This window comes from Delphinapterus leucas, chromosome 5 (genome assembly GCF_059928025.1).
Source record: "Delphinapterus leucas isolate spDelLeu-1000000601 "Yukka" chromosome 5, BTC_Dleu_Yukka2, whole genome shotgun sequence".
In the NCBI taxonomy this organism is placed as follows: Eukaryota; Metazoa; Chordata; class Mammalia; order Artiodactyla; family Monodontidae; genus Delphinapterus; species Delphinapterus leucas.
The window spans coordinates 122934826-123006914 of NC_143133.1; positions in this window are offsets into that span (position 1 = coordinate 122934826).

A 72089-nucleotide genomic window follows, 5' to 3' on the forward strand; every position below is an offset into this window, starting at 1 on the left:
TTGCCAGTGTGGGAGTGGAATGAGAGAGAGAGAGAGAGAGAGGAGACAGGTGAGACTTTTTTTCATTTATGTGCCTGTTACAGTTCTTACTTAAAATGTGAGGGCACCAAATAATCATGTCAACAGATGATACTGATTAATCAAATTTAACTCCAGAGTTTCCAGTCTTATTTATTTTAAAATGTTGTGAGGATAAGGGTTTTATCTTCATTAATCATTGTCATTTGGGTCCTGTGGCTAGATTCATTTCTCAGCAATTATGAGAGCCATAAAAATGCCTCATGTAGATGAACGTGTGTTATCTCTTCTTCTAACTAAGGATGTTAAACAACAGAAACTCCCTCAGCACATTTAACAAGTTTATTGATGAATGCTAACATTTCTCAGTTTTAGTCAATGTCTTAATTGATTATTTAATCATGGACTGACTGAACTCAAATGTAATTTATTGTCTTCTCTTTTTTTCTCTGTTCAGAATAAAACCCTTTTGTATGAACATTCATTTCCAGTAAAAACACATTAGTGCTTGCCCATTAAAATGCATCTGTAGCCCGGTTATAAGGGTAAATATATCTATGAGTAGAAATGGATTCAAAATTCAAGAAAATTAGTGTGCCTAATATAAAATATGAAAGAACAGTGTAGAAGTAAAGTATACCATTTGTACAGAAAAGTAATTATTTTAAAATAGTGCATAATATATGTTCTCTTAGACAATAAAAGTTTAGTGCACTATGATAGGGCATGTGGTGTAATAATATCCTCTTATAAAGTACAGGCATAGTGAAATATGTTCATGTATCAGATAAAAGTAAAGGGGAACAGTTTGGGACTATTCTAGTCTCTATGAATTTGCAAGTTCATTTTTTGTATTCAAATTGAATATTTTAGATGATTCTAATATCTTTCTGGAATTTCAAGAACCTAAAAAAATTATTTCAAGATCTAGATCAAAGACTACACTTTAACAAATGGTATTCTCTAACTTTTACAGGAACAAAAAGTGACAGTCAGTGAAAAAAGCACTGTTGCTGTTTTATTATATGTGATTGTCAAAGACCTGTGTTATCCCTGATCCAAACCAAACAAATAACCAGATTACTACCACAACAAAAACTTTATGATTGGAAAGACATAGTAAATAATGTAATTTCACTTTAAGCATTATGTCTGTGTGAAATATGTTGACATTTGAATTTAGCTTTTGCTAAGGGAAAATGATATATTTTATCTTCCATTGAATAAAGAGGTTGCCAAGTATCCACACTGTAGCCACCCAGTGGAAAGAGGCAAGTTTGGCAAGCAGCAATCTTGGAGTCATTCTAAATAAAACAGTAATTACGTTACCTGTCATTTTCTTTAGCAACTTTCCTTCTTCCTTCTGTATCTCCATAAGGTGATGAGACAGTATGAGCTTTAAAAATGTGTTAAGGATCAAATTCAAGGATTGAAAGAGCCTAAGACATTTTCCTCCCAACCTACTACAGCCATCACCCACAGAGCATGCAACTTGGTGGAAAACAGAAGCCCATTTCAGAAACTGCTCTCAGAAGCTGAGGAAAAACAGGCATGTTCAAATGATTTATTGCTTGTGCTATCAGAATAGAGACCTAAGATCAGTATTTCATCATAATATTATTCAACGGGCACTCTGACTTGAACCTTTATATAAATAGAGTCTTGATACACACCTACTTCAATTAACAGAGCAAACGAGTTTCTAAAGTATTTAAAAGATGTATTTTTGAAAGAAGTTACGTTTGGAGTTTACTTGAACCTGTTTGAGTAGGATGTACTTGTTTGAGAAATCTAGACTTAAATCAGTGGTATACTGATACACAGCATCCTTCAAAGGTCTTTATAAAATGCATTGATATTTCCTCAGCTACTCTTAAACAGTGTCATTAATAATGTCAGCGTTGGAAGTTAAATCTCACCTGTACATCAGAAATTGAAAAGCATTCTTAGGATTATATGGGAGTTATTAGGGACAGTTGTCCCAGAAAAGAATTTGCTTAAATGGAGTTTTATCTTTAATATAATTACATTTTTAGGAAATGTTGCCAATATCTTTCTCTTATATATTGATCAAAATATGTTTATTTTTGTTATACACACACACACACACACACACACACACACACCCCACAGTGGAGAAAGTTAGAGCTTACTTACTATAACCTGATGAAAAAATAGAGAAGAAAGATGGCTAGAAAAAGTTTTAACAATAGATATGTTTTCCCAATAGGGATGGGGGTAATCAGTTTATTGGATTTATTAGAAATGATGATCACATGAAAGATCTACATATTTTTTTAATCAAATTAAATAACTATGGAATTATTTCCTAGCAGTGTATTTCCAAGCAGAAATGGAGTAAAGAGTTATAAGAAGTAGACATATATAGTTCAGTAATTCTCTGTGAGCATATATATATATATATATACACACACACACACACACACACACACATGCTTGCACAAATTGTGTGTGTGTGTAACTGTTTTTGTTTTAGGAGAGTTTATTTTCAAACAGCCTTGGCAATATCCTTAAAAAACAGCAAAACCTATCAAAGAAATGAAAACAAACTTTTAATAAAAAAAAATTAACAAGTAGTCATTGAATACCGAATCAGGTTTCATCACTGGTTTCTCACTGCAAAATTATATTCTTTTCTGCAAAAAGTGCCTTGTTGTCGACCAGTAGCTAAGTTGTTTACAATAGCATCCAGTAGAGATACCTCTGCCTCATTCATGTGATGGCTTATCTGATAGAAAAATTTCTTCCTGTCCTCCAGATGACAGAGACTGGGGGATCTCCACGTTCACTGGCTTATTTCAAACACGTGGAGAAGAACTTCTGTATTTTAACACACAGTAGACTATAATTTTTTGACCAAAGGAGGTCAGCTGTCCTGTGTGCATGAGTAAAGTCCTTCATTTACATGTGGGAACCCCCTCTTCAGGAGAGACAAAGTTTCCCCTGGTAAGCACCCTGCCTGAGGTGACCTCTTAGGATCCGGCTGATTGAAGGCAAAGTCAGTTGTGTTGTTTTTCCCTGAATTCGGTGATGATTTGAACAAATTTTTTTTTATAAAAAATAAAATGGAGTTAATAAAATGGAGTTATGTTTCCAGGCTGCAGAATGTTTAATTTTCTTGGAGTCCCTCAGGTGCCATACAGGTGGCTTTATTTCCAGATGTCTCCATTACATCCATTGATACCTTGATTTAAATGAATAAAGATAAAGTTAGTTGAGGGGGGAGGAGAAAGTTTGTTAATAATGAAAGAATATAAAAAATTTAATTACACGTAGAGGGATAATGTACTTTCTTGCTTATTTTTAATATTATATTAAATGCAGATTAATATATATTTACATGACACATCAGTATGTAAATGTTAATTATTGCCATATGTTTCCACATCACTTGGCATTTATGAGCTAAGATTTTAAAAGATGCAATAAATTCTAGTGTGCAGGGAATTGTTTCCTGTGTTCTCTGTCTTACATATCATATGTTCATGGATGATATGGGGTTTTCATAAGAAAATATGTAATACTCTGTTAAGAAGAGCAAAGTAATAATAATGTTCCACAAAGTTTTCTGACTGCAAGTCTAAATGCTCATGAGAGAGGTTTCCTGTTGAATGCTGAATTGCAAGGTTAAAAAGAGGGTCTTAAAGATAAGAGTGGATTCCACAGTCCTTGAGTTTGTTTTGCACTCAGTGACAGTCACTAAATTAGGGAAAGGAATGTTCAGACAACACACTTGAGGAAAAGTGATTTTTATAGAAAGGAGCCATTTCTGCTAATAGCCAGCAACTGCACGTAACCCTGCTGACATTAAAAGTCCATTAGCTAAGCCCAGTTTAAATAGCAGCTGATGCAGTGTCAGCTAAATGCACCTTGGAATTTTTTCATATAATGCAGTAATAGCAGCTCCATAATTTTTTTCTAAAACTACATGCATTAAGTAAAACAAATGTCATCTGATAGTAGTGGCAGGGCTGCTAATAAGCAGGCAGAGATTTGTGATGAAACAAAAGTAACAGTCTATATAACAAGAAGATAATAAATGGTAGTGATGGTTTTAAAAGGGAGCCTTTGAGAAAAATCATATGGAGAAGCTTAAGCTGAAATCCAGAAAGAGTTGTTTCCATAGAAGTGCATATTAATGTGCACTACTTTGAGATGCTCATTTGAAGTGAAGTGACTTTTTACTGTCAGCCTCAGAGTTCAGTATCGCAGTGTATTTTGAAACAACAGGGAGCCCTCTCCTTAGACCCTGATATGTGTGTAAATGGCAGGGAAGTGGGGAGAGGCGGTAAAAGGGGATTGAAAAAGGAAAATGAGTGAAAAGGTGAAAACAGAGGTATAACTTCATGTGTGTTAATACCTTTAAGGTGATTACTGTGGTACTGTTTTTAAGCAATATGATTTATTAATGCTGCCTACAGTGAAATCAGAGGTTGAACTGTTGATATTCTTTCCCCATCTGTTTTTCCATCCTTTGAATATTTCCCAATCTCCATTTGAATCCTCTGAAAGACAGGAAGTTTTACTGCAAATTTATAGTAGAATCCAAGAATTTTGAATAACTCCTCTTAAAGAATTCTCTAAGACAGTGTTCTGTAACTATGAGACCATTGTGAAGACAGTGAGGGTTGCTCAGTAATCTAGTGTGTGAGCTGACAAGAGGGCAGTAATTAATGAGTGACTGCGTACTCACACCACTATAAAGTACTACGAGAACCTCCATGCTGACCACCCCTCCCCATTATCAGACCATTAGTAAAACCCTGTACAGGCAACAGTGGGGAGCTCTGCTTAAGCTTATGACCCTAATCACTTGGGTATAAGCTTCGTGCATATTTTCAGAATGGTCACTCGAATTCTCATCACACTTTGTAGTACTCAGAATTATTTATCATTCTAACCTGAGAATTTATTTATAAGTCTAACCTGAGATATCACATCTTTTGTTTATTTTTATTTTAAAGTTAACTCAGTTTTCTTTACATGATTAAAAAAATACCTCACATAACCCTGCATTGCTTGAAAAGGGGGGAAAAAGAAGAAAAGGACTACTGTTTAATCACAATGGGGTGGCAGAGATCTCCCTTTTATGTTCACAGATTTTCATACAAGCATTTCATAATAATCAAGAAGTTCTCTTTGGTGTTGGTAACTGTTTTAATTCAGTTCAGGCCACTGTAAAGGCTTATTATGAATGAATTGGAAGCTTCTAGAGACAGACTTTATGCAATTAAATTCCTAACCAAAATCCCATTTACTAACATATTGCATGAGGGACTGATGAATAATCTTGTCTTTAGTATGTAACTCAAACATTAATAACAGATGCAAATATGCCTCAGTTCAACCAGTGGGCTTTGATTTTTAATTCTAAGCTGACTTAAGTTTTTTCAAACTAAGACATCTGTTAAAAGTGACTATTTCCCGTATGTTTTTCCTTTTCTGTTGCATAAATCTATTGCAGGAAGAAAAGAGAATGCCATAATGTTTGGCCGCACAGTAAATTTGTACGCATCTATGAACGAGTGTTGTGAAATTGAATTATGTTGAAAATTACAAGATGATGCTAGACTGATTGAAATAAGACAATTATTACATTAGAGTTTGGAACAGTTTTTAGAAAAAAATTACCCTGCAATGTTAATATACTGTTACTTTCTTGGAAGTTTTACAGTGCATCTTTTTTTGGATAAAGAATTACATTTTTAAAAATTTTGAGTGAACACAATATATAGTTTGGTTTGGTGCTAAATTCATTCATTTATGCTTGGAAAACTTTTCTTAAAATAATCTTTAATAATGTCTGTTCTTTACTGTGATTTTATGGCTGTGTTTAGAATAGTGAATGGTTTAGATCACTTCTTTTTTCTTTTTTTCTGTTTAACATTTCTTTGACTGTTAGGGAATTAAAACATATTAGATACATGCACGTATGTGTGGGTCTGATAATTTCCTGTATAGGAAATTAATCAAAATGCATTGAAAAATATGAATCAATCAAATCAATTGTTTATAATCAAGAGTATTCTTGGCAACTATGCTAGGGAAATACTAATGCAACCTTTATATAAATAAGTCTTTTGGTAAAAGTGAATAAACTGTGCTAAACTCTAAGCTTGAAAATTGCGTACAAGTTTAAAACCTCTTAGCATCACTCCACATTTGTAAGTAGAATGTCAGAATCATAATACTATTAACATCACAGAATTGTGGGGATTAACAGGGTTATCAAAAGTGAAGAATTGAGAGCAGTGCCTGGCACCAGATAAGCGCTTAATGCCATTAGCGGCTGTCATTGCTGTTGCTGTTGTATTTTCATTATGTAAGTCTATACACCATACAACAACTTTCACTTGGCACCATTATGAAAATAATTGAATCTATCACAAGAATGAGAGGATTGCACTCAATTGGGGGTACCATCAGGTGGAAGAACATCACGTGAACCAACAAATCATGTTGCCAAAGGTGAAATACTTAAAAAGGAATTGGAAAAAAAAAAAAAAAGGAATTGGTAGATTTAAAAATCACATTTAAAAATACCCTGTTAAATTATCAGATTTTAGTTGTGCATTAAAACTATGTGGCAACTCAACACAGGTGTGTTTGGTTTTATGGACAAGTTTTAGATGATTTTTTTTCCTATGCTAGATTCTGAAGGTAGAATATATTCCATTAAAACTAGTAGCTAATAAATGTTAAGGAAATAATCAGTTTATATTTTTCTCTACTATACATTGGCTATACTTATAAAGACAAATATAAGTACAAAGACTGGAAAAAACAATTGGCAAATTCTTTTTTTTTGAATTTAATTTAATTAAATTTTTTTTTATACAGCAGTTTCTTATTAGTTATCTGTTTTATACACATCAGTGTATACATGTCAATCCCAATCTCCCAATTCATCCCACCCCCACCCCCCCCACCCCCGCCGCTTTCCACCCTTGGTTTCCATACGTTCGTTCTCTACATCTGTGTCTCTATTTCTGCCCTGCAAACCGGTTCATCTGCACATTTTTCTAGGTTCCACACATATGTGTTAATATACGATATTTGTTTTTCTCTTTCTGACTTACTTCACTCTGTATGACAGCCTCTAGATCCATCCACGTCTCTACAAATGACCCAATTTCGTTCCTTTTTATGGCTGAGTAATATTCCATTGTATATATGTACCACATCTTCTTTATCCATTCGTCTGTCGATGAGCATTTAGGCTGCTTCCATGACCTGGCTATTATAAATAGTAATACAATGAACATTGGGGAGCACGAGTCTTTTTGAATTATGGTTTTCCCTGGGTATATGCCCAGTAGTGGGATTGCTGGGTCTAATTCTATTTTTAGTTTATTAAGGAACCTCCACACTGTTCTCCATAGTGGCTGCACCAGTTTACATTCCCACCAACAGTGCAAGAGGGTTCTGTTTCCTCACACCCTCTCCAGCATTTGCTGTTTGTAGATTTCTGATGATGCCCATTCTAACTGGTGTGAGGCGATACCTCATTGTAGTTTTGATTTGCATTTCTCTAAGAATTAGTGATGTTGAGCAGCTTTTCATGTGCCTCTTGGCCATCTGTATGTCTTCTTTGGAGAAATGTCTATTTAGGTCTTCTGCCCATTTTTTGATTGGGTTGTTTGTTTTTTTAATATTGAGCTGCATAAGCTGTTTATATATTTTGGAGATTAACCCTTTGTCCGTTGATCCATTTGCAAATATTTTCTCCCATTCTGAGGGCTGTCTTTTCATCTTGTTTGTAGTTTCCTTTGCTTTGCAAAAACTTTTAAGTTTCATTAGGTCCCATTTGTTTATTTTTGTTTTTATTTCCATTACTCTAGGAGGTGGATCAAAAAAATCTTGCTGTGATTTATGTCAAAGAGTGTTCTTCCTATGTTTTCCTCTAGGAGTTTTATAGTGTCTGGTCTTACACTTAGGTCTCTAATCCATTTTGAGTTTATTTTTGTGTATGGGGCAAATTCTTTACTTTTTGCTAATTTAAACTTTTCCTAGAGGAATGGAAACAACCTTCATTTATCTTAGAAATTTTAATATAGCAAAGCATTTACTGATCCTAAGGTGGAAGCAAGATTTATTAAATTAAACTGAAATTTCCAAGCAAAGTTAAAGTTCTTATATGTGCAAGGGACATGTTATAATATAGGCAAAAAGAGAAATTAGATACCAGACTGTTAAATGTATATGTTGTGGTTGACACTTTCATTTAATAAAGTATTATTCTAATGGATTAGTTCATGAACAAACTGTAGCTGAACTCATAGTTTCTCATAGGTATACACATGTTAATTATGAAGTATAAGAAGGGAAAGGGGAAAAAAGTGCAGATCATAGTTTTGCTTGAAAAAAGTTTTCTAGTGTGCATTTATAAAATGAAAGTGTCCTGTTGCTTAAGTAACAACTATTTTGAAAACAGTGGGCATAGAAAACGCTTTCAGCTATAAACAATTTTCAGTACTATATTTTTTAGTTTACTGTGTCATTAAATAATCTTGTTTGTTCTTCTTTATAATACTCTTTAAAATGCTTCATTTTAAAATTAAAATAAGACAAAACATAGAGAACTTTTTCCTCAAAATGTGTCAACTTGATAGGAAGAGTATAACCCAAAATATTTATAATGGAAAATAATGCAATTGTGGACCCTTAGCAAACAGAATGTAATAGATGCATTAACTAACTAAATAAACAAGGATAACTCCTTCACCGCACTAAAATGATACCCACACAGGAAGCACTTTAAAAAGCCCATTGAACACTGATCCCGTTACCTTTTTCTTTGTCCAAAAGGCAGAGTTTATACCTTTTTCTTTGTCCAAAAGGCAGAGTTTAACACTCTTAGTTTTTAACTTCAGCCTTCCCCCCACATCCCCCTCACTTGCCCAAGTCCAGCACTGTAGGAAACATCCCACTTTTAAAAGATAAAATTAATAAGAACTCTGGAATCAACAGCGTGGTTTAGTTCCTACGTAACTATGAATACTTCTTATCTTTATAGAATCTTAGTCCATTTAAAAAACCCAACAGAAGCAACCTATAATGTTTTAATGATTGACTAAACAGCTTATTTTGGGTTTTCTGCTGTATATAGCATTGGTTTGTAGTAGTTTTCTTTGAAGATTTCCAGGGGAAATCAACCATTAAAAAGATGAGACTGTATTTATAACCCCTTCTTCTAGGCTATACCTGTTTTTTTGTTTATTTGCTTTTTTTAAAATAAAGACAAACTTCTCAAAACTTTAATTTTCTGAACATTAAACAGTCTTAGGAAGTTCTGTCATGTGATTACTGAGGTTTTGGAGTTTTAAAAGAATTGATACAACAATATTTATTTTGTGCCAGAATGTATTTTTATTTGTTATTATTATATTGAGGGAGGAGAGGAGCAATTTAGAAAGCCAAGTTGTTAAAACAAACAAAAAATTAACTTATTTCAGTCTCATATATTTAGAGATTTGCATTTAAACATATTCAACCCTTTACTGATGTTATATTAGCAAAGATGATATACATTACCTAAGCATGTTTCGAATATGTCCATTTCTCCCAACTGGATCACTAAGGAAGGTTCTTCCTGCTTCCTGTCCTGCCCCACTCTCCTCTATCCTCCCCACACAGAATTGAGGCGAATCCTAGCAAACGTCATCAGTAAAGCTCTTTTCCTGAAAACGCTTTGATGCCTTTCCATTGCCTCTAGAATCAGATCTAAACTTCTTAACATAGCTGATGGAGATATTTATTCTTATACCTCTAATTCCATTCCTGGAACTCCTCTGTGGTTATAGTCTCCTCTGACCATGCACCTTTCCCAAACCTGGCACAGGTTGTCCCAGTGCAGCCCTGGAAGGGGACATCCTTCAGGTATTTTTAACAAGCTGGCAATGAGTGAGTATGCAGCTTACACTCATTCCTTTGCTGTGAACAAGTGTTCAATCCTCATATTCTATCACTTTCTGCTGGCTGACTTTTGTTCCATCTTGATGTTTAGTTTAGATCTTTATTTCTTCATAAAGCTACCTTTCACACCCAACGGCAACACTCTTTCCTTTTCCCTGTGTCCCCAGCTAGCATGTCAGCATGGGGAGGGCAGGAACCATTTCATTGTGCTATCTCTGGCACGTAAACTCGTGCTTCACACAAACAGTTGACATGCAGTATAGATCTTTTGAATGATGTTGGATGAATGCATATTTGTTCATGCATAAATAACACGTCGTAGAAGGGCTTTTGGTGACTACTTATTGTGGTGGAGTTAGCAGGGACTTTCCAGGTTCCCTCCATCACCCACTTGGAGAGCTGCTGGACAGAGTGAGCTGACTCTGAAGTTGTAGGTGGAAAGGACAGTCTCAGGAGTGAAAGTTCACCATCTCTTAGGTGCCTAAAAGACCAGTCTCCTTACCCTGCTTTCAGAAATCCATTCTGATCCATTCAGAAATCCATCCAGATCGTCTACCCTATAATTTGGGGCTGTTAAGTAATGAAGAACTTGGATTCGCATATAGTTGAAGGAAATAAACCTGAGACAATTGATGGGTAAGCAGTGTGAGCACAACGAGACTGTTAACCGGTTTGGTCAAGTTGCCTAAACATAGAATGGGGAGTTAAAGAGGTCTACAAGTCAAAACAGCACCCTAGCACACCCCAGAGAACATTTCTGATTATTTAGTTGTAGAATTCTATCGTATGGAATATGGTTAAAATAGACTTTCTACTGGGTGATGAAATTGTTTTATATTAGGATTATTGTTGTGTCAAAAATTGCCCTATTGAGTATTTCTTCTTCTTTCTCTTCACTACAAAGTAAATCCGTCTCTTGCAGGGTATGTGTCTTAGTCTGTTCAGGCTGCTATAACAAAATAACGCAGACTGGATGGTTTATAAACAGCAGAAATTTGTTTCTCACAGTTTTGGGGGCTGGGAGTCCAAGATCAAGACACCAGCATGGTCATGTGGGTAAGGATCCACTTTCTGGTTCACAGACAGCCATCTTCTCTCTGTGTCCTCACATGGCAGTAGGGCATAGGGTCTCTGTGGGGTCTCTTTTGTAAGAACACTAATCCCATTCATGAAGGCTCCACCCTCACAACCTAAGTATCTCCCAAAGGCCTCACCTCCTAAAACCATCAATTTAGGGGATTAGGACTCAGCATATAAATTTGGGTAAGGCACAAACATCTGAGCTATGGCAGTATGATAGTATGAATATGAGGTGGGAGGGCGGGGGGAAGGGGGAAGAGTAGCCCAGAGTCAAGAAAAATCAATCTGTTTGGGAGTGCATATTAAGCCAGTTGTCTTCCTGTAATTGACTATTGTTTGAAAGTTATTTTGCTAGGACCACAGTCTATTATATTGAGGCAGGATATTTTGTTTCTTAGACTAGGAAATAGTACAGTGAAATGTAACATTATAAAGCATTATTGAATCAGATATTCTCATAGGCACTTTCTTTTTTTAATACATTTATTTATTTATTTTTGGTTGCGTTGCGTGTTTGTTGCCACATGTGGGTTTTCTCTAGTTGAGGTGAGCAGGGGCTACTCTTCCTTGCGCTGTGCGGTTTTCTCATTGTGGTGGCTTGTCTTGTTGCGGAGCGCGGACTCTAGGCCCCATGGGCTTCAGTAGTTGCGGCCCATGGGCTTAGTTGCTCTGCGGCATGTGGGATCTTCCCAGACTAGGGCTCAAACCCGTGTCCCCTGCATTGGCAGGCGGATTCTTAACCACTGCACCACCAGGGGAGTCCTCATAGGCACTTTTAAGGTCACCAAGATATGTTACGGATTATGCTACACTGCCAGCAAAGAGGAAATTATAACAAGTAACTACTTCTTTTTGTTAAGACTTCAGTAAACACAGGCCCAACTTGCCCTGAGTAATTACCACAGAGAGCTATGCAGTGGTGTTTAACTGGTGGTTGTATGTGATCAAGAAGCCTGAATCTTGCCTTGACATAAAGCAGAGGAAGTGGTTAGGAGACAGACCTGTAATTATCAGCAGCAGGTGCCCATCATGGAATGCCAGAGAGACGTTTAAAGAGGCAAATATTACTTTAGGAAAGCTTTCAAGACTGGCAATTTAGACCAAAAGACATCTAAATAAAAACTGGCTTGAGAGCAGTGTTAAAAGAATGCTTCTTTGAAAACAAAAGAAAATGTAATAAATTCCTTTTATGCAGATTAACCCCTTCTTCCATATGCCGAAGTATTATCAAGATATGAAGTCTGAAACAGGACTGGACTCCATATGCAGAAAAGGGGTAATTTAACAACTTTAGACATTTCTTGTTTATTAAAAGGTTTATGGTGTAAACAAAAGCTTTGCTCTTTAAAGTATCACATGAATAAATCGAATGAAAAATTAGTTTTTCTAAAATGAATGTTCATGGCTTCAAAGAACACTGGATCATTGATTCCATAATCATATAAGACCAAAAGCTTTTACTTTAATTATATAAGTTAACAGTCTTCTCCATTGTAACTTTTAATTTGAAGAATAAAAACAAAAGAAACTCAGTATTAAGTGGGAACCAAAACCTTAATATACATTTTACTAGTTTACTATATATTAATTTATTACACATTTGTCAATTGTACAGAATTTCACCCTTCAGTGATAACGTTTTTCAATTTTCACCTTTTTTCCAAAAGAAATAAAATATTATCATCCCTTCTGGGTGGTACTATGAAGGAATAAATATATGATAAACTATATTCAATAAAAACTTGTAATCAAGTTATAAAACAGATGTTAAATGTAGGTTTATAATGCCAGTTCCCCTTTAAGAAATGCGCTTAGCTAAGTTGTTTTGATAGTGCACTATTATTTCAATATTTTACTTTCATCTTAAACTGTAGACCAAAGGCTGTGGTTTATATTAAAGGAAATTCTACTCTATGAGGCATAGACAGACTAAAGGAAACCAACAAAACGTAATTGCCTGGGTAGCTTTTTACATTTTTAAATGGGGAGTTTTGCTTTTTCTTTCTTTTCCAAGTAAGCATACACTTTGGCTGTTTTTATGTTGCGGAAGTGAATGAACTGAATGGAACTGAACACCTTCTGATTGAGAGGAGTCATGATATCTCTGTAAAACCACGTTCATTCTCAGATGTGCTTAGTATGTATTTTGGGGAATATTTGTTTTCCTGCCTAATGCTAACCATATATTTACCACTATGAAAACATGTGGAGAAGTCAGTCATTCACTGCTCTTGCCAGAAATGCCTTCAGCTCCCACAGTACTTGTATGTCAAGATTTTGCCCTACTTAAAAGGAAGACATAAGATTTATTCTGGAAATTTACCAGGACAGACCAGCCCTCAAAAATGTGAAGGAAAAGATCTCTGTAGCTAAATTAAAATAAACATAAGTCACACTTGATGCATTATGCTTAAGATAACTCCATCTAAAACTATATATGTAAGTTGTAGAGGGTATCAGTCCTTGTTCAAAGTGGACCCCAAATATGGAAGAGAGATTCAAGAATTACCTAAAAATGGATGGATAAAAACAAGGAAAATAATAGTTTTATGACTTGACATTTATCTGCACGTTTTGACTTATCTGGAGTTCTTTTCCTTCAGATTGTGAAGTAAAATTAAACCAAGCTGGACATAGGGCTCATTTTATATAGGTGTAACAAAGCATCCAAGTACTTACCTGCATTCTCACTAACAAAATTTAAAATTTATATAGAGGAGAAAGATGTGGTTAGAGCTGGTGGATGTGTAAGTTAGAATATATTTCTAACTATTTTAACATGTAGTATATCCTCTCAAACCACAGTTCCATTTAACCTTTTTTTTTTTAATGGAGAAAAATTCCAGTACAGCTGAGATCAATTCAATTTAGGAAGTATGAATTGCTGTAACCTATAGAGATAAATGAGATAGAATAGAATAAGATGTGGTACCAGTTTTTAAGAAACTTAAAAATCTTGTTTGGAAGATGAATATTGCAGATAAAATATACAAAACTACAAGATGTCAAATAAAAATATTTTGAAAGAGATAAAAGGAGAGATAAATGTGATTTGGTGCTAGACCTTTCCGCTGGGATAAACTCTTAGCCAATTTTAAGAAAGGAATTAAAGCAACATATCTCATTCCCTTTTATAAGTACCACTGCCACTTAACTTAGAGGCCACTGGAAATGTTTTGTTGTAGCTGTGCAAGATTCTATTCTCTCTTCACCTCTTCCCATTTTCTTCCCCTTTCAGTTTTGAGAGCAATTCTTCCCTCGGGCTTTCTCCTATTAACAGCACTTGTCTATGCCTTGAAGTGAGGAGTTACAGAGACCTGGTTTCTGATTTCTTGAGTAGCTCTTGCCTTTGCTCTCCCAGGGCTACGTTACACTTCTTCAGTGCAAAGTGAGTCTCCAATCCAAATTTAGCTGTTTTATTACATACTCTGTAGCCAAGCTACTTTAGGCCAGACATTACCGCATCTCTCAGCAACAGAGTTTGAGTTTGTCAAGTTGCACACGTTTGTTGTCTCCTTTTAAATACAGTTTTACATGTTTTAAAACTTGTTTGGCTTTTGAGTAATGGTCTCCTTGGCGCTCTGATGTTTATAAAATGATGTCAGTGCTTGAAGGTAGCCGATTGCTATGGCAGATATTTGCCCTTCTCTATAAAGGATATATGAAGGGGAAGAGGATCTTTTGCATGAATCTCCAGGGTGGGAAAATGGATAAAGTTAAGCGTATGTAACCTGAAGAACTACTTCAAAGTCAATTGTAGAGCCTTCTATACTTAACTAAAATTCTTAAGGTAAATTTAAATTGAAAGGGCCAGAGGGATCTATGTGAACAGTTCTGAAACTTTGATTTAAAATTTAAAACATAGGAATATCTTGCCAAACATCTTTCACAAATGTTTGAAAATATAGATAGATGGTTAGATAGATAAATTGATAGATATTAATTTTAAATTAGGTAGTATAATAATTTTTAGAACTCTAATGTTGTTACTCCTTAGATCTCCCTTTACTAAAGGCTTTTTAACTTTTTCACTTGCTTTTTGTCATTTGGAGAAACTAAGAGTATTGCTAGGGTAAACTATATGGGATGCCAATGAATATTTCTGAAGCTCTGGTATTTTCCAGTTTTAGAATTGTGAAAATGAAAATGTGGGAAGAATGTGGGAGATTATTGTAAAGTGATTTTTCAGTATAGTGTGACAGCCATGCATGTGGTAAGATCTTATTAAAAGTTTCTGAAATAACTGGATTAAAAAATACATATAAAGAAAGTTCATGTTTTAGATTAATAAGAAAACCACCTCATAGTCTTTCAGATGAAGCTTTCATAATTTTTAACAACTGCTGTTCTTCTCATCTGTCCCACTAATGAAAAACAGTCTGTGAAAATAGACAATTCAATTTTCCTAAATATATGAAAATAACAGTCATTAGAGCAATTATGAATGCTTTACTATGTTAAATGATATACATAAAAATACATATTAATATTGATAGCTCTATAGAATACCAACTTCAGGACTATGATGAAAGATATTGAGGATAAGAGCTACTCCAGTATTTCAAAAATCCTAAGGTTGCACAGCTTGCCAAACAAGAACCTGGAGTTTTTCATTAATTTAACAGTATTGATTCAATTTGATAACACTGATCAGAAACCCTAATTTGTAGCATATCTTTGTGATTAAAAGTGAGTTAATCTATTATTTTTCAATAAATATAATTATTTTTAATTATATTTATATATATATTAAATATATATATTATATATATATAATTTTTAATTATATTTAAAAATTTTTTAATTATATTTTAATATAGTTAGTATAAAACAATGTCAAAGGCATGGAAAAATATGAAGAGTCCTAAGTAGTGTAAAATATGCAAAATACAGATATATTTCATTTATTAATGTGTGTGTTTTTATCATTTGTTGTTAAAATATTTGGAATCGAAATTGACCACATTACATTCAGTCAGTTTTTGTCATTTGATTTTGTTTATTTGAATTTATTTGTAGAATTTTTTATACTGAATTTTAAATATTGTCACTTGGCTCAAAATTTTATCCTAAAAAGCTGTGATACCATATCTGTATTAAAGATATGTTTTGGTTCCTATTATTGGTTTCTTCAGTGCTACATGTTCTTTTAAAAAAACTAAAATTGAACTCTCAGCTACTTTTATTCATGAGGGAATTAATGCAAGTAATTATTCTTCTGCACCTTCATTGTTAGTCTAATGTTGGTAATATAACTATATGTTAGGATCATTTTCCAATCCATATGATTAGTTTCAGAGACCCCAACACAGAACAAAATTGGCTTATTGTGAGAATATCATTTCAACTTTGGAAAATGAGAGGCCCATTTAGGGCACATATTCAACTTCTTTAAAAACTTGACTTAATTATACAGTTTTTGGAATATAGTTCTTTTGTGGAGATTACTTAAATAGTTTGGGCTTTAATTTTGACTTTAAGATACAAATTTAAAACTTCATAGATATTGCAAGTAATGCATTTGTTCTTATATTACATACTAGTTTAGTTATTTTGAACTATTTCTGACCATTCTTCATTAAAAAGTTTTATTTTCGTTATCGAACTAACTTAAATTTAAGTATATCTTAACTAAAATTTGTATAGGAGTATATTTATTTATATTTTATATCATAACCTCTTTTATTGAGCATTTTCTTTTATCGGGTACAATTTTATCACTGAACCTACATGTCTGTCTATCTGCAGCATGTTGAATGGAAGACTAAATTCATTACAATGATCCGGAGGTAGGGAGACCACATAATTACTGACTAGGTCATTTCTGTGAATGAATGGGAAAGCTATTAAGTATTATTTCTGGAAACAAGCATAAACTGGGATTGTCCTGGGTTAACAGGATGAATAATCACCCTACCAGGACACTGCAGGGTCCTGCAGTACCTTCTAAATCACTAGGTTAAAAAGTTAGTTTATATTCATAGTGGTTTTATAATTAAATATACTTTATTCCCTGTTTTTGAAGTGATTTCCCTTTCTTGATGTTGAAGAAAATAATAGATAACCAGAATAGCTACTTTCTTGCCTGTGTCAAATAATAGAGTGTGCTTTACACGTGCACCTTCACTCTTTCATAAAACCTATTTGAATGTTTTATTAAATGTATTGTAGGACGTAAAACAGATTGCTTCCAGTAACAGATTATTTTTCAGAAAGTATTAAAAATCAAGATTTGTTTTAAAACACCTAGTAGATTCTTTGCCAGGGCTGGTCTTGCCCCCTCTACTCCCATTTTGTTAACTGTCATTCTACTGCTTGGAATTGTCACCAAATGGCCATATGATTTGAGAGGCTCTGTCAACACGTTCATTTTGGGCAGCTCCATAGATACTCAACAACAGAACACAAAGCAGAGAAAACCTTGACAGTAACCTTCTCTAAGTTGGTTTATTTGTCTTTGTTGATTTCTACTTCGGAGCATATTGAAACTCAACTGAAAGGAACAAAATGCATTTTTGAACTGAAAAGAAGTAATATTTGCAAACAAGTATGGACAGAGGCAAGATATATTTGCCATATACTGTATTATATCTTCCAGTCTTAGCTCACTGATATGAGAATTGCATAAGGTTGTTTTTTTAAACAGTACTTACCTTGGATGAAAATTTTGGTGAAACATATTTGAGCTACATGTGTTTCACATCTTTTTATCTTGTGGAATTTACAAAAGTCATTTTACTAAATTTTTCTAGAATGAAAAACGCACACAAATAAACACACACAATCATCAAGTTTCAAAAGGTTGTTCTGCAACGTTATAGGAGGATAAGGTTGGAATTTCCCCCAAGAAGAATTATAAAACTGATCTAATTACTTTAGTACTTGAGCATTCATTAGTATTTTAGGAAGAAGAATAAATGTGGGGAAACAATTAGTTATATTTACTCAGTTAAAACTAATACATGAGGCCAGCAACACAGGGGAGAGCGTTCTCAAAATTGCTACTATTATGTCTATTATACTTCCTTTTGGCATTTGAGCTTCCAAATGTATTCCATCAAGTCGGTGTGCAATGCTTCTTTTTTTGACAGGGGCATGTGGAGGGAGGGCTTTCTCTAATTCAGCCAGGCTTCAGTGACCCACTAATTTGGCATCATCTTTAAAAAAGAACACATGAGAAGCTGAAACCCAGATGGGGAACTGACTGGCCTTGTGTTCAGAAACTTGACCTACCCAGAACATATATTTTACAGATGAGGAAACAGACCCCCATAGAGCCCAGAGTTCACACAGGTGTTAATGTAGACGGGGGATACAACTCAGGTCCCCTGGCTCCTGTGGTTCCAGCTGCTTTCTACCATGCAGCACTGCATCTGCAACTGCCCCTGTGCAGATTTATATTTCATGCCTCTGAGTCTTATTCTTCCTCGGCAGATCCAGCAGTCACAGGCTCCAGTGCCTACTGGGACCAGTGAAGTTACATAAGTGGGCTGAGTGGAGGATGACAGATACTGCTGGGGAGTGTGGCACACCAGAGAGCACACGTCCTGCCTGACAGAAGGCTCTAGTCCTCACTGAAGGAGTGTGGGCCTGATACGGTGACGGCTTCCAGTTTTTCAAGAAAAGCCAGAAATCTCAATTTTTATTTGAAATTTCTCGGGCAGGACAGGCCAAAGAAAACTTGCACTCCCGTGGACATCTGCCAGCTGCCTGCAGATTGCAACCTCCATCTCAGTGCATGCTTCTCATCTCCCTAACAGCAGTCATAATAGGCCCTGTTGTTTAAAACATACAAGGCACCATTTGTACATTATGTCTTGTAATCCTCTCGATATCCCAGGAAAATATTGAAGGTGAGAGACTGAGGCTCTGGCAGTTTGAAGTCATTTTCCAAAGTCCAACAGCTAAATGCAGGGCTAGGATTGAAACCTAGCCTTGTCTGATCCACAGCTTTTAATCTTATTCTCACACCCTACATCCTCCCTGGTAGTTCAGCCACCACTGGTTGAATTAAAGCTACTGGTGAATCTACAGAGTTTTCCAATGTCCATTTCATCTCAGCTTTTCAAACATGTATTGAATTATCACTATCGAAAAGCATTTTGGGTAACATTGCATAAAGCATGATATTTGGCCTGGTGAACAAGCTACATTTGTAAACTAATAATTATTTTAAACATGGAGAGTGATAATTTCTAGAATTTAAATCACATCTCTGGTGTAATAAATTTCTAACTGGCTATTTAGTTGAGTCCTAGCTGGGATGACACATATTTCTTTTTTTCTTTTTTAAATTAATAAATTATTTCTATACATGTAATGGAGATGAAATCCAGGCTTTTAAAAATCTTATTAGGCGACTGATACTTTTGACATTTTATTGCTAAAGGTAACATTGTTTCAATTTGATTTATTATGTATTTGGAATTGGAACTCTGACTCTAAGTTCACGTTTGTTGTTTTATTGCACCTCGTTTTAAAAGAAATTATAAAAATTATTTTGTTATTATGTTGATCTTTCAGCTTTGAATACAGTACTGTCATTGTCAGTTTAGTGGAGCTAGTAGAATCATTTAAAAATTTATTTCTAATATTTTTATTATTATCTTCTCTCTCTCTCTCTCTCTCTCGCTCTCTCTCTCTCTCTCTCTCTCTAAGCACGGCCACACATTCTTTCACAACGTATATCCCTAATTAATTGCACGGGCACATTTCATTTCAACTACAGTCTTAACTTTTCATCTGTCCTAACGTCTGTTTCGGCTACATGCAGAGATGATCAGTTATATCAGAAGTGAGGTGACAAGAGATCTCTGAGGAATGGGCACCACAGTGGATGATCTTGGTTCCCTGTCATGATCTTCTTTACTGGCCCAGTGCACGCATCCCTCAGCTGCTATGATGTTGGCGGCTAAAGGCTTACAGCTGTCCCTTTCTCCGAATAATTTCCATTGGCTGAAGCAGGAGCTGCCTTGCCTTGTAGGTTTCTTCAAGGTGGGAACAGCACTGTGGGGCAGTTCATGCTCCCTGTCCGCAAGGCTGAAGCCTGACTCTAGCTAAGAGCATATTTTTGCTTAGTTCCTCCTCTGCCCTGTCCTGCTCCCTCAACTCCATTTCTTCTGAGAGTGTCCTTCAGTGAATCAAAGGCACAGGAATCCCTGTATCAGGCTCTTCTCTGAGGGAACCCAGGTAAAGAAGACACAAGAGTACCCATCAGTGTTGTTGAAATACACTCTAATTTACTAGAAAATGTGCCTACAAGTGAGGAGCCCTTTAATTTCTTGTGCTTTGCTCTGGTCCCTGGTGGTGTTCAAAATCAGAAACTATACAAGACTTTGGGGTATTTGAATACAACAGTTATGAGAACATATGGCTTGAAACACAGGCTCTTCTGCTCTGTGGTCTCTAATAGAGATACAAATCCACTATTAGGAGAAAAAGAAAGGTTAAGATGAAAATACTGAAGTGATTTTAAGAATTCTGCTGGGGATATCAGGAGCCCTTTGTTTTGAAGGTAATAACAGAATCCACTGTGATTTTGGACGTTGACTCTCAACTCTAAACCTTAAATGATTGATTGAAAATGCAGAACACTTTATTTACTACAACGGGAAAAAAAAGAAAAATTACAGTTTTTTTGGTAGTGGTGTTTCATGTTAATAACTTGTTAGTAATGATGAAGTTGTTAAAATTTTAATAAAACATCTCTTTCTCTCCCTCCTCTTTCTCATTTTCCCTCCTTTCTACCCCCCTCTACCACCCTCACCTCCTTTCATACACACCTTTCACTCTCTCTCATACCTTCTTTGAGAATGCCTTTCATCCAGCTTTGTTTATTTTTACTTAAAGAAATATTACCATTGCACTTTAAAAATGATCATTTACATTCTCTGGCCATTTGTAAGGTACCAATATATGAATAATTGAGGGATTTTTGTTTTTAATTCTTTTATGAAAAAGGTATTTTACAAAAATTGTTTTACATATAATTTAATATCTGTAAATCAAATATATAAACTATACCTTAATAAAATACTTAAATAATATCTTTTTTCACATGCATTGGTTCAGCCAGGGACTATTTGTAGATGATCTGGGAAAACTGAATATGATATAGAATGTAATATTAAATTATTTCAGAAATAAATTACTAGAAGAAATTTGGTCATTTTTTTCTTAGGAAAAAATGCATATTTCTGACAGTTATTTTCAGTTTGATATTCATTAAGTTGAATTACATAATTTGTAGCTGCCGTTTTCTCATTCACCATGCCAAGATCAAATTGAATGATAAAATTAAATAGAGAATTATGTTTACTTTTACATAATTTTACTCATTTTGTTCTCCCTTGCATTCTGTAATATATAAAGATGGGTAGGAACTTTTAAAAATAAACAATTATTTCTTTCTAGGGTTCATATTTTTAACCAAGTATTTTGGGAAATTTATGAAGATCTATGTACCTTTCTTGGCATTTTTCACGTGGATATTTCTACTTAGGGTACCAAGACAGAGAGGAGAATTATTGCTTTATAAGGGTACATAGTAAAAGATACCCAAATTACCAAAAAGCAGCATTTACTTTTAAAAACTTTTCTGAAAATAGTTTTTAAAATGCAGCTTCCTCAATGACTAAAGAAATCTCACTTTCATGTTCTATTTTTAATCACTTATCCAAAGAGATAATGAATATTTCTTTAGATCAAACTATTTATATCAGAGTTCAGGTATAAATTTCTATCACGTTTCACCATTCTGGATTTTGGAGTTTGTTCTAGTAACTAATATAACCTGAACAAATACAATGAGTCAATTAATTATAAAAAATGAAAAGGATAAGTCTTGAATTTTACTCTTGACTTAGGTTTAAACTTTACTTGAAATAGCAACTATCTTTTTGTCTTGAATTAATTGGAGTATCTTAGAACAATGACATAACAAAGCATCAATACACCTGTAAATATATTTCGTATTCTGTATGTGGAAGTGGTGTGATCTATAAAGAGATCTAGATATCTCTTTCTAGGTTGGGTATCTAGAGACCTGAGAAGCTCTGTGACTTTGGGCAAGTCATTTTACCTTTTTGGGGCCTCAGTTTCTTCATCCATCTCAATGTTTTAGGGAGTTGGTAGAGGTCCCTATATACTTCAGCATGTCTGAAAGGCTATGAATCCATTTTGGCATCACTAACAGAATAGTTTCCCACTGGTTCCCAGTGGTTCAGGCCCTGGTGATGTCTGGGTTAATGACTCCTCTGGGAGTAGAGCTTCTTTATTATGAAGTCAGCATGCTCCAAAAGCTCTTCATAAATAATTTCTTTTAAAGATGCAGGCATTAGGAGCTATGCAAGACAAAAATACCTTCAGCTATGTTTGCAATTTAGGTTTGAAGGTAAGTAGGGCAGACAGTGGAAGAAATGGGAAATTCATAAAAGTCTCCTCTTTCTCTTCCCTTATGCATTCTGGACAATTAAGACATTTATTGAATGCTCCCACAATTAATTCCATCACTTGTATTGATATAGGAAAGTGTTTGCTGTGAGGCAATTAGGTAGGTTGATTGTACTTTATGCCAGTGAATTCCAGTCAAAATGTTGCCTGAATCATCATTTGAAGGAGAGAGTTAAACAAGAAAGGAGGGAGACACAAGAGGGAAGGGATGTGGGGATATATGTATATGTATAGCTGATTCACTTTGTTATAAAGCAGAAACTAACACACCATTGTAAAGCAATTATACTCCAATAAAGATGTTAAAAAAAAAAAAAGAAAGAAAATGTGTGTGTGTGTGTGTGTGTGTGAGGGGGGTGTATTTATTTTTGCTTTTCTGTTGAAGTTTTCTGAACTAGTAAGTGAAGCAGTGTTTTGGGTCATTGGGTGTAAGTAATGATAATGGTAGTGTTGATGAAATAATCTTGTCTATTTTCAGTCTGTAAAGGGGAGAAATCATTTAATCACTCTGGAATGATAAGGTGGTATTATGGCCTGAAGGGAGATCTCTAGTTTCTCCCATCAAATGATTCTTAATTCTCTGGGAGATTCCGGCCTTGCTCTAAAACCAAGCACCCAGTCCCACTTCTCAGTGGGTTCAGGTGTCAATTACCACTCTCCTAGAATGTTTTTTTTCTTAACCAGCTGCTTGCAGCTTAACAGTATACCCAAGCAGCATCATAAAATTCTCTTTAACTCCCTTTTTTCTGTGTCTTTGAAGCAACATTCCCCAAATGTTTAACCTTGAAGCTACATTTCCCAAAGTGTGTGACCCTTAGGAAATAGGAGCTGATTCTCTAGCCAAACTTCTCCCTCTCTCTTTCTTTCTGTCTCTTTCACTCTTTCTCTCTCAGCTTCAAAATGAATTTCAAATAAGACACTTTCCGAAATAATACTCTGAACCAATCTCTCTAATTCTCTATCCCTAAGACACCCAAGTCACTATATTTTGTGTGTGTTGCACATGTATTTTTAAATATTAAATTATATTTCTCACTAGAGTCTCATCTATGCCTCCTTTAAAAAAATTGCATAAGTTTATACGGACTTATACCTCAGGAAAATAACCTCTTCATCAAAGGAATGGTCATACTTTACTTAATTATTCTTTGAACTCAGTCACCAAGTAAACCCTACACAAAACTGATATTATTTGATTACTTTCTTATAAATGAAATAAAAATATAATTCTTCTAGATTAAATGTGAGATGGTTGTTCTTTTGCATATTGAAAATGACAAAGTTCTTCCAACTGTAGTGAGCTACTACAGTTGTAGTTAATTTCCTAGGCCTTCCTCCATATTTACATACCTGACATTGGATCTTCATATAGTTTTCTCTATAAATGTGCATATTTAAGGTCAATATTTTAAAATATTTTAACTATATTTCGTAGCATAATTACTAAGTCAGGTTTTTCTGTGTATGTTATGAAGAGCTTAAATCTTATCATTGTATATGGAGTCTTGTCTGTAGTGACCTCTTCTTTAGGTTAGTCAGTTAACAGATGAATGAAGTGTTGCTCGAAGAAAGGGAACAAAGATCATCGTCTTGTTCAGTGTAAATATGGGGCGCTGGGTAGCTGATGATTTATTTGCAGTAAGAAAGTGGGCCTTGTTTTTTCAGACACCATCACCAGTGACATGTAGGCCAAACATCAAGGAGATTGTGTGGCCTTAGTTCTGGAAATCTGGTGGGGCAAGGCCTTCTTCTGGTGCTTTATCAGTTCTCGGACAAGGACTTCAGGGTTATGTTGAGTAACACATTCACTATCACAGTCTTTTCTCCTCATTAAGGAAAAATAATTCTGCCATAATGTGATCCATGGTTAGAGTTAATGCAGTCTCTAACATCTCCCAGATGTTTTAACATCACTCACGTCACTTGCAGAGTTTATAAATGTGATTTGTCTACTGGCTTTTTCTTTTTTGGACCAAACATTATCTTTCTGCTTGAGGGGAAAAAAAGCTAAATCAGAGACTCAGTGAGTTACTTAACATAATTTACAGTATGTTTAAAAACAGTGCTAAAATGCAGAGTACGTAATCAATGGCACATTCTCATAAAGAATGTATTTGCACTCCCTAACAGAAGTGTGACCATGCCAAAATGATGTCTCTTATTAATGGTGTCCCTTTTTCCATACTGTGCCTCAATTCCAACTTTTCATGACTATAAAATATTTTTCTTTTCCAGTACAAGGATAGAAATAGCATAATCCCATCCTGGAAGAGTATATATTTGTGGTGTTGAGTTAGTATTTTAATTTTCAAAACTGTTGTCTTGGTCGTGATATTTTTAGGAGCACTTTACCACAGTTATCCTTTTTGGTTATGTTTCAAGTTTCTATGTTGTTTCAGGTTTTAGGGGTGTGTGTATGTGTGTGTGTGTCTGTGTGTGTTTATGATACAGATGGAACTCCCTCTTTTTCCTTTTTATTGTATATGTTAGGCACCCTATATCAGGTAGTTATATATTTATATGTAGTAACCATGACTCCAACATAAGGTCATTGGAGCTTAGAAACCCCCTAATTCATAGATTAAAACATAAATCAACAACAGAATGAGGAAGGTGCAACTTTCAAAGAATTTTCTGAGTTAGATTTAAGGAATAAGATACTTGTATCTCGCATTTGAAGAAAACTTTAATATTTTTATCACTATTAGTTTTTTATCTAACTTTATAAAGCAATGTCTGTATATTATTACATTTAACCTTCATAATTAATCTTTGAGTCAGGTAAAATAGGTATTATCCTCCAATCTATAGAGGAGGAAACTGATCAGTGAGTGACTGAGCCATGTACACATCCTTTCCCTTCTTACACTCTTTCATTACTTCATGGGACCTATAAACCTCTATGCTGGGGACTTCAGTACTCTTTACCTAGTGCTCTCCATGTGAATGTGCCATGGGAAACACAGTAACTTGGCACTCACTCTATGTCCTTTAGGGCACACAGGAAGTGTCATTCCAAGTAGAGATTTTAAAATGCGGGGTTGAAATGAAGCCTTCTGTTGCTTGGCTCTCCAAGAGATAAACACCAGATGCAGACATTGATGTAACAATGATTATCCAGGCTGATGAGCGTGTTACTTTGATTGCAGGGACAGTGGACTTAGAGGCAGTGCTTGGGAAAGCTTTGGGAGCAGTGGGAGATTTTGCAAATCCATCACTTCCTCCACTCTAGAGGGTCATGTGCCCACTCTGACCAGGGCAGCTGACCAGCACTGTGTGTTCACACACACTCCTCCCCAAACTTTTACTGTCAACCACCTGAAAATCTTGGAAAACAAGGCGCTTGATCTTCATAATCTGAAAAACTGGCCCAACTTCCAGCAGTTTCACTAAAAGTATGGGCCATGTGTTTTTACTCTTCATTGCATATTCACTGCTGACTATGTTTTGGTTAAATGAATAAAGGCTATTCCAAACCATAGAATATTCTGTCCTTGTCAGTACTGTTTTCATTTGCTTAACATTTAGAACCTCCAGTCCAGAATTTATATATAAAATTTTTCTGTGAGGAGCTGTATTTTGGGGTCAATTTGTGATATCACATCACATTTTAGGCAAGTATCAAATATTTCTAATTTTAATTACATTTTATTCTAGTCCAAATAAAGTGATTGACTATGGCAGTTATTTTTAAGGATTAGGTTTGAACATTTAGGTAAACATTATTACTACAGTATTGAGGAAAACATAATGAAGATTTTTCTGCATAGGTGATCCAAACCAAAAGCGCAGACAGTTATAGTTGCTTAATTTTAAGTTGTCCTATGTAGGCACAGTTTATAAGTTGTAATAAAAAATTTAATTTGTGCACACATGCATGCACTTATAGAATATGTATACATGCACAATGCCACATCATTTAAAGATTGGCTAATATTTATAAAGATTTTGCGACATCTATATACGCTCTTTAGACAGCCAAGTTTTACTTGTCTGAAGCCACGATACAGCCCTACAATAGGAAAACGTGATCTCTAAAAGTATAAGAATTGCTGAAATTTATTATTTTTTGGTGAAAATTGTCCTTTTTTTTTGAGGTGCATTGTTTTCTTAAAAATCCGATTAGACATGTAAGGTGTTTTTTCCTTTAGATCTTTGTTGAACACCTGTTGACTATTGGCTATGCATAGTAGATGATTAGAGCTACTTAACTGCATTATTCATTCTTTTTTTTTAAATTAATTAATTAATTTATTTTAGGCTGTGTTGGGTCTTCGTTTCTGTGCGAGGGCTTTCTCCAGTTGCGGCGAGCGGGGGTCACTCTTCATCGCGGTGCGTGGGCCTCTCACTGTCGCGGCCTCTCTTGTTGCAGAGCACAGGCTCCAGACGCGCAGGCTCAGTAGTTGTGGCTCACGGGCCTAGTTGCTCCGCGGCATGTGGGATCTTCCCAGACCAGGGCTTGAACCCGTGTCCCCTGCATTGGCAGGCAGATTCTCAACCACTGCGCCACCAGGGAAGCCCGCATTATTCATTCTTAACATTCATTTATTTCTCTATCGTAAAGGAAATTTTAGATGCTTTTAATTATCCATTTTATTCAGCTAACTAAAACTTTGGCTCGCTGAGGAAAACCTAAGAGGCTAAGCACAAATACCTTATTTTAAGGGCAAGCTATGGAATACTCTTCAAATTCTGTCGTTGGGATTTCAATCAGAATATAGGCTGAGCAGATTTCATTCTGTCATTATCACTTACCAGTTGTTTAAATTTGGGCAGGTCCTTAACATTCTGAGACTCAGTTTGTCCATCTGTAAAACAGAAACCGTAAAACCTTACCCTAAGACCCTTGTGATAAGTTATTGAGAAGACATATGTGAAAGCAGCGTGTTCTATGGAATTGGATTACAATCAGTAAATTCATGTATACCAGTAGAAGATATACTGCATAAGAGAAATATTCTCGATGCTATTTTTGAATTATTCTTAGTTTTCCATATTACTTACGTAAAGCAATTGACTTCTTTCCTGTCATCTGTATGTAAATAGTCCTCTGGTCTTCCTCTACAAATTGAGGAATGCCTCAAGAAATTGAACCACACAGTCTGTATGTAAGAATTACTTCCTTCAGAAACAAGAAATTAGATACATTTAAAAGAGTACATTATTAAAATGGGGGAACTATCAAGGAATACATGAGCATTCATATGTTTATTCATTTGATAAATATTTATTGAATCTCTACTGTTTGCCTGGCACCTTTCTTGTATCTAAGGATTCACTGTAAATAAGACTGATGTGTAGTTCCTGCCCTTATGGTAATGTAAGAAATAAGCAGTGAAGAGTGATACAGAAAATGATTTAATTGCAACTGTGGTAAGGGCCTTGAAGGAAAAGTACAGTAAATTATAGAAACATATGATAACTTGTAGAGACTGCCTAGGAAGACTTTTGAGAGGAGGCTTTTTGACCCCTAGAAGAGTTCTGAGAATTAACCCAGCATACAGGGAATTCCAATCCACTGCAGGGGCCAGTAGAACTACTATAAAGTTCTATAAATTTGTCAAAGCATACTAAGGTCACGCATATTTTTTTGAAGTCTGGATTTATTCTATGTTTGTACTTAATTTAGAGAATAATTTTTTAAAAAAAGATACACAAACTGTATATAGCCATTTAAATATAAATGCATATTTTGTTAGTTGAGTTACTCCTTAGCTAATCAAGCTAATCTATAACAGATTTGATCTTGAGTTATTATATGCTCTCTCTAATTTTTGAATGATTTTCCTGTATCAATAACTTCTGGTGAAAGAGACCATGGAAAAATGAGGAAAGTGGTACTGGGACTGGCAAAACTGGTTAATCTCAGAAAGCTGCTTGGAGAAACAAGTTAAGAGGTTTGTCATGATGATTGGCAGTGCCTGAGCATCCAAGAAAAACATCCTGAGGCTTGAATTTTCAAACTCCCAGAATATTCCAAAGGGATTTGCCAAGCTGTTCTACAGCTATTGCCTTATTCTGCTTCCCACATTGCCTGTCTCTCTTTTAAATTCGGTGTGATCTATCTAATATATTCAGCTATAGAAATAAAATCGTTGAGATGAACATTTCAATAATGTTTGGTTCATGTGTCTTGATAAATATATAATAAGCTTGAACTTTGTGAAGAAATTAATATGGATTACTATTAAAATTTTAACATGACGGGTCTGCTTGTGAAGGAAAAGGAAAAGTAGTACTGATACATAGTAATGCTGTCAGATCTTTATGTCTCTGAAAGATTTCAGTCTGTATCCTGAGATGGTATTACAGAAAGGGAAGTTTGTGAGAGAAAATTGCTCCCTGATGCAGTTGGATCATAATGTATTTGTTTCTCTAACCATTATCTTCTTATCACGTTATGAATGGAGGCACCACTTAGCACACCAGGTCTGTGTGCGCCTGGCATTCTGAACCTTAATCTGACTAATGCCCCCATTGCAAGATGTAAATAGATTACAAAGAAGAATTCAATATTTTTGCCTTTCTCCCACCAGAGCAGCCCACATTAGTTGTTTCCTGCCACATAATTGCATTACCTGCCAGGATGTGATGCATGGTTAATGGCAGTCACAGTCAACTGTCACTTTGCTTTTAGCCTCGGTCATTCAGTGTGATTTACATATTTAGCACCATGACAAGAACTAGTTCTGTCAAACCACTTGTGGAGGCAGGATACCAGGCTCTATCAAGAAAATAGGTTTTTAAATTTTTTCCAGAGGGACACCTTCACCAGAGAGTAAAGAACATATACGCACAGCATCTATAAGGTAGATTAATTAATTTGTGAAGGATTTTTATGTCCTTAAAAATACTAGATTTCTGGTTCAGCACTTCTGAGAAATGATTTTTATTACCTGAAAAGGTAATTTTTGTTTTAACCTAATTTTTAAGAACAAAAAAAAATTACTTTTAAGTGGTAGTGGCACATACCCGAGCAGTTTTCTATGAACCTGGCATGAAAAAGTTGAACATCTAGTTTATCATAGTCGTTAACAAAACAAATATAATTTCAGGTAGAGAATCTTTAAACCCTATTGAAATGTAAGAAATGGTAAATTTTAGGAGATCTTATTTTTATGTGTAAGCAGATATCAATTTAAATGTACTTAAATCATTCAGGAAAGTTTCCTCCCGGGGATGACTTGAATATCAAAAGATTTTTGAGGATGAAGGGTGAATTTCTTTCATTGTCTTATTTTATATTTGGATTCTTCAGAAGCATGCCCAGTTTCCCTCACTACATTGTCTGGGGGAAGAGGATTAGACAGTTGCTAGCTGTGAATGAGAAATTCTCCATGCTTGGTTGAAAACAGTCCATCCAATTTCTGTCAATATCCTGATTTGTAAGCATAGGAAGAACTGCCTGATTCTAATCTGTTTTTCATATTTTCATCAGGGTGTTTTTTTGTGCATGTGAAATGCAAATGTAATTAGTTTTTTTATGTGTTCCCTCATAAAGTTCAAGCTTGACTCTCTACTTTAAATCTTAAAATGGTCCTTTATCACCAACTAAATGAAGACCCAGGTCCCTGTAGTCATGGGGCATGCTAGGTCCTTCACATTCTGGTCCTGCCTCCTGCCCTCTTTTTCAGCCCCACTTTTATTTCCATATTCCACTTGTATCGCTATGCTGTTCAACCACTTGGTGCCCAGTACCTGGCATCCTGCTTCCTCCCTGTCTAACAAATATTCTTCACTCATCCTTCAAGTTTCTTCCCAAACAGGATGAACTTGACAAAGCAATCTCCGTCCCTCGTCCCCCCCTTGACAAAGCAACCTTCCAGACAATGCCCAGAATGTTACCCCCAGCCACACCCCTGAACTCCTCAGAAGAAAACTTCCACCACTTCTATTCCACAGTCATTGGTACACATTGATGTTTCTCTCAATTTTTCCATTGCATAGTTCTGAATCCCTGTGTCTTTCTCCCACACGTGCAAGGAAACCCTTGAAAGGAAGGGACCAGGGACCATTTGATCAGTTTATATCTTGTGCATCTAGTGGGGACCCTACAGGTTCTCTCTCTAGGATGTAGACAGGAGAGCAAATCTGCTGTCCGTAGAGCTTAACCAGGAGCTCTGTACGTATCTTCTGAAGGTATGAATCAGTGTAAATATTAAGTGAAGAAACCACTAGCTAAACAAATGTAGATTGTTGTCTGGTGGTTAAACATTTCTCTATCAGTTTCTACATCTTGGGCTTTTTTCTCCCTAGGTAATTCAATTACGTTGAATTTTTAACATTTACAACACTAGTTCTGTGTGCCTCATTTTTGGCATGTGGAAGAGAGGCAGATTCCATTTTCCTTAGTCATTTGGCAGAGATAGTCTAGAACTCTAGTGTGCCATGAAAGTGTTGAGGTTAGAAAACGCTCTGAACCTGAGATGAATAAGAATTAACAGCAATCTCTTGTTAGAGAAAACACACACATGCGAACACAATTAAAAACATGTGTGTATTACTAAACTCTCCTTTGCGGTATTTGGGTTGGGCTTCTACCCTGGAATTCTTAGCTCCTGCCAATTTGACAGGGTCATCAATGGCACTGTCTGCCTTGCAGTTATCAAGGGTTGTAAGGAGTTTCTCTTGAGTGAATCACAAAATCATTAGCTTTTCTGTCACTGAAAGAGTTTCCAGCTCTTCTTTCTGTTTTTCTGGACCGGTATCCCCAGGGTATCAGTGTCCTATTATATTCACTAGGAATTATGAAATCATTTCCCCCGTTTCTCAGGGCACTGGCTGATGGGGACCTGAAGAAACCTTGAGTTATCTCTGACAATAACTCAACCTCTTTTCTCTCTGTATATCAATTTATCTCTCTGGACCACCTAATAAAATAAGGGACAAACTTAGGAAAATGCTGAGGTACAAATTTTGTACAGGGTTATAGAATGTTCTATGGGCTATTGGTTTTATTTATTAGTAAACTTGATACCAAAAGGTGCTCTTTGATTTTCATTATTGGCGACGTCCGAGTTTCTCTACTACAACCTGTCTGCTAAGTCTGAATTCTGATTTTGCTATCACACACTATATTTGTGATAAAATTTTAAAAGTAAGAAATTGTGAAGGGATAAAAAAACACTGAAGGAATGTATTAAAAACATTTTTCGAATATATATGCATATATGTACATGGAGAGAGAGACCCAAGGATAGAGAGAGCCATATTTGATTGCTTTAATTCTGGATTCCCAGTGTCTGGCACACAATAAGCACTGAAAAAATAGTTGTTGAATGAAAGAATAAAGAAAAGAAGGAAAGAAAGAATGTGCATTAGGTATAACTAATTATTTTAAAGAGCTCTATCCATTTACTTATTTATAACTGAGATCAGAGTGTTGCTTGCCCTCTAGTGGTCTGTTTTAATGAAATAGGAAAATAAAACTTTAACCTGGCTTTTAAAAGATGAACATTTACTTGATAATATAAAGTATTTATAGATGGATAGTAGGGTCATTTTAATTTTTAATGAATATACGTCTAATAAAATTTTCTTTTGACAATGTTAACATTTTTGCAGTGAAACATGTCAGGGAGAATTTGGGAAACCAAAAAAAAAAAAAGGTGGTGGGCTTTTCCCTTTAGAAAGATGCAGGTATTTTATGTTTGATGTTGATATCTTAAACCTGATATTTTTATATTTTAGGTATATCCCCAATTTGTTGTACCTCAAAAAATATAGATGGAATTCAAATTGTATTTCATGTCTTGCAAGAATCAATCAGGTATTTCACAGGTGGAAAACAAAATCTGTTTAACACAGTATTGTAATTATCGACATGAAATGCAAACACACTCTTCTTGTGGAATATTCTGATTATAGATATTTAGAAAACTGCTGACAATTTAGACACCAGTGTGGCTGATTAATACTTAGTTTTTAAAATATTATTTCTATTGTTCATGTTTGGTTACTATTATGCAAATAATTATTTGGATGAAAATGGCCTTCTAGTCTAACAAGTATAATAATCTAATGAGAATAAAATTAAATGAACATTCATAAAAATTTACGTTATGAAGAATGTGTTTTTCTCTTAATGACTAATTGTCTAATAATTTTCTTTAGTCTACACAATTGCAATTATTTTTTAATTGAATTAATAACAGGGTATATACAGTTTTAGTCAGCAGCAGTGGTTGAATCAGTTATTTAAAAGACTGGATGTCAGTCTTCAAATTTTCATTAAATCTCTTTCTTTGCTTCAGTTTATAGCTTATATAATAGAAATAAAGATGGATTTTTTCTAGCTATAATAAACATTGGATTATATTTCTTTGACTAACTGCCATCAGATACAGCAAAATAATTCCACTGAAAAATGTGGGCAGATATTTTTATGGGTACTAAAAGAAAGCTTTTAAAAAATCTTTCTCTGGGCTTCCGAAGTTTTTAATTGATATAGTAACATAAGTGAGGAGTATACTTAATTAAATGTTATTAAACACTTTTTATTTGTATCATATGATATGTTGACCCTTTTACTGAATTGAAAATTGTTTCCACATTCTCAATTCTCTAGGATTTACTTGAACTCACTTTTGAAATTTAGAATTATAGTGAGAAACTGTGAATACAACAGTTTAAAAATTTAAAGATTTTCAGTTCTTTTCTTGACTCTTGAATGTTCGTGTCCAGATTTCTAATAGTTTCTAGAAGGAAAAAAATGTTTCATCTTCAAATAAATTTGGGACACTGTGTTTAATAAAAGCCGTTTATGGTAGGACTTCACAGATTATCATTAACACAATAATATTAATATTTAATTAAGTAATGTGCATTATTAAACTCCAAGATGGGTTATAACATACAGCTCTGTCCAAGTGTGAGGAACACTTTTTCTAGAAACTTTGTGCCGCAAGAAATGCTTATCTGGTTCACCCTCTTTAGGAACAAAGAAGACTTAAGTAGGGCATTGAAGAAAGAGTAGTAAAGGTGGACAGAAAAAGAAATGTTAAGTGAAGAGAGAAACATCAGAGTCACAGCAAGAACGAAAATATAATTTCCAATATGTTTTATTAGTTCACCCTGACTGGACCAGAGGATTTATATTAGCAAATACTATTCATTGAATATGGACCGTTAACAGGGGCCAGACTGTCCAGAGCCTTGATGCCAGGTTAAGGGATCTGGACTTCATACATTGTGTACAGTAAGCTGTTAAACGTTTTTAATGAGGAAATTGATAATAGTAATGATAACAGTAGTCATCATTTATTGAACACTTGTCTTAGGAACTTTTCTAATTGCCTTTCTTGTATTAACCCATGTATTTCTCTCAACAACAGGAAGTGGCAAGTAGGAAATAAGGCAACAAAATACCAAGTAAATTTGACGAGATTAGTAACCTAGTGAAAGTTGGAGCTGGCATGCATGCATTCCCAAGCAGTGTGATTCCAGAACCTTTGCTCTTAAACTCTATTCCATGGTATAAAAACAGTGTTGTATAAGGAGATTAAACTGGAATCATATGAAGGATGGTTACAAGTGGAAGTAGACTGGAAGAAAAATTGGTCGGTTCAGAGGTTCTTTTACTAAACCAAGTGTGAGATCCTAATACAGAGTATTTTTCACTAATGTGGTGGTAGTGGAAATGTACAGGAAGGGGTGAAGTTCAGAGATCCTAAGAAGAAAACATTAATGCTGAATATTTTGACTTAATTGATGTCTTCACATTGATCTAGGGAAATAAAGGAGTTCCTTGTATCAGTTACAGCTGACTGGCCTTTTGAACAAGACGATGGGAAGAATTATGATACCACTGACAAAACTGAGGAACTCATACAGATGAAATAGTTATAGGGGAAAATGATGCCTCTGAATTTTAAAGCTCTGTGGTTGGAAATGACGTCAGCATACTAGAATCATGTGACTGTATATTGGGAGGGAGAAATGGTTATACAAAGAGAATTGGAGTCACCAGCACCATTGTGATAATTGAGATCCGCAGGAGGCATGAGGCTTTTTTAAGGCTAAGGAGAAGATAAGAGCCAAGGTTAGAGAAAGGGGTCTTGGGATCTGCTCAGTGTTACAAGTCTGTGGAAGAAGAAAAATCAGAGAAGGAAACTAAGAATGTGTAGAAAACAGAAAATGTAATGTTGCAGAGGTTACATAGAAAAAAGATATTTAAAGTGACGACATCCAACATAGTTAAAGAGGACAAAGCGGGGGTGTGGAAAGGGAGAGAACTGGAATGAGGGAGGAAGGGTTAAGCCATTTCATTGATTGGTCTGTTTGGCTGTCATTAGAAAGAACTTAGTCACTCCAGAGTTACCAGCTGTCAGTTATCTATCCTAATTATCTAATGGTGTATCATTAGCTCATTTTCTTCAGGCAGTTTAAATAGATGATACTGTCCTTTGTATCTGTCAGTTAATTTGCTCACTATGATATTATATTAGAGAAGAAATGAAATTGCATGCTTTATTTTTTTGGTATGTTCCATAGTCTCAAATTCATGAGAGTAAAAACTTTGAAAACTGAAAAATGCAACACATTTATTGGACTCTCACATCTTTATTGAATTCCTAACCTGTACCTCAAAATAAAATTGGTTAGAGTGCAATTTCTATTTATTTAGTGTATATGTATGTGTTGTGTATACACCTATATAAGTATACCATTTATTATGTCACTCATACCTTGTTTGTATTATATTTATTAATATACTTGCACTCAGAATCTAAGAATGAAGACATTAAAAGACAATAAGAATGGAAGAAATTGAGATATATCCTGGATATTATCATTGCCATATGCATAAGCAAGCATTTTATTCTATTTCATTCTTCTTATAGATATAGTACAACTTAAAAAAAAACCAGATTGGTGATATGGTTTCTGATTAATTTTCCCCAGATCTACCATCTGTGTAGACCACCTACATAGTCATTTTGTTAGGTCTTCTTTCGAATTAGCCTTTACTCAACATGCTGGGTTTTTAAAAAAATATAAGTAACACCTAATATGTTATTACACCAAAGACCACTCAAAATAGCAACTTTCAAATGTGTGAGTGACAGGATAAATTACTACTATTAGGGTTAATATCACTATCACCTAGGGGCAAAAAGCATCATGCAATGTTGATGGTTTGGTGACATATTTTGACTGGAATGTGCTGCACTATTGGGCATCAGTCAAATGTAGTAATTTATGATAATTACTGAATCTGAGGCAGATGAAAGCAACATCGTAAATACAAATACTTTCATAGCATTATTGCTCTGAAGTTAGCTCCCCAGAGTTGAATATCATGCAAGTACCTAATGGTTTTGCTTCTAAATTATTTTTTGGTTATTTTCATATAACTATAGAATGTTTTTACTTTGTCTATATTTCTTGGGAAGGCCATAAAAATAAATTTAGCTAGTTGTTGCGATTACAATGGATTTATAATGAAAATACAAATTCGATGAATGAAGTAAATAAATGAAACATGATTTTCGTCCTCTTCTTTTTGCCAGCTATTAGGAGAAAGGATCCAGATCAGCACATAGCCTAATCTTCTCGTAGCATTCCCAAGTAAAAAAGCCCTTAAGAGTGACTCTTCACCCTTGAAATGAGTTCAGTCTTGTGTTCTTTGAATCTGCTCTTGGATTTCCTCAGAGAAAGAGATAAAATCAAAGTTGTGACCTTAATGCTTCCTCTTTGCAGAAGACATAGTTTCTCACTTCTTGCAGAAAATATGGTGTTGCTTTTTCAACATCCCCTATATTTCAAATAGAGGGGCAGCAGTTTCACCATTAGATATAAGGTTATATAGACACATATTTTTCCCCAGTAGCATAGTAAGTGATAAATTCATTTGGATATCATTAAAATTTCTAGAACAGAAACACAATGTGCTCCCATAACCTAAATTTGACGTGTTGAGGAGGAACTTTCCATAATAATGATCAAACCAATTTGCTTTACCTGCTTAAAATATTATGTCACCCAATGACAGGAAAAAAAAAGTGTTTATAAGGCATACTGCATAATTAGGAAGTAAATTCCTAAGATATATGGCTAATACAGCAGGGTTTGAATAGCACCATTTCTAAAGCTGAATCGTGGTCTTTGATGAGAGTGGGCTGTAACAATGCAGTCTTTGAGAGCCTTGCAAAATCTCAATTAAGCTGCTGAAATGTTTCCACAGTTTATTTTTCTAGGATCTTTTCCATGACTGCTTGCTCATAAAGACCTGGTTGTGGAAGGAAATTGGGCAGGAACTCTTGAATTGGCCTCTTGTTTGCCTAGTTCTGTTGACCTGTACCAGGGTGGTAACACTTTGGGGGCCTTAAGTTGTTCATTTGCTACTGTTCTTAATCGATAAATAGTGATAAATTGTTCTCTGTTAACAAATAATTAAAATCAAATTCTAGTAATGGACTAATTGAAGCAGGGAGCAAAATTTCAAAATTGAGAAGTGAATATTTGTTGATTTTTCTCTTTGAGTCCCTGCCATATCTAGCATTGTTATTTTCATTTTTTTAAGGAGAATATCAGGAATATTTGGATAAATAAGCTAAGCCCCTGAGCTTTAGACTGCTTGAATTTGAATAATTCAAAAAATATAGAAATCCTTTGTTGAAAGTAATTGTAAAAAAAAATGAAAATTAAATATCATAAGAAAAGATCATCAGAATTATAAAACAGACCACCCCCAAATTTAAACTGAAATGTATGACATCATGAAGCAGACATTAGTCAATGATTCACGTAAGTGAGTGTATTGCATACATATATGCATATATATCTTTGCAAAATACATTTTTAAAAATTTTGCCATAAGGGTTAACTTTTCATTCCCTATGTGTCAGCATCTCTTGAAACCACAGCTTGATTTTGATACTGTGTGTGTAGACAAAGTAGTGTGTGTTTTTCTCCCATTAAAAACATTTTTTCTACTTATCTTCAAATAATAGGGGAAATCAGTAATGAAATACTCCCTAAATTATTCAATATCATGGTTATGATTATGATTCATGCTAGTTTTTTCAGGAGTACTACTAAGAAGTTGGGTTCACAAAGATGTGATTCATATAACAAATGTATATGTCCTTTATATATATTTGCCACAGACATGGGGTCAGGAGGAAATGAGAGGTGCCCGAAAGGGACAACTGGGGATTTAAAGACAGGAGGTTAAAGAAATGCTTAAAATTTTCAGTTTATTTTGTGCTATATTTAGAAATGAGTGGTGGGGAAATTTGCTCAGAGGGGAATTCTGTTTGCAGTAAGAAAGGGGAAGAAGCCCTAGTATAGAAAGGCAGAGAAAAATGGAGAACTTTTTCCAGGATCTGAGAACCGGGAAGTGCCATCTTATATTATCATACATTGAATGTTCATTATTTCATAGAAAATGTCAGTGGGATTTCAAGAACAAATGTCTTGGCTTTACTGTATATTGTGAATGGGATTAAGATAAAATCATATATCGTAAAACCTGTAGGAAATAAAATTTCAGGATTCTTACTGATATTAGATAACAGTGATTGATTAACGTTAATTTGAAGTTCCTCTTAGGTTGATATGAATTGATAATTAGGGGCTGAGGCGAAAGAGAAGAAAATTCCATAGGTCGGAAACTAAAGTTACATAAGGATACTAGTGAAAAATTTCCACTGAGTATAAGCAAAATGAAATTGGAGAGGATACAAGCAGTGTTTAGTGTCAAACAACAGTAAAGAATTTAGAGGACTGGGGGCGGGGCGTGCTATTTTATGCTTTTTAAGAGTTGGCTAGATGGTTTTGCATATTCTGCAAGTGAAAAGAGCAGAGATAAAATAAAAAGTACATAAATCATATGGCTTCTATTCTATTATTTTAGTGCCTCTTAATAAATTTGCTGAAGTTTTAATTTCATTTGGCTTCTGTTCTGCAATAACTTTCAGAAGGTTTGTGTCCTGATGGCAGCCAAACACTATAAGAAAAAAAAGAAACTGAATTTATTGCATTAAGAGAAGAATTATGTCAAATCACTCTAGCAGACAATAAATTACAATAAGAATCTAAATGAATGTCAACCTATTAATGTTCAGAAAGAAAAGTTAGATGTAGTGTCCAATAATTACAAATTTGAAGATAATGGAAGACATACAAATTAAACTTTTTTCCTCAATAGGAAGTGAAGATATGGAATACATTTTGGCAATATTAATAAAGGTCAAATGAATTTTTTTATGAAGAAGGAGGAAGTGTAAAACTAGTTAGAATCTAGCATAACATCATTTGAAAAACCTGGGATAGGAGATGTGTGGAGTCTTGGCAGGGTGGAAATTTTAAAGATTCTGGTGGTAACATTTCATAACACTACAATATTCAAAATAATCTGGACTGAAATTTATGTTTTACCCTAAAAGGAAGCTATGGGGGACGATTTTATTAAGCATTCAGTGTAATGAAAATGTCTACTTCCATTGTTAATAATGCTAAAAATGGTAACAGGTATATACTGAGTGCTGTCCACAGGCAGTGAAGCCTGTGCTGAACATTAGAGGTCATCATGTAATTATGTTCTGTAATTATGTCATGTAACAGTTTGCAATTATGTATAAGTCAAAAACATGTTTATGTGAAAATTATTTTTGTTACATTTCTAGCAGAGTTTCTGATCCCGTTTTTACTAGGTGATCAGGGCTGAATCAAATCCACTGTAATAAAACAATCAAACAAACTAGGAAAAATTGTATTTGTCAGTAAAAGATCAAGTGTAAGTGCTCAATTAACTTGTGTCAAAATTAGTGATGAAGTTTGAATACACCACCATGGTAAGAATTTGAAAATATGAGTATTCTTCAAACTAATGAACCACAGTTTTTGAATTAAAAAAAAGACCAGTTCTTAGAACCCTAATTTGTCAAAATAAGAGTAGGATTCATTTGTAATATTTACTTGACATTTTTTATAAACTGAAGGAAATAAATCTCCTCTTTCCTCTTACAGTAGGGTTTATGTGTGGCTGCATCACCACAGGCTTCCAATCAAGAAATAAACATTTCAGCATTTCCAACATAAGAGGAAAGGAGCTTTGTTAAACGTACATATATTTCAAAAACTGTTTTATATGGAAGAAGTCATTCATCACTGTGAGAATATTGTCAAAGGTGGTATCAGATGTGAAATTCAAAACTGCCTCAAAGCTGAATCCTGAAAAAGGAACTGTAATAGACAAAAGAATCTTTGGTCCTACTCATGTTCCTAGGATTCTGATTTGCCTTTTTAATATTTGTACAAGTTATAGGGTGGTATTTTAAAAGCTATTTCACTTCAAAATTATTTTAGTTCAGATATATATGTATTAACAAGAGTCAAAGAATTTATTAATTTAACAACAGTGATTGAGATTTTTACAGTCTTTAGTATGTATCAGTAATAACACTAATATTTGACAGGCTGGAAATGACATTTCAGCTATGAAAGGGTTCATTAACCAGTAACAAAAAATATGTTGCAAGTGGAGATGGTTAGACTTCTTAGAAAGCAAACTCCTTTCAACTTGTCTTAATTAAATAGTAAAATTATATGTAAATACCATATTTATAGAATGGTTGCTGACAATAAAAGCCCTATATAATGATCTGATCCTAACAGTGCTGAGCCAGTGAAATTTGCCTCGAGCTGGTCCTTCTTTTAAAGGGCACAGGCACATTACAGAGCAGAGGACTAGCTGTATATATATCTTTAAGAAGGAAAATCTAATTGTACTATCTATTTCAGTATTTCAAACACAAAGCACTTTCCAAGAAGTAAAATAAGTACATTAATTTGTCGCTCTGTGTCAAGGCAGAATTAGAATCACATCTCTTTTAGTGTCTGTGAATAAGGTTTTTTATCTCTAACCCAAATTACCTAAATTCTGCAAATACTTATTAGCACATAGGAAACAGCATTATTCTGGGAGTTCACTAATGGTCATGTAGTTCTATTTGTAATAGCTATTAATATTAGAACGCTGGAAAATTTATGTTTCCATGTTATGGCACATGGCTTGCCCAAGGGAAAGAATATACCATACTTGTATGTAAACCCAATCAAGGTGATATCAATAGGACTGAATTTTCCCTCCTTAAATAACCAGTAAATGAAAATTACTCTCTAGTATTTCAAAGAAGAAAGTGCTAAAAACTATTAGCTAAAAGAGCTTTCTGTCTGACTGCATTAATTTCCTATTCATTTCATTAAAGAGAAAGTTTTGATAGAGCTTATAAATTACAGCATGTTCCTAGAAGACTAATAGCTTGAGGAAAAACATATAATGGTTCTCCTTAATCAAAATAAGAGCAAGTTGTTGTTTATCCAGCGGAGGAGCCCTGGATCAAGGGTACTCATTTTATTATTTCTATGGCAAATCAAAAGTAACCCATAGAAACATGACCAATGAAATAAGTATAAAAAGTTAGGAAAAAAACACTAATGTGGCTGTGATAGACATAGTTTCTTGGGAAATCATCTATTCATTAACCAGCTTATTTATTTAGGACTTAATGTAGGCCATTTATTGTGCTATAAGTACTGGGGCTGTCATGGTAAGCAAAACACTTAGAGTCCCTGGTCCTCATGAAATTTGTTGTCTGGGAGGACATTGAATGGGTAGGATGAGGCTTGTAGAGGCTTTTGACTCCTTTGAAACTGGAGAGCCTAATATTCTTTGCGGCATAACAAAGTGCTAAGAATGAAACCATAATGGCAATTAATTTTCTATTAAAAAGAAAATATTACAGCACTTCTGTGAACTGGGGGTTAAAGGATTGGCTGCTCCAAAAACAAAATAAACCTCCAAATTTTATATCATTTATATTGTCTCCATGTCAACTGGCTTTACAGACTGCCTTTAAAGTACTTTAGCTACTAATGAGTCAGACACTAAAGGTGTATTCAGTGTTTGGAGGATGGAGGGATTCACCCTCATGTGCCTTCTGTTTTCTGACATGCAGGTCTGCACTTAATGGCCTAGGAGGTAGCCAGTTAACCTTTCTGAAACACAGCCCTGTCTGGTCATGTTAATCACAGTGAATGACTGTCCTTTCACTCCTGCTTTTTCCTCCCCAGCGTCTTCACCTTCCATATGTGCACACACATACCAGCTTCTAACTGGACATCACTGTAAACTCACCGTAATGGCTTAGGCAAATGTCCGTGAATGAGGAGAGGGGGCATATGGAGTGCGTTTAGCCTCTTTACAAGACTTACAGGCGTTTAGGCTTCCTGTGATTAACTGCTGTGCTCCTCCCTCCATCTCCCCACAACTTCACTTCTCTGGCCCAGATCAGTGTCAGTAGTTAAGTGAATCTGTTATATGAACGCTGTCTGTTGACCTTGCCTTCCTCATAGATTGATTGCATGAACAGTGCACAGGAGTGAGGTTTCTAGGGGAAGAGAGCTGTCCTGCCACTTGCCCTTGCCACCCTCCCTGAGATCACTGGGGTTTCCCACAGAAGTGTGGGCTACTTGTGCAGAAGCAGGACCTGAGAACACTCAGGTAACCACAAGAAAGCTGAAAGCCACATCCAGCCTTTCTCCATAGCCTGTGGGAATCATTTATAAAGGGAAAACAGCAGTCCAGTGGTTTGTTGGCCTTCAAAACATTCCTGAAAGGGACACTGACCAGATCCTCAGTTGCCTAAGGGTATCAAGCTGACTTTTTAACCTCCACCCATTACATCCAGAATATTCCTCCCACCTTGAACTCTGAGAATCACTGGAATTTGTGCTTTTTCAACTTGGAAATAACATAATGAATGGGATTTGACCTAGAATAAGAAGTACGTTTTGAAACTGTATGTCTGAAAATATTTTCCTCACTTGAGTGCATTTCACCTTGTAGTTGATAAACTTAACCTTTTCCTCCATTTCCATGAGGGGAAAGAGGTTTTATTAGCAAAACACTTTACCAATACAGAATACTGTAAACTTGCTTGTTTTTTCTTCTCTAAGCATAGAGAAGTGCTTTTTTTCATTTGAAAAGGACAACAGATTTATGGCAGTAAAAGAAAAGTATCAGCAGTTAAAGTAGCATTTCTCTGTGTCTTGCCCCACCTGAGTTTTCATGAAGTTTTACATGTCACTTCACATAAGTCAACTCTGAAATAAAATATTTAAATGTAAAATATGAACTTGGTTATAATGATACATGACCCCCAGAAAAAATTATATTTCCCAATCAGAAAATATTTTGGAAGAAATAAAATTATGTAACAGAAGAGATTTTTTCACAGATTTTTAAAATTCCAAATATGTAAAGATTGGCTCAAAATTTGAGCTACAACCAATCTGTGGAGAAAAAAATGCTACAATTAAATGATAGTATTAGCTAACAATTGTGTACACATTTAAATTTTTAGAGCACTTTGACAAATAGTATAATTTGGTATCTTTAGAAAAGATAGAATGCTTTTCTTATGTAATGCTTGTCAACTAGTCAGGGAGGAATGTTGTATTTTAAGTACAGCTACTCTTGTCCTTCTTCCCTTATGACTCCCTGAATGATCTTTCTTTTTGCCAAAATAACTACTATAATATATTTCTGATTTGAGGTTAGAAGATAAGAAATTCAGTGATTATAAAAATGATAGGCAAAATTATGCATGTTCCTCAATAAAACAATCTAAAAGGAATAATTATTTAAAATATTGTAATCTAATACTACAACATTCAGGGAATAATAATAAGTAATAGCTGCTGTTTCTTAGTTCTTTACTGAGTTTCAGCATCTGTGATCAGTGCTTCAAAAATTAATAGTCTCTGATGTTTGAGAAGCCTGAAAGGTATATATTATCATTCCCATTTTATAGAGGAGAAAACAGTCCAGTTAAGTGATAGTGGAGCAATTACGAAATCTAAACCCAGGTCCGTGAGATTGAAAGATTGTGGTTTTAACATTATTCTATGACTATGATTTATCTGATCACTGAATGAAATATTATGTAGCTACTTAAAAGGTTATCATAAAATTATGTGAGATTATCTGAAAATGCCTATGAGGGAGTAAATAAAAATGTAGGTGAAAATAAAATGCATATTTTTAGAAAGACTGGGGAAAAACATGTAAGATTAAAGTACTTTCTGTATTATGCTTTTTCTTTGCTATACCTTCTAAATTTTCCTTAATATCATTAAATTATATTGTTCATAAATACCTATCTTTAAATAATAAGTGAATCAAATGGCTGAGTGATTAATTAGTGTGTGGAGAATATTAATTATTATTTGTGTTTCCTGTGTGCCTTTTGTACCATGAGTTTACACTTACTACATTAAGCCTTACAATTTGTTTACACCACTTAATGATTAAACCGTTAATGATTTCCACACGAGTGTGGGTTCCAGCATCCAGCATGGCCTAGAGTGTTCACTAAAATATACCCCAGGTGAATCACTGTTGAATAAACAAGGGTCTTTCTTAAAGCTCATTAACAATACAGAGTTCATGGAATAAGCATAGAATTAATGAATATAATCTCTCATAGATGCCTTACATTACATATATCAGTATGGGTTTGTATTTCAAAAAATAAATATATATTTCTTGTTATACTTGTTTTCAATGCTATTGTCACTTAGTGCCCAGTGTTTATGCCAGTTGATCAAATTAGAGTTATCCTGGATATGAATAATGTCTCTATTTTAAACCTACAGTGGGCTAAAAGTGATTCTTTTGTTAGTAGCAAACTTGAAAATATTTTAGGTTAAAACTTACAAATGGGCTGAAAATGTGCAGTTTATAGTTTCCTAATTAAAATAAAAACAACCTATAATTATTTCTAGTTCTATATTCTTCAGGTATTTAACACACCACAATATTCAGATATGGTACAGTTTGAAATACAGTCAATACTTTTAATTTCTTATCTGATACTAATATGCCTTTTCTTGGCCCATCTGGGTTATTCACTAGTTTGAAAGAGAAAAGGAAAAGGCCATTAGACACATTTGGTTAAATCCTAATTTCTGAGGCTCACTAAATGTCTCCATTGAAAATTGGGAAAAGCTAAAGCATGTAAGTAGTGTGCATACACAGGCAACAGAGGAGGCCACTCTGCTAAGTTGATAAGTAAGGATTTATGCAAACTAATTTATGTATAGAATGGCCAATACTGTTTTTCTCCAGAATAGTGTAATATCCCAGGCCTTGGATTTTCAGTTTTCTTGTAGTAGTTTTCCACTTAAAAATTTTCTTTAACTAACATTTATTGAATTGCTCCTATGTGCAATATAAATGGGGTAATGTATGTATGACACCTTGGAAAGGACAAAGTCCTATACAAATGAAAAGTCTTGCTATTAATATTAATATTATGTCCCTGAATAATTTCTGATTTCTCCAGATTACAGAGTGTTGCCTGTAATCTGGATCCTTTGTCATGCATTTGAACTTTGATAAATCCTTACATTAAAGCTTCTTATTTTTGGCCCTTTATGTTGTTGCTGCTTATGACAGAGATTTCCACTAGATTCATAATTTAAAAATGAAGATGACTTGAGTTGGCCACTAAAAGAATATGAGTTTTACAGTCAGAACTCCAGATTTTAAGTCCTAGATGTGCCATTTAATAACTGTTCAAACTTGGGCTTCTGTTTAATCTGCTGGAGTCTTAGTTCCCTGTCCATAAAATATGGATTATAACCTGTGTCTTAATTTACTCACTGATATTGTTGTGAAAGTACAGAGAAATAGTATATATGAAACTAATATTATCTTAATAAGTACATATCAATTATTATCTGTTTTATTTTAAATATGTGGATCTCAACTCCATATAATGTCCACCCTTTTCCTCAGAGGTTCTATAAATGACCCCCCCCTCAAAATGTCAATGCTTAGGGCTTCCCTGGTGGCGCAGTGGTTGAGAGTCCGCCTGCCGATGCAGGGGACACGGGTTCGTGCCCCGGTCCGGGAAGATCCCACATGCCGCGGAGCGGCTGGGCCCGTGAGCCATGGCCGCTGAGCCTGCGCGTCTGGAGCCTGTGCTCCGCAACGGGAGAGGCCACAACAGTGACAGGCCCGCATACCGCAAAAAAACAAACAAACAAACAAACAAACAAAAAAATGTCAATGCTTAATTTAATCTTGAAATTGACAAACTCCTCCCTTCTGGTGTTAGAGACAACAGCTTTGTCAATTTCAGGGCACCCTCTATAGACCAGCAGAACCTGCCCTCTATACTGGTACAATTTGTCTGTCTTAAAACTGACCAAAGCTACAGGTGATATCCAAAAGGAATATCCTATTGTTAAGAACTTTCACAATAGAGGAGAGTGGGAAATGTGTTACAATCTTCATTTCAGTTAGGCTTGGAAAATACAGTATTATGTAGAAAGAGAAAAATAGAGAGCAATACTTTTTTCTTTCCAGCTTAATGACTTGCTGATTTCCATTAAAAATAATTAGAAATACCCGTACAAATGACATGCACAAGTGTATAAAAGCGGGTCACTTTTGTTACATTTGGAGAAATATCCTATATAAATCTAATTTCCAAATAGCTCTATACATGGGAACCATATGTTTTATTATAAAATATTCTAATTTATAATGAAATCACCTTTTCCTCAATTTTTTTCAATCAGTTTTAAAAAAAGGTAATAGTTACTTCCCGGTACTAAGTTTAATGAAGACAGTCACAATAGGTACTGACTTAAAAAATTGTATCAATTCTGCACTTTAAGAGCATACGAATACATTGTATGAACATCTTCATTTTAAAACTGGATTTTAAAATGTTTTAAGTTTAGCTAAGATTTAGTTTGATAAGTTTTAATTTTAGCATTGTCTTTTTGAAACAGAAAACACCCCTCCTTCCTTCATCAAATTTGCTTTTTCTTATCTAAATTTTACATCTGTAATTTTGAGAATTCCATTTAATGTGAGAAAGCATTCTAAATAGACATACATTACATACACTTTATTTGATAAAAGCATTGAATTCTCTTAACTATATATAAAGGTGGAGGGTTGGGGAATAGCAACAAGGTCTGAAAAAGATCTCTAAGGCCCAAAGCAAATTATGGGGGCCTTTTTGGTCTAATTTTTAACATCTGAAAAATCTCATCAATAGTAATTTTTTTTTACAGTTTCTGAAATCTTTGAATGAATTATGGGTTATTATTATATGCCAGTTGAATATCTGAATATACAGACCCACCTTGACACTGCCATTAAATTATAAATGGTTTGCTCTTTTATAAAATTTAAATGGATTTAAATATCATTTGATTTGTGCATTTACATTCTCCAAATAGTACCTAAAGCCTATCCAGTGATTTAAGCTCTATTTAGTCGATCATCTTTTTATTTTTTACTCACTGATCATATGAGTGATTTTTCTTTCTTGCCCTTTTCAATCTGGGGAACATTTTTTAAGAACCTTAGAGTGAGCCAAGATAACTGACTCCTGAAGTTTTAATATCTCCTTATTGAATTTTGATATCATACTTTTGATTTAGTCATAAAATACACCATTTATTTGGCATCTTTGGCAGATTCAATTTTTTAAAACTTAAAAAATGGCATTGTAGTTTAAATAGAATACTAACCGGGAATGGTAGTGGAGATTTCCTATCTATCATTTGCTTTTAGATTGTTTATTAATAACAGGATTGGCCTTCAGGTTGGAATATTGTTGATCAGCCAGACATATTTAACTTTGAATTTAAAAATTAATGGCTTGCAAAGATCTCTGAAACAAGCAGGAATATGCAGCAAGTTTTGTCAACATTTTAAAAATTCCTAACCCAGTTACTAGATGCCTTAAAAATGTAGACAACTTTTGCCCTACAGTACATGTTGGAAATTAAAAGAAAGATTTATTGAAAAGCAAGTAGTGCGTTTAATTTTTACCATTTATATTACTATTGGCTTTTTCACAGATTAAAAAAGCTGTTCAAGTTTAATAAAACTCACCATCTATTGTTTTCGTCCACTGACTAAAAAATGCATTGTTGGGTAAAGACATTTAGAAAACCCTCTTTATTTTTTTTAAAATTTTTTATTGGAGTGGTTGATTTACAATGTTGTGTTAGTTTCAGGTGTACAGCAAAGTGAATCCCTCTTTAGAAAGAGTGAACACACTAGAACCTTAATTTGAAATTTGGTGTATAACAGTCTGTTTCTAACTTACATTTCCTGCCATCTTTCCAACCATGAAGTTCTGCATAGTAATTGGATTGTTGTACTCACAGTTTTCCAAAGAGGTTTTGTGAATTCCTCCTTCAAAACTGTGTCCTTACTCTTGGTTTGGAATTTTTTGCACCTTCTTTCCACTCCATCATGGTCTCAGATTCTAGCTTTGGGAGCAGCTCATCGCTGCTATCCCCAGCCCATTGTCATTTCACGTTTATCTGAAATTATATTGCAATTATTATCTCTGTTCTAATTTGGAATTAAGCTTATATTACCATATATTAATGCACCTCTAAAGCTGCCCCCCCAGTAAATCGTCATATGTACTTATAAATTCTCTCCAACATATATCCCAACATTTAATAGCGGTTTAATAAATATGTGAGCTATTCTCTAGTTGAAAAGAGTAGTATGAATCAGTCAAAATCAGAATTATTTATTAATGTAAAAGAAATAAAGCTGTTTACTACTATATATATGTCTAGCTATACGAGTACTACCTAATAGGAATCCTTGGACAATTAATACATAAATGAGAATGAAGTAAAATAAACCTAAAAATCTTATCTAAGTTAATTGAAAAGCTTGTTCTAAGTTAAACATTGCATTTGTAGGAATTTACTCTGCTGATTTCATTATGTGATGAAATTATCTTAGAACAACAGTAAACTTCACCATGGGCCTCTCCACTAGTAAACTAATGTGCATTAAAGATGAAGTTCACATTTTTTTTGCATGATAACACGGATGAAAGATTAAATTTATTTTTTCCTACATTGAATAAAATATACTTTTGAATCTTAAGCAGGGTTAAAAATGTTTAAGGCACAATGCTACCTAAAGACAAAATCTTTAAGCTATATGGTATATGTTTTGAGAGTATCATAAAAAAAAAAAAAAGCAGAAAATTCAGGTTTCTAATGCTGGAAAAGGAAGGCCCATAACTGTGGATAGTTTCTGCTAAGTTGATTACCTATTATTTTTAACAAGATGCAGAAACAACTTTTTAAGTTATACAACAAAGTATTGCAAACAGTCTTTTAAAAAAGCTAACAATAAATGGTGGAAGCATGATAGAAACAAACACATAAAGAGTCCTGAGCTATCATAATCTTGGCTACTCACATAGTGCAAGAAAAAAAGTACTTTATTAAAATAATGTGGGTAAGCATAAAATAAAAGTATAATTCATCCAAAAACCCTATGACTATATAAACAGCATAGGAAATATATCCCATTTTTCATTAGATTTTTATTTCTGTCATTCATTTCCTTTCTTCTCACAACTACACCATCTCCCTCACACACACAGACACAAGCAAACTTTCCTATAAAATTTTGCACAGTGAATGGTAACTAGATAACTAATGAGCTAATGTCAAGAGTTTCAGTATATTTCCTTAATCTTATATGCACATATTGATATAAGCCAAGATTTTCTCGCTAATCTTGATGTTAACTAAACAGTGCCAGGGATAATGACATTTTAGTATTTGTACACACATTGATATTCAAATGGCAGTTTCTGTTTGAGAGTAGAACGAATCAGTAACTGTCTCAGGAATGTCTTATTTAAAAAATGGAACAAAACAAAATGCATAAATAAAATCATTTTCTTTGGAACTCAACACTAACATTTCAATATTTATAATTTGTAGAGTACTTCCATGTAAATTATCTCATTTGATCTCTGAAACTATCTTAAGTGATAATTATCATTTCTCACTGGACAGCTTGGTAAATGGGTTCACTGACGAGTGAATGAATCCGGATTTGGGTACATGTTCTTTGTGATTATCTAGTGGTCTTCTCTCTCTATCACAACATCACAGTAAACAGAATGAATTGTCTCAGAAATAGAACGCCTTTTTCTGACTTGCCCAATTTTCTGCATATAGGTCTTCAAAATGTTCATTAAAATCACGTATCTTTGGCCTCTTTGCCGAAACTCTGAATGTTTGTTATCCTAAATTCTGCATATTTTTTCCCTATCAGTGAGTGACTGAGATCACTTCTACGAAATACTGACCCTTTTCCATCTTTAAAATGGCAATACAGTACTATACTGCATTTTTGCCTGTGATTATTCTGTCAGTCTCAAGTTAAATATTACTATGTTCACATTTTTCCTTGTTTCATGCAAATAGATAGATATTGGGTTGACCAAAAAGTTCATTCGGGGTTTTCTGTAAGATGCTATGAAAAACCCAAATGAACTTTTTGGCCAACCCGATAGATAGATAGATAGATAGATAGATAGGTAGATAGATAGGTAGGTAGGTAGGTAGGTAGGTAGGTAGGTAGATAGATAGATAGATAGATAGATAGATAGATAGATAGATAGATAGATAGATAGAAAGAATAGATAGATAGAATAGATAGATAGAATATACATATATCACTTTTTTGGCCAGTCATTGAAAAATGTTTTATTTGCCAATATTATAACCTTAGAAAGGACGCAATTTGTATATTCCCTCTTATTTTTGTGGTACCACCTGCCTATTCATTTGTTCATTCACCAGATATGTATTAAGTTCCTACTCTATCCCATGAGCTAAGCACTGGGGAATTAGATAAACCTAGTTACTGCCATGAAGACCCTTTTATCTAGTGGGAGAAAGAGGAAATATATAAAAATTACAGAAATAAAGTGTATTCTATAATTGATCTAGTACAGTGAAATGAGACCTGCCTGGGTATGTAATTCAGTAGTTGTTCAGTTTAAAGCATTTTATACTTACAGAATATTTTATCTTTTAAAGTGTTTTGTTGTTTATTTTTTAACACAAATTAAAAACTGAGACAATGGACTAGGTCTTAGATGTTCTTTTAATCAATATTACTAATGGATACATGTATTCAGAAACAAAATGTTCCTCTTAGTAGGAAGATTATTGACAGATAACTACTGAATGGTAATTTTCTTTTCCATTTATATTTGTAATTATGCTGACATTTCAGTAAGGTTTTAGTGAAGCAATAAGGTCACTCACTAAAATGCTGATTATGAATCTAATAATAATGTTAATTATGCTTTATTTCAAACATATAGACATTCAGAATCTGAGTCATAGTCAAGATGTTAATTACTTTATAAGGATTAGAATAAATTAATGTAGGGGCTCCTTTTATGTATTAATTAAAAGTTCACAATGGGATCAGCAATTCAGGTAAGCAATAAAATGTGGTTGAATGCTTATTTCACTATGAACTTCAGGATGTTTATTGGCAGAAATATCTTGAAAAGTTCAAAATATTTAGCATTGTCACATTTTAATGCTTTTCCCCTTTGAGTTGCTTCTATAAAGACTTTTGGTAACTTGCTGTATTTGAATTTGACCCTTTCAACCCCTTCCATCTTCTTGAAATACTTCTTTTGACTGCTCTGAAATCATATTCTCCTTTCATGTTTCCCTCCATCTCTCTACCTCTCAGATCTTTTTTTCAGTCTCCTTTTCTGACTCCTCTTTTTCTTTACAACTCTTAAGTGTTGGGGTCTGAGAGCTCCATCCTGAGTCCCTCTCTGGTCTCTACTATGTATTAAGGCTTCCGCATGTATTATTTCAGTTGTGTGCCATGACCCTGATTATCTTTTTTAGGTAATCTCATTTAGTCCCTTGGATTGAAATTTCAACTCTGTGATGCCTCCTAAATTCAAAATTTCAGCCTGAAATCCAGAATCATATAGTCAACTGCATATTTGATATCTCTACCTGGAATAGGCTGTTCATGACAGAATTCTTGATTTCTCTCCCTTCTTCCTTCACCCCAAAACTCATCTTCTGCATCCCATCCCACTCCTCATTTTCTCCCTGTGCACTTCACCATTTCTCACTGAGCTCCACTTGCCTTCATTCTGTTCCTTATAAATGCCACTGTACTTTCCACCTAGAACCTTTGGTTCTTCTGCCTGCAATTCCCTGTCGCCAGAAATTGACCTCTGCCTTCTTAATAGGCATCACTATTGCGTTACTCTATCATAACTTCTTAGATCTTGAAAAGTGTATTTCTTACTTTTTCCCTCCTCCCTCCCTCCCTTACCTTCTTCCTTTCCTGAATTCTCTCATTTTTATTACATTGTTATACCCTCATCCCCTTTGTTCATAGCACAATTTAATGTAGCAGAGAATAAATAAATATCTGCCAAATGGCATGGTTTAGTCAACTTCTCATTTTTCTAACTGATCTTTTCTGAGGCTACCGCAGAAAGCTGGAGGGCATGCATATCCATGTGAGAGTGAGCTACTACTTTACCTAACATTATCGTTATCTAAAGTTATCTAAATATTTGAAATATTCTGTGCTAACAACTCTTGCTTCCTCCTGAGACTGTGAATAGAATTATTTCCAGATGGTCCTGAAGTTTCAGCATATTGCTACAGTTAACAAAAAGCTTTTGTAAATGTTATATTAACCACTAAGGAGCGTGTGCTACCATTAATTTGTGTTATGAGTTCCTGTTGTTAATGGTAGAATTTGCCTGTACATGCATTTTTCTCCTTAAAAATCATATATAATAATTAGAGTACTGGTTGCAAAGAATCACAGATTCCAAAGGATTGACGTTGCAGTACTCAAAAACATGTTAGGTATGCCTCTTAGCAAAGAATTAATTTTCAGAAGTTACGGAAGTATTGCACTGTTTGATCGTAAGAAAAATTTCTTTTAAAAATCTCCTAAAACAAAGCTAGGAAGACCTGGGTTATTGTTGTTAGGGAGTATATAAAGTGTAATTCATTTATCTTTTTCTTTTCTTATATTTATATCAAATAAATTAATGGAAAATTCTCTTCAGAACATTATATTTCTCTTCGTTACTATGAATAATAATATTATGAATAATAGTAGCAGCATATTGCATTCAGTAGTACAGTATTTTTTGAAGTTCTTTAATGTGAACATAAATAAAGAAATAAGTTTAAGATCAATATTCCTGCTATTGCCTTCATTATTTCCAGAACATTTCCAGGATAGAGTATTTAAAAAATCATTTGAGCTCACTGTAGTTTGACTGAAGGAAGCTAAAGATTGCTTTATTGATTGGACCAGTGTATTAATCGAAGAAATAAGAAAGGTTATCACAGAACATCTGAAAAGTTTTAAAGAAAATGGGATGGGATTTACTAAAAGTCTCTTCCACCTACCTGTAAACAGGTAATTTAAATGAAAAAGACAAACTTAAAATCACCAGGAGGAAGGAGTTAACCAATAAAGAATTCAAGGTCATAAAGTATACTTACTATTTCTTTACAAGAACCTAGGGCTATAGTTTCTTTTGCTGCTTGCCAACTTATACATGGTTACCAGGGAAACTTCCTGTTCTATATTATGCTGCATGAAACTTACATGTATTCTCTTAATTTAGACCCCATATTTAGATTCTATTTAAAATAACTAGGATGTGGTAGGAAGGAGTTCTCTAGTATATCATTTAACATTTGTAGTTTCTTTCTTAAAAAGAAAAACTTTGGTGGCACGTAAGTGTAAGTGTAATGCTGTAAATCAATACATAGCACGTTTAACCATCTCATAAATCTAACCAGTCTGGTTTCTTTGTCTAAAGAGAATAAACTAGGCAAAAAGCAATGTTTTACTTTGAGTGATTTTATGTATGAATATTAAAAAGTATACCACAGAGTGTAGTGTTTATATGGTATTTCCCTTTTGTATCTCTCGTGGCAAAATATGTGCTGGAGATTTGTGGGCATATTTTCAAATGGGAATAAATATTTGTAGCATCTTAGAGAATATGGTACTTCAGTCCTTTATGAAAACCTTGTATTCAAGTATTAGAGATGTCTATTCATTCACATCTTTGATCATTCAACAAGCACATACTGTTCACTATCAGGTACAGGGCAATGTGATAAACACAAAGGATCCCAAATCAAATGTTTTACCCACTCTCAAGGAGACTAGCAGGAAGGATGGCAATAAATCAATCATCATAGTACATTGTGATAAATTCTATAAAAGGGAAATATACTGGGGGCCAGGGGTCATGGTGGAGGAGCATTCAGATGAGGTGGTAAGACCCAGGACCATCTGGGTTCTTCCAGGATCTGGAAGAAGAAATACATTAAAGACTTTTTAAGCCAAGGAGTAACTCAGATGATCAGACTTGCATTAGAGAATAACTCTGATCGCAATGTGGCGGCTGATGGGGATGAGTCCAGAGTAGAGATAAGAACACAGTATGCTTGGGAAACCTCTGTGTTGAATTCAAGTTTGGGTGATGAGAACCTGAATGAAGGCAGTTGCAGTAGGAATATCAAGAAGGGATGCCAAAGGGTGTTGACATGGCAATGATTTGGAGTCAAAGAATGTTAGAGAGGAAAGAGACTGTAGACGGTGAATGCCTGTATTTTATAGGTTAGGAAAAGATAGCCTAGAAAGTGATGCTTGCATATAGTTTAAAACTTAGACGGAGGGGATATTGTCAGTGGTGAGTATGCAGTATTTTCAGGAACATTTTGTACACTGGGTTAAAATAATTAAAACTTTCTGTAATGGTTATAAATTATGAAATTATACATTTAATTTCTTTCATGTATATTTGACACTTTGAAATTGAACAAATCAGAAACTAAAAAGGTAAAGACTGATTTTTAAAAAATCAAAGCTGATTAAATCAGATAAAAATATTTCAGCAAAGGGTGCCCCTTAAGAAACCTGATTTTTTCAGAAAAATATTTTTTAGAGTTCGTTTCTGACATAAATTTATAAAATCAGTTAATGTCATCTAACATTTTCTTAACTATAACAATATTCTTAATGGAAAAGATAATGGAAGATTGTATAATTAAATGCATATTTGAACCTGTGGTTATTCTGTTCCTAGTATTACTCATAAAAGTGACCATCTGGGTAAAGCAGAAATGTAGTTTACAGAACCCTAGCTGATACCTTGACCCTTTAAACCCATAGCTGAGATTTAATTTCAAAATAACTTATAGAAAAATATGATGACAAAACATCAAAACAACATCTCTTTTCTTTTCCCCTTTAAAAATAACTAAAACTCAGGATGTATTGCATATCTGGCCTCTACTAATTTAGGACCATTTTATAATCATCAATATAATCATTCAGTTTTAAAGTACTTGTGAAATGCACAGAGAAAATATGAGTATTCCACTGACTTGTGAGGAGGGAGTCTATATTATATAATGTTATGACACTGTTAATTTACTTTGGGACCACATGAAGGTCCTTATACATCGTGTTTTTCTAAACATAAAGTGCATACTTCAGGCTGTAGGCATTGATCTTAGAAAGTGCAGTAATTTCTTTATTTGATCATGACTCATGTGCCTTGCATAGATTCTCACACATAATTGTTTCCTTACTACATTTTTGCTAAATAAATAGCTTATGATATTTAACTTTAGGCACAATTTTAAGCGTAACTCACTTAGTATCACTATAATAGACATTGTCATATTCTGTCTCAGCATAAGATATCTAGTAATTCCCAATGCAGTTTAGTGCAGTGAGTTTTTAAAAATTAAATGTCTTTTTATTGGAAATCGTTGCTGGAACATGTAATTAATAACATACCATGTTGCATTAAATGGAAATTTATGTATTTTTTTCAAAATATATGCTCATACTAAAGAAAGGAAGGCAGAATATAAATGTCAGATATTCATCACTGCATTTGTTTTGAGACCACTTTATAGGAATTACATTGCATCAACCAAAAGAGATTTATATATGTTTGGATGAATTATATTTGTCATTTGCTAAATATTTTGTAAGCAAGGACAAAAGTTTAGAAAGTGTTTTCAGGTTAAAAAATAATTTCTTATCAAAATAACAGGAATTTGTCAAAAGGTTTGGTTTTACCTTCAAAATTTATCCAGAATCTCGCCTCCACTCCTTTCACCTTGGTCTAAGCTACTGGCATCGCTGGACTGAGTCATATTTCCTAACTAGTTGATTTCATCGGAACAGACCAGGCTTTTGCAGCAATGACTCTCAACTCTCCAAACCTCACTGGCTTAATACAAAAAAATTCATATATCTTTTTAAAAAAAATTTATTGGAGTATAGTTGATTTACAACGTTGTGTTAGTTTCTGCTGTACAACAAAGTGAATCAGTTATATATATACCTATACCCACTCTTTTTTATATTCTATTCCCATATAGGTCATTACAGAGTATTGAGTAGAGCTCCCTGTGCTCTACAATAGGCTCTTATTAGTTATCTATTTTACATACAGTAGTGTGTAGATGTCAATCCCAATCTCCTAATTTATCCTTCCTCCCCTTCCCCCTTGGTAACCATAAGTTTGTTTTCTACATCTGTGACTCTATTTCTGTTTTGTAAATAGGTTCATTTGTACCATTTTTTAGATTCCACATATAAGCAATATCATATCACATTTGTTTGTTTTTATTAAATTTTTGGCTGCGTTGGGTCTCTGTTTCTGCACGTGGGCTGTCTCTAGTTGCAGCGAGCGGGGGGCTACTCTTCGTTGCAGTGCGCGGGCTTCTCTTGCTGTGGAGCACGGGCTCTAGGCATGGGGGCTTCAGTAGTTGCAGCACGTGGGCTCAGTAGTTGTGGCACGCAGGCTCTAGGGCATGCAGACTCAGTAGTTGTGGCGCGTGGGCTTAGTTGCTCCATGGCACATGGGATCTTCCTGGACCAGGGATCAAACCCGTGTCCCCTGCATTAACAGGCGGATTCTTAACCACTGTGCCACCAGGGAAGTCCCTCATATGATATTTGTCTTTCTCTTTCTGACTTATTTCACTCAGTATGACAATCTCTAGGTCCATCCGTGTCGCTGCAGTGGCATTATTTCATTCTTTTTATGGCTGAGTAATATTCCATTGTTTATATATATACCACATCTTCTTTATGCATTCCTCTATTGATGGGCATTTAGGTTGCTTCCATGTCCTGGCTATTGTAAATAGTGCTGCAATGAACATTGGGGTGCATGTATCTTTCCGAATTATGGTTTTCTCCGGATACACGCCCAGGAGTGGGATTGCTGGATCATATGGTAGCTCTATTTTTAGTTTTTTAAGGAACCTCCATACTGTTCTCCATAGTGGCTGCACCAATTTACATTCCCATCAATGGTGTAGGAGGGTTTACTTTTCTCCACACCCTCTCCAGCATTTATCGTTTGTAGATTTTTTGATACAATTTTATGATACAATTCATATATCTTATTCACAAATGTCTACTTTATTTTGACAAGATGAAAGGGGCTGGGGACAACTTCTTACAGTCATTCAGGGATCCAGGCTGATGGAGGCTGCACCATTCACTGTCACCAGCTGAAGCAGTAGGTGATGAGACTGGAGAATCCTAGAGCATAAAAGTGACACAGGCCACTACTGCTCCCATCTCATTGTCCAACCCCAGTCCTGTGGCCCCGCTAACGGCAGAGGGGCTTGGAAATGTACTTCTTGTATGCCCAGGCAGAAAAAGGGGACCGGGAACTCCTGAGCACTGATAATGTCTTTACACCTGTTTGGAAGATCAAACCCTTCCTTGCTACGAGACAATCTCAGTAGAATGGTAAAACGATCATTTTAATGTGTCAGATCATGTCACTCTTCTGCTTGAAATCATTGAATTGCTCCCTATTTCACTCAGAGGGAAAACCAGTGTCCTTACTATGAACCACAAAGCCTAACGTAGACCCCCCTGCATGGCTCACTCCCTCACTTCCTTTAGGTCTCCTTGTTAGAGAAGCCCTTCTTCATCAGCATTCTTTATTTTTCTCAGTGGCACCTACCACTCTTTGATGTACTATGGTTGTTGGTTTTGCCTATTTATTGTTTGTCTCTTGACTACTAGAATATAAGCAACAAAAGGGCAAGAACTCTGTTTACTTCACCCCAATGTCTAGAATGGTGCCTGACATGTTAGAACATGAATTAATGGATGAATGAATGAATGGGCTGCCCCTAAGAATTGTATTGAGAATCTCATTTTCTCTGTATAGTTAACTTGTTTGTCATATATTATTCTTCAAGAAACATTTTCTTTTTTTTTCCTTGATTTTTTTCCTTGTTTCTGAGGGTATCACTAAAATTAGTTATACACAGATTTGCCCCATGCTTAATGGAATCCAGGTTGAAAACAGTAAAAATAAGAAATCAAGGGAAAATCTGGGGGTACATTTACTTTATTCAGAGATTGTATCAAGGGGAGCAAACCTGCAGGTCAGCAGAGGCCTGATTTGGGGTGATTTTTTTAAGGTAGCTTCTGAGCCGTAGAGAATCATTAATAGAATATAGAACCATAAATGGATCTTTTTCTTAGCTTTATTTCATTTATTCCTAGAATGGGACTGTATCTGATTGTTGAAGTAAGAAAAGCTTATCACTGCCATTTTTTATACTAAAGTCATATTCCACCAACTTAAAATTATAATTGTTTAAGATTTCTAGTAAGCAGTTCCTAACTAACATAACGACTAGAGAGAAATATACATTCCTTTAAATATACACGCTTACATTGGTAGAGTTAAGGAGTACGTCTTTATTTTATAAAGGGAAGGGGTTAAAGGTAATATGAAAAATGCTGATTTGACTTTAATAGTTGCAAAATGAAGAACATTAATATCCTTTTTAGTTCACTTGACAGGAGATGAACTGTCAAAGAAGGGAAGACAGAAGGGAGTCTGGGTGAATTTGCTAGTGTGAGACTGATGATTTATTATGCCTGAATGAAACTTGAGTTCTTTGCCAGGGGACAGTCTAATATACCAGAACCAAACCCAGGCATTGACTATTAGCAGGAGGTCTTGAAAACAAGGTAGTGATGGGCTGGTGCTTATAAAGGGCTGGCTTGTGGGAACTGCTGGAACTCCCTGCTGCTATTCCGTCGAATTCCATTGTGGTCATCTTGCTTTTTTTTTTTTCCGTCTGAGGCATAACGAGCAGGCTGTGTGCAATGGCAGAAAAGTGACAGGGGGTGATCTTTGAGAAAATTCTCAGCCAGATTCCATCATATATACGTGCAAATGGTAGCATTTATTGCCCATTTCTGAGGACAGGGCAGCTAGTATTTTTAGGCAACTGTTTCCTAAAGTAACAAGTATCTCAGAAGTAATAAACCAATGTTCCTTTGTATGTCAGAGTTCTCCAGAGAAACCGAACCAATATATAAAAACAGATTTTTATAAAGAATTGGCTTACATGATTATGGAGGCTGAGAAGTCCCCAGATCTGCAGCCAGCAAGCTAGAGACCCAGGGGAGCTGATAGTAAAGTCCCATTCTGAACTGAAGGCTTGAGAAACAGGAGAGTCAATGGTATATGTTCCAGCTCAAGACTGATGTTCGCAGCTCAAAGATAGGCAGAGAGAGCTAATTCTCCCTTACTCAGCCTTTTTGTTCTCATCAGGCCTTCGAAGGACTCGGTAAGGCCCACTGACATTGGGGAAGGCAATCTGCTTTACTAAGTCTACCTCTACTGATTCAAATGTTAATCTCATCCAGAAACCTCCTCACAGACACACCCAGAATAATATTTAACCAAATATCTGGGCACTCTTTCGCCCCATCTGTTGACACATAAAATTAACCATCACATCCATGAAAGGTAAATTACTTTTTGGCGGAGAGGGAAGGTTTCTGGGTGGAAAATACATTCACATTCTTGGGTCTCTTATAAACTAAGCTATTCCTTAGGGTATGAGGACTCATCTCTGTTAAATGCCAGTTCATCTGGCATTTCAGACCTTCCACTGGGTATTGTAGTTGTTACATTCTAAACCGCCATATTGTTTCAAATGTACCTTTAGGTAACTAAGGGGGAAAATACAGTCCACTCAAATGATAACATAGTTTCTATCCTCTGCTCTGGTTTACACTACAAGATCTCAATCCTGGCTCCATGTTTGTACTATCTAAGGGAGCTTTTACAAATACTCAGCCTTGGTCCGCCATCCAGAACAATTGGATTCATTGGGGTGAGACCTGGCATCCATGTTTGGTAAAAGTCCTCCAGGTGATTCCAATGGGCAGCCAGGATTGAAATCCCCTAATTCCATAAACCAGAGTTGATGCTGCAGCCCTTTACTGTGAGTTGCCTTCTGCTTAAGTAGTGCCCTGTGCTGTGTGTATTGTCTGGTAGTCTAGAGGTCCCACTTCACCTCCTTAGATTGTAATGTCTGCACTTTGTCAAATAAATGCCAATTCTTGGGCTCTCAGATGCTCTTACAGGCTATGTTGGCAAGTACTTCAAAGTTTCTCACCTCTATCATTATTTCACAAAGTCTGTCAGTGGCTGACTAAACACTCCCCAGGTCATGATGGTTGCACAACTCAGGGAACCTCTAAATTTAGCACCTCCAAGTCCAGATTAAGCTTGGATTCCATCTCCTGCTGAAAGAAAATTAAAACTCTAGTGTTGCATGACAATGTCAGGAAGCAGAGAATGGTGTCTTTGAGGAGTTTGCTCCAGTCCTGTGGAATTTGGAAAATTCCAAATTCCAAATTTGCTCCAGTCGTTTAGAAAACAAGCCTGAGGAGTATCTCTGTAAAACCTTAATTTCTTTGTTCTATACCTTGATTATAGAGCTTAGCAGTCATTCATCTTAAGAGTGACTGACTTTCTTTCCCATATCACAGGATACAAAACGTATCTCTTGCTTCTGGCATGATCTTTAGTCATACACTCAGGGATCTATCCAGTGGCCTAAAACTCCATATCATATAAGCTCACACAGGAACAGTGATAAGTTTTTTTTAACCAAAAAACACAGACACATGACAAGAAAGAATGTGCATATAAAGATAATGGGGGAGACTATTTAAAATCAAGAATGACCTGGAAAATAAAAATTCATGTAAGTCTGCATACAAATAGACATAAGAATAAAGCTGCTATTTATCTGTGCTGCTATAACAAAATACCACAGACTGGGTGGTAGCTTTTAACAGAAATTTATTTCTCATGGTTCTGGGGGCTGGAAGTCCAAGATCAAGGCACCAGCATAGTCAGGTAAGGGCCACTTCCTGGTTCATAGCTAGCAACTTCTCACTGTGTCTTCACATGGTGGAAACACTAGAGGTCTCTCTGGATCCTCTTCTGTAAGGCATTAATCCCATTCATGAGGGTTCCATCCTCATGACTTCATCACCTCCCAAAGGCCCCACCTACTAATACCATCACCTCGGGCATTAGGATTTCAACATGTGAATTTGGGGAGAGGAGGGACACATAGTCAGACCATAAAAAGCATACCACAGTTCTTAAAGGTAGATGTTCAAATAAAATGCAAACCTAGATTCTGGACATGATAGACCATTGTGTCTGTTATTGACAGAACCAAATAATAAAACAATAAAAACCAGATCAATTAAAGAAAAGGCACTTGTGCCAGTTTAAACTAACTGAACTGTTTGTGGGGGAGCATATACATCAGTTTAATTTACAACAAGGGTGTGGAATAGAAACAACCACCCAGATAGTAGAAGGATCATCAGTATTGTCCATAAAGATGACAGGAGGGATATATAGGGAATGTGAAGCAGTCCCGAACCACTGAAATACATGGAAGGGTATCATTAACTGATTATGGAAAGTAAATGTCAGGTAGCACAGATATTAAAAGAGGAGAGGTTGGTGAGTGACCTTGGGAAAAGTGATAGCGAGAAACAAGAAGAATGACAATCTCTTACCCTTGTCCTGTGAGTCAGGAAGATTGATGACAGAGGCACTAGGCCCACCCTTCGTTAGCAAGGGTTATTACAGAAAAGAAGTGATGTTAATTGAGAATGAATGACGTGGTGGAAGGAGCTTTGGGAGCAAAAACCAAAAGGTAGGAGCTTGTCAGTATAGAGAGGGGATGGTGTAAGGACTGAATAAGGGGTTGAGGTTGGGTATTGGGTTTGGAGAGTGGTAGAACTGAGCTAAATTAAAAATCTAGACTAGTAACAATAAAATCAATATCAATAATAATAGTTAAAGTGTATCAATATCAACAAAATGTGTGAATAAATTTAATAAAATGTATCAGTAAATTTAAATGTATCAACAAAATGTATCAATATCAACAATAATAGTTAAAATGTATTGAGCACTATGTTCCATGCACCATTCTAAGCATTTACACATATTAACTTATTTAAATTGCATATCAGTCTATAAACTAGGTACTATTATTGGTCCCAGAGAGAGGCTACATAATTGGTCAGGATCACATGACTAGTGAACACTAGGGCTGTGATTCCAGCCCAGGTAATTGAGCTACAAAGCCTGTGCTCTGAAATATGAGAATGTGCGCTTAGGTGTGAAAACAGCTGAAAGCAGTTGTGTCTAGATGACAGTTTTTTCACAAAAATCATGCTTTTTGCAAAGACAGTACTATTCTAAATTTAGGAAAGTTCTAATGTAATGTACACTTGATGAAGAAAAAGGCTGGTGTGTGGTCTACCCTTTGGGGAAGTTGTCTGGTGAATGTGGATGGTTCAGAGTGGGAGCATCCAAAGGAGTTCTGGTTAGAAGGTGGCGAGAGCTCTGACAGCTCGGAGTCTCCATCTCATGTGGGGTATACCTGTCTGGCAGATCACAGAGCCCTCTCCTCAGACAGTACTCTTAGCATGGTTACACCAGCTTCAGTTTCTCGGACTTTTTCCCTTTCTTCGATCCACATTATTTACCCCCTTACACTGACATATTCTTTTCTTGGTTATGTCATCACTTAAGTCTTTGGCCTGGGAAGCAGGAGTCTTTTTAATTTTGCAGTTTTCTTTCCTGTGATCTATTTTGTATTGATCTCATAGTTCTTACTCTCACAATGCAATCTTATTTCCAAATTAGTAGTCTGCCTATGTGTGTAACATACAAAGAATAACAAAATCACTGGGCGAAAGGGGATCTCAAGAGGGTACCTAATCTGTGTCACAACCAGTTGGCAAAATCGTTCTCCAGTTTTTAGGAAGATGGCTCCCTGCATCCTTATACCGTCTGTTCCTTCCCCAAATATATGAGCAGTCTGACTTAATCATCCTAATGGTTAGCTTTAGACATTTTTATTCAAGTTAAAATCCATATTGTGTTTTGCTGGCTGTCTTTCTCATAATTGTGCCTGTTGTGTGTGCACAGGAACACATACACATGGTCACAAACTGTCGTAATTCAGATTCTGGATATATCCAAATGAGTGAATTTGGTATCAGATAACTTTTCCCCATACAAGGTTATAGAAAAGAGCACAAGCTCTGGAGGCAGGCAGACCTGGATGAAAAGACTCTGGGTGACCCTGAAGAGCTACTTTATCGCTACCAGCCTTGGTTTTCTTTTCTGTAAACTTGGGATAAGAATAGTATATAGCTCGGAGGGTTAAGAAGATTTTTTTTAAAAGTATGGAAAAATTCTTACTGCTATAATATGTATTATTTAATATTAAACAACTATAATTTTTTTCACATATCACCTCCACTGTTTAATATGTGATCTTAGGCAAATTACTTAATATTACAGAACTTCAGTTCTCCAACTTTTTTTTATTGGAGTATAATTGATTAGTTAATTTACAATGTGTTAGTTTCAGGTGTCCAGCAAAGTGATTCAGTTATACATGTACATAAATTCATTCTTTTTAGATTCTTTTCTCATATAGGTTATCACAGAATGTTGAGTAGAGTTCCCTGTGCTCTACAGGAGGTCCTTGTTGGTTATCTATCTTATATGTAGTATAGTTTTTATTAGTAGAGTCATGTGACTTCTCTTCAAAGCAATACTGTTTTTTTTTTTAAAAAAGGGGGGGGGGGACTCTTCCCAAACAGTACTAACCATGTATGTGATCACATTGGCCTGATCTGATCTGAACAAAATGCCACCCCAAACCAATATGTATTGGGGATTTTTTCACATATGAACACCTGAGTGTTTTAAGTTCCCAAATTAGTAACAAATGATAGTCTGCTTTCATTGGGCACTTAATCTTGTTGTGAGACACAACTTAATATATGTAAAACAATGGATAAATAAGCCATTGCTAAATCTTCATGACAAATTGCAATTCAAGTCTCCCTGTTCTTATTTTGTGAATGAGGATGTGAGAAACTTGCCCAAGTTCCCACAGCTAGGAAGGGCCATGAACTTGGAACTCAGGCCTGGCCTGGGCTGTTCTCATTACATCAGCTGCTTTTCAGCCTGTGCAATCTTTATGTCATACAGGACTTTTTGGTATATTTTGGGTTTTTTTTCTTTTTTTTTTTTGATTAATATGAGATGTATGGTTCTTTGTAGCATATGAAAAAATTATAACATTTTAGAAACTATATCAAAATGTCAATTGTGTTTTTAAATTTAGGAAAAGTGATAGAGGTAAAGGAAATGTTCTCTGACAAAACTAATGGACACCCCAGTTCTAAAAAGTTTTATTGTTTTTCACTTGGTTATGTGAAATTTTATGTCATTTGTGCAATGTTTTATCCGTAATCTACTGTTACCTTCTGGGGCAAAGAAAATAACTCACTGTCTGTCATCTCCAAACTGCCATTCCTTTTACAACTGCAAAATACCCTGTGGAGATGGTATATGCCAGGCCTTTTTAAGACTTTACAAAGACTGGAGACCAACTGCTTTCAAACAGAAATATTTACTGAGAAGCTAATCCATGTATCAGAGATCTGAAGCAAGAGAGCATAACTAACAGCTGAAAAATCGGGCTTATTTACTGGAGAAATCTGCAATGAGCCCAGGGGGAAGTTCTCTAATTCTAGAAAAGATGTGTTTAAAAGGAAAGGCCAAGAAATGGAGTGAGATCGAATGATACATTTGAAGTAAGAAGTTGGACAAACCGACTTCAGTTAGTGAATATTAATAGAAGTGAATAAAATGGGCCCTATTATTACAATGCATCATACGATCTTTGATCAGAAGTATTTGCTTATGTGACTGGGAATCTTGGCCTGTACTCAATAGTATGTAGTAATGCAGGGAAACATAGTATGTGCCTGGCATAATTACATGAACTTTTCAAAGTACTTCATTCCTCTGAGAAGTGTAGTGGGGACCTTCTTGTTATCACTAGTGATCATGCTGCCTATTCAGGGAATGAATAAGCTGGTAATAGTTTTTATTCAGGGTCAAGCATTGAGAGAATTAAAATAACTAATGAATTAATCGTATGAAAAATTAATACTGACCATGGAGGTTTCCTAGGAGCAAGTTGTGCTTGCTGTTTTTGTTTTTGAATATTCTAATGTCATAGAACAAAAGTGAAGAGAAAGGGCCCGGCATGTAAAATTCATAGCGCCACTTGTATTTTTAATATGTGCCATCACTTAGTTCTCTCAGCAACTCTTCAAATTGGGTGTCATTATTACTTCCTCTTTATAGATTGGGAGATGGAACAAAGAAGAGGGAATGACTGAAGCAAGACCCCAAATGGGTCTCTGATTCATATTCCATGTTCTCATATGTTCTCTTCAATCATGGGTTTTTCTCAGGGTCCCTGGAGTTTCTATCATCCTTAAGTCAGTTTTCAGAGCACAGAGTATACAGACACCTCCCAATTTAAAATTAGATTATGCCTTTGTCTTCGGGAAAGCGGAGACATTTGACCTCAGATACGAGTGAACAGAGCAGGAGGTAGAACCCCAGCTTGACTCCCAGCTGCGGCTGCTCGGTAGCGTGCAGGGCAGGCTGTGGTGAAGACAAGGAGGTGGAAACGCCTTCACCGGGAATGTGCTTGGTGATGTAGGTAAACCAATGTAAACCAAGGCATTGTAAAGCAAACACAAAAAATTCAAAAACGGGGACAACTAATCTGTGGTGTTAGAAGTCAAAATCGTGATTACACTTGGATGTTGTGAGTAGTGACTTGAAGACAGCATGAGGGGGACTAATGGGATTCTGGTAAATTCCTCTTTCTTGCTCTGGTGCTGTATGGGCAAATGGGTTCGATTTATGTAATTTAATGAGCTCTACATTATAATCCGTGTGTTTTTCTAAGTGTTTTTTATTATTTATTTCTGTTTTTGTTTGTATATAATTATGTCTTTGTTTCTACATTTTCTGGTTCTTAGGTTTTACTCTTTATCCTGTTGTTCCATGTCTTTTTTTAACTATATGTATGACCAAAAAAATGTGTGTGTGTGTGTTTATGTATTTATATGTATGTCTATGTTTGTGTATATATATATATATGCATATATATGTGTGTATATATGTGTGTGTGTGTATATGTCAAGCCCAGTTGGACTGCATCTCAACTTTGTGGCTGAGGACCAGTCACAGAAGACAAATCCACTCTGAGGAATGCAATATAAACATCAGAGGGTAAAAATAATAACACTAATGCTTTCTGAGTGAAAGGAAAAATATCAAGTACAGAACCATTGAAGGAAGAATTTATCGCTGAAGGTTTAGGTGATATAAGTAAGCAATTTGATTATATGAAATATCATTGTCTTCAACACAGAAAACATTGAAGGCCGAGGAAAAAATGTGTTTTGTGATTGCAGCCTATCAGGGTTGAAAAACCCTGTGATCTATGTGAGGGAGTTGGACCACGAAAAGAAACAGACTGTCAGGTGGGAGCTATTATCCTAACAAACAGTTCCCTTCCAGAATGCTGCCCTTCTGAGACACTATATTGACCTCACTCTCTCACAATTAAGTCATTAATGGCTACTGTCTCCCCCATGAAGAAGTCTTCAGTGCAAGTGATATTAGACTTGGAATATGCCACAGAAGAGTGGAGATCTTAATATTTCTGGAGTAATTTCAGCATAGGTCACTGACTTTGAAAATCTGCCTGAATGTGACCATCTCTAGTAACATTTCATCTTTTGATAGCTTTCTTGAAGATGAATACTTAAGAACAGGTCACCTCAATTTAACATAAAGTTATACTTGTATCAGGAGAAAATGAAAGAAAATTATACCATTGTTAAAGTCATGAATTCTAAATGGAATTTTCTCTTACCATGAAATCTAAAGATAAATGCAGGGACATTTCCCAGCAAAAGGAAGAAAGGATGTAACACACTGTTCATAAAGCACAAAGAAGCACCAAGCTCTCAAGAGAGAAAAAGGGCATATTTTACTCAGCTACATAGTGAGAACTTCAGTATTCACAAGTGAACTTCCCATTCGTAGATGTTAAAACAGATGGGGACGGGGCAGAAATCTTAGGCAAGCACATCTTTATTAAAATCATGTCTTAGATATTTGCGGAACAACAGGTCCCTGATCACAATTTCCAAGGGCAAATTTTAAGGCAACTTGTAAGGAGAAAGCCAAAACCAAAAGAAGAGGCTTCATCATTAATTATCATTGGGTGAGTCTATCATCAGATTATATTTTGAGGAAGCTAACAGGAGTTAAATTCCAAATGCTCTGTACCGTTGGCAGCAAAATATAAGATATTTGAGTAACAATTGTCATTAACCAATTTATGATCCTTTTATTTCAGTGAAGCATAAGGGACATGATAAGAATTTGCTATAAATAAATGACAGCTTTTTGAATAGGGGCATTTTTTTTAATATTTTAAAACAATAGAATGGGCCAAATATCCTTGTAAATTACATTAATGAGATGGATTGCTGCTTTTAATGGAGGCTCTGTGCTCTATGCTGTGCCTTATGCAGATTTGCCAGTTAATAAGCCTGAGCAGTGTTTCTGTTTGTGGAAAATGAATCTGAAACGATTGTCAGATTATCTGTTTGGCATGCCTGGCTGGTGTCTGGAATGGCACTTTGCTAATGTGCTATTACTCAGTGTCATTAACCCACACAAATGATTGAAAGGTGAATTTATATGTGTACCATGGGGCTCAGCACAGGGAACATGATGCAGTGAAATGATGCTACAAAGGATAAAATGAACCATTCATTCTGGATTTCCATTCTTTAGTCTTCATGTCCTCACTAAAGAAACATAGGATATTGAAATAAATGGAGAATGAGACAAAACTATTACCTAAAAATCACAACTTAGTATTGCCTCAGTGGTTGGAAAGTTATATAGTTGAAAAGTGAGTAGTCATCTGTCTCTCATGATTCCCATATTGGAGGAATATTTGTGAAAAAAAGTCAGATAAAAACTTTAGAACTTATTTCATACACGAATATTTTGGAAAACTTAAACAGAAAAGTAGAACTTGTGATGGAAATGTGAAATGAAAGGCCTCTCACTCCTTCATCACAGGAATTTAATTTATACTTTTGTGGATTAATTAAAATACTTTAGAATGCAAAGTATTTTTTCTTTAAATAACATATCTATGACAGACTATTACAGCAAAAACATAAAATGGAAGCTACCAAAGATTTTTCATTTTGATCTTTTTGGTGAGTTTTGCTTAATATTCCTTCAGCAGATATTTTAATATACACCGATTCTTTAAAATTGCAGTCTCTGTAAATTTTGAATAGATTTGTAAATAGGTTGTGTCCTTATCCTTAAGGAAATAAACAGAAACTATGCAAAATATGCTCTGACTCTGATTCCCATTATCTGCAGAGCTAGATTTTGTTTAGATTTAACAGAGATGTTTGAGGCCTTTATTTATTTATATTTATAACAATATAAAATAAATATAATAATATATTATTTTTATTAATCCAATTTCAAACCAAAATCAATACTCTCAAGGAAAATCTTTTTTTCTGCTTTAAATTCAAGACTCCTCACCACTGGCTCCCTCATTCTTGGCCCTCAGAAATAAAGAGTTTTAAGTTTCAGCCATTTTTCCTATATTTAAATTTAAGAAGCTGTATGAAAAGTATTTTTAAATTTCCTAATTTGGCTTCATTTGACTTGGATAATGGTTTCCATCTTTGTATCTTTTCTTTGACAAGGTTAAACATAAAAAAAATTGTTTCCCGACATAGCAAGAACTTTTTCAGCACCATTAATCTATCTTGTTGAGAGATTAAATATTTCATATATTTTTTAAAAACAAGGCAGTTTCTTGCAATTTAAAAAGAATAATTAGTAATTTCTGCTTAGCTAAGCAAATAGACCATAAGGGTAATTTGGCCTTGCTAGAAATGGGTTTTCTTTATCACCTCTATGAAATATTTATCAAACCAGAATGTTGCTTGTTTTCCTGCTCTAGTTATAAATGTGTGTTAAGCATAAAATTTGATAACTATCTGACCCATCTCAAAACCTATTATGAAATAGCCTTACTTTGTTTTGAGTCCTCACTTTATCCACTCTTATAATTTATTGCCATAACATATTGCTGCAGTTTTCTCCTGGCCCTTTTCTCTGCCCTTTATTATCCATCAGCTTTCCTTTATCCCCACACTAGAGCTACTCAGGGAGGGTTCCCACTTCTAGGGCAGTATCTCATTCAAAAGTGCAGTCCCCATCTTCCCTAGTGTTGTGATGTCCTTGTGGTGTGTTCCATCCTCTGCTGACCAGGCAGTACCAGCTAAACTGATAAATGGATCCATGTTACATTGCTCACTCATCCTTCCCTTTAAAATATTGACCCTTCCTCAGAGGCCCTCCTGGAAACAATACTTTATGCAGTGAATATTTGGACACAGGGCTTCACTTAACTTTCACATAATTTTGTGGCTTTTCAAAACAGTTTTAGAATCTATGCAGCAGTTTTGGTCAACTATGGGATATGTTGCTACAGAATAATGATTGTAAATTCCAGGGACAATCTGAAAAGAAAATAAATATATATTGCAAAGCTCCTATTCTCTCTCTCCTCTCTCCTCTTCTGTTTATATCTATGATTGTTCTTTATGTGACTCTCTTCCCCGCCCCCCCCCACACACACACATCGATTGCATTTCCTGGAATCCTATGCCTTCTCTACCCTCCAAAAATAGTGTTATTGCATTAGTTATCTATTGCTGCATAACAAGTTACCCCAAAATTTAGCAGCTTAAAACAAAAACATTTTATAACATTTGTAAACAATATGTTTATACAGGTTCTGAAGATCAGGTATCGTGGATGAGCTTAGTTGGTTGGGTCTAACAGAATCTTTCATGAGGAGGCAGTCAAGCTAACAGCAGGGACCAGAGTCATCTGAAAGTTTGACTAGGGCTGGAGGGTCTGCTTCCAAGTTGGCTACTCCAAAGTGTGTCAGTATGCCAGTTTTCATAGTTAAGCCTCTTTATTCCTTCATTTTTTTAAAGTTTATTAATTAATTAATTTTTGCTGTGTTGGGTCTTCGCTTCTGTGCGAGGGCTTTCTCTAGTTGTGGCAAGGGGGGGGCACTCTTCATCGCGGTGCACGGGCCTCTCACTATCGCAGGCTCTCTTGTTGCGGAGCACAGGCTCCAGACGCGCAGGCTCGGTAGTTATGGCTCATGGGCCTAGTTGCTCCACGGCGTGTGGGATCCTCCCAGACCAGGGTGCGAACCCGGGTCCCCTGCATTAGCAGTCAGATTCTCAACCACTGCGCCACCAGGGAAGCCCCCATTTCTTCATTTTTTTGGGAGACGGAAGTTATAGGCAACAATATGGCTTGAGAAGCTATCCCCTGACAGGGATGGATAATATAGGGAGTCTATTTAAAATAATTCATCCTCTTCCCCTCATGAGTGTTCCGAAGTCTTTATGGCCATTTGTTTTAAATTTTTTATTGTTTACTTAAAATGGCCTGCAAGTGACCCATACAGTTTCATTTGGGACTCTGTGCCATGGTAGTAGGATGTCAGGCAGTCATGTGGTTCTCGGTGAACCACGTGAAACAGGCAAACCACGCTGGGAATGCATCGCTGGGAATGCATGTTCGGCCTGGATCATCTCTCTGTGAAAAGCTCCAAAAGAATTTCTTTTTTTATTATTTAACACCTGATTATATTATTTCATGTGAACATCAGAACTCTTCACTTATTTTTCCCAAAGTTAAAACATAGCGCTTAACCCTATTCAGAATACAAATAAATGTCCTAAGTTCTGAAAATGATTCTTTTATTTATTGTTTTAAATCATTATTTTTTTTTTTTCAGTTTCACAATTTACAGGAAGGATAGGTGGGAAGATACTCTTCAATAGATTCAGGTTGAAGCAAAAGCCAATTTGGAATTTTTTTCATGTTCATGATAAGAAAGTAAGACAATGACTTTTAAGAGAACTTCAAACAAATAATTCCCATAAGTCATTTCAGTTACAAAATGATGTGAATTTATTTATATTTAAGAAATGCATCTGTGACATTTGGAAGTATTATTAGTGAAATGGTGTCCTATATTTAATTATACTTTCTGTAGATTATGCATGAGAGTACACGTATTATGTTCACGAGTTAAAGAATTTAAAATACTACTATTTTAGATTCTCTTACTTTTCTAGCTTAAAAAAAGCCTTTCACGTACCACACAGGATACTGTCAAATAGCAATTCCTAAGGCTTGGAAAGAAACTTCTCTAATCAGACTCTTCTTAATAATGCTGTGCTCGATACTTGTCATCTTTTAACTGTCTTTAACTAATTCTCATGTCTTAAAGAAAGATGGAAAGGCTTGCAAATGCTAAGATTAAAATGCCAGATGCAGCACATGAATCAATTGTAAATGACAAAAACGAACAGTAACAATTTCACTTTGGTAGGAACCAATTCATTATTATGCAGCCTGCCAGTGATGTTCCAACTCCTCCCGGCAGCCCTACTTAGCCTTCTCCAAGTATTTTCCTTAAAAGTAAAAGCAAAACAGAGCTTTTTAGATGAGCCTTATGCTGTAGTTCACTATCAGTAGTTTCCACATCGACCGTATTAGGTCACTAAAATGCGATGTTTCTCTGCATCCACACATCCAGTGCTTTTCTGTGATGTGGTAGAAATGGTACCTTGTGAATAATAAAGCTCTACGTAAGCTCATGTTTTCACCTTACATAAAAGTACTTATACTGATGAATTTCATCTTCTACTTCCTGAGAATCCTCGTTTATAATAATCATCAATCATTTTATTAAAATGTTCCTTTATTGAACTGAATATTAGTAATTTAATAATATGGTTGTAGAGTTTAAAAATACTTAGGTGAGAAACCTCCGGTTTGTTTACATATTTCTTTCCCTCCCTAGACTATCCCCAGAGGGCAGAACCTGCTTCTTATTCATCTTTGTGTAGGAAGTACCCAAAACTGTGGTTTGAAAATAAGGAGTCAGCATAGGCCCGTTGATCAAGTGAATGAATGGTTAAACGGATGTAAATGTTGCTCTAAGACTTATGCCTAAGATTTACATTTACAGTGATATAAGAGTTATAATCCCACATTTTCTTAAGCCCCGTCACGGTTTCGCTCTGTCTCAAAAGTCATGTAAGTCACGGGGATTATTTGTAGTTTCGACTTGGAGGATTTTGCAGCACTAAGATTCTGTAGGCTTCCAGCCCTATCCTTTACTCCACCTACTATTTTCCTACTTTCCATTAGAGTGGGTTTGTGCATCCTTCTGCTTCATGGTTTGTCACCTGAGCATCAGCCTCTGTTTGTGCCTCATCTGTGTCCACCACTGATTGCACACTTGGGCCTCTTGCCCTT